The sequence below is a fragment of the Sabethes cyaneus genome, chromosome 2, assembly GCF_943734655.1.
Source record: "Sabethes cyaneus chromosome 2, idSabCyanKW18_F2, whole genome shotgun sequence".
Taxonomy (NCBI): domain Eukaryota; kingdom Metazoa; phylum Arthropoda; class Insecta; order Diptera; family Culicidae; genus Sabethes; species Sabethes cyaneus.
This window is the reverse complement of record NC_071354.1, coordinates 188366902-188421013: the sequence shown is the minus strand read 5'-3', so window position 1 is coordinate 188421013 and position 54112 is coordinate 188366902. Positions and strand designations below refer to the sequence as shown.

The 54112-nt window shown below is 40.8% G+C and overlaps 1 protein-coding gene across 1 annotated transcript; it reads left to right on the top strand.

The window, feature by feature from the left end:
- Positions 1-11185: 11185 nt before the first annotated feature.
- LOC128738728 (uncharacterized) lies at positions 11186-44224 on the top strand. The gene is made up of 3 exons (XM_053834060.1): positions 11186-11708; positions 33607-33748; positions 40482-44224. Exons 1-3 carry the CDS (start codon positions 11665-11667, stop codon positions 41079-41081), a joined length of 786 nt encoding a protein of 261 aa, XP_053690035.1. The 5' UTR covers positions 11186-11664; the 3' UTR covers positions 41082-44224.
- The last annotated feature ends 9888 nt before the right edge of the window (positions 44225-54112 follow it).

The window sequence follows — 54112 nt, the reverse complement described above, 5'->3', positions numbered from 1 at the left end:
TTAACAAAACAAGAAAACGATACATATTAAATAATACTTCCCGCAATAAATTTGATCCAGGCAGCTACACAAATCCACAAAAATCGCCAAATTTCAACACCAAATAGTTTCGCAATCCACTTTCATTAAAATATTTTTCTATTTTGACGTTTTCGTCATTCTTTTGATCTCGTGTAGTTGGCAACGCTGACAGTATGGAAGGGAGAATATCGATATATCGATATTCTCGTCGTGAATATCGAGGGGTACTGTAAAGTCAGTTTGAAATATTTCAAGGAAATATTTCCTGCTTAATTTTTTTGAATTAGATTTGCGTTTATTTAAAACAGAATTTCGGAAATAATTTCTGGAGTATTTTGATAAACCAAATCGGGTTTAATGTGGAAACTGAACACGATCAGGATCTCGGAATTCATTCTGGGAGGATCACTGGTCAGGATTCACAAGTTTTGAGAATTTAATGTGGAGAACGTACATGATCGTTTGGTCGGAATTCATTCTGATGTGATCATGATTCGAAGACCCATAAGTTTAAGTATTTTACGAATTGTTGTACAGGTGTTCGGAAATGATACCGGATAAGGAAACAATTCCAGTTATTACTTTAGTACCTTTCGAAATTATTTTGAGAATTGGGGTTGGGGAAGCTTGCCATCTACTGTAGAGATTTCATAGTACCATAGCCTGGATAAACTACGTAAAATGTAACCCTACAAAAATTTGATTAAAATTGTTTCAATTTTAATCAAATTTTTGTACAGTTAGTGGGGGATGATGTAGCATGGTCATCATTCTACAATTTTTACGCATCATACGCCACTTACGCTCACTGTTCAAAACTGCAGAAATCACGTTTAGTCCGACGCCTGTATTCAAATATCTCCGTCGCGTTCAAAATTCAGCGCTTTTCAAAAAACTTATCCACTGTTTCCGTCTCACCAAAGCCGAATCGTGCAAAAGAAGGGAAGCGCGATTGAACCGACACGCGAAAGAACGGGATGATACCACTAAACCTTTAGAAAGACACGAACGTTGAAGAGTCGTTTTCTAAAGAAAACGTACTTCCGTGAAAAGAATTTGAATGCCTACTATTTTATCTGAGGATTTCCAAATTTCTACTATTCATTTCGATCGTGATCGTGAAAGTGGTAATAGTGGTATTTTGAGTAGTCCCGCGTGCGTTTTTTGTAAGTCCGATAAAATGTGAGAAAGGTTTCAGTTTGATGATTAACAAAAGTTCTTTTCTAATTAGTCAGAATAGCTAGTGCGGTCAAAGCTAGGAAGTGCGGTCGATTTTTGCGTCTACGGACGTCTTATCGTGTGTTGTGAGCTAATTAAAGAAGGTAAGAATTTTCAAAAAGTGTGTGTTGGCAAAATGCTCAAAGGCGTCGACAGCCGTGCGACGGCTTCTTTTGCTTTATTTTTGGCATCGACTGCTAACAGCGACCGGATTCTAGCGACACGTACTGACAGCGGAGCCACTACGTAACCCTCACGACGACAGCGCCAGCCAACGACGCGCTTTTGAATTTGCAGCGAAGCAATTAACGCTGACGACCAGCCGTCGTCGTCCATATTCATCGCTAGTGCAGCAGGTATCGACTGGTGACGCGGCCACGCTCCGCCGACGACCCGGTTTTCAAACGAGCAACGGAAATAAGTTGGACATCCCGTTTCGCTGACGTGGTTAACAATCGCTAACGCATCGAGCATCAACCTGTGACGCTGTCGCGCCACCATCTTATTGTCAAGCGACGCCAACCGACGCCATCGCTGATAAAAACCCGACGCCATCTCTGTGGAATCAACGCGTCGATACATCAGCGAGTAGCCGCAGCTGATCCACAGCCAACCGATCAAATCGGTCGAGTGAGTAAACCGTGCACGTTGAGATTTTTATAGCCACACACACATTACCTTTTTGAACCTTTTTTCGTCGCTCGAAGGCGACTCGCTGAGCCGACATTTGTGCCGTTCTGTAGCTATTTTTAGAACGAGCCAATCTGACCGCACTTTAGGGGGAAAGTGATAGAACGATAGTCATAGGAAGCCGATAAAGCAGATCGAATATGAATAAACCCAACTTGTAAATTGTATATTCGTCTTTCCTATGTTTCTGTAAACCCCAGCTGATTTCCCCCGTCGATAATCACACCTGAAGACATTCTCACATTCGCGTCTGATAATTTTAATTTAATTTTATTCTCCGAGTGGCTGTCGGGAACCAGCCCCACTATTACGTTGAAGCGAGAGGGTGAGAGAGATAGGAAGATCTTTGCCTGTGATGATAACGATCTATTTATAGGTTCCGTCTTCTTGAACCGGTAAGGCGGTCGTTGTCTTCGCTGAAAGTAATAGTGGCACCATCTAGACGCGGGTAGATTAACGTCCCAGGTGTGCAAATCAACCGTTCCTTTGCGCGATTCGGGACCCATCTTCCACAACCTGCCCTGAGGTTAGGTTTCGTGCCGGGCAACCTTAACCGAGCGAGTGGTCCTCTTTCAGAGGTGGCGCTTAAGCCACTCGTCTTGAACGGCCTGAAGAGCTTTGGTGGACGGGAGATAAATCGCGGGCAAGCCGCCCACGTTATACACTTTTCCAGCATTATAGCGAAAGCAAACCGCAACTTGGGATTCATAATGCGCAATGCGCATAGCTAAAGACTTTCGTGATCCTTACTGTTTGTGAGCCCTTTACTTCTCGTTACTACGGTCCATTCTTGACACAGCCTCTGTAGTGTGGAGCCCGTACACAAAAATCTGGATATCTAGAATTGAAGCCGTGCAGCGCAGATTCATTAGACACGCGTTAAGGTCTCTCCCTTGGTCTGATCCGATAAATCTGCCACCTTACGAAGACAGATGTAAACTGCTAAATGTTGACACTCTGGTTAAAAGAAGAAATACTTCTAGAGCCATTTTCATCGCCAAATTGCTGAACTGGGAAATCGATGCGCCGGATATTCTCGCTTTACTGAACATTAACATCGCGCCTCGAAACCTTAGAGCTCGAGATTTCTTCCGACTCGCATTTCATCGCACCTTATACGGAAACAACGAACCAATTCACCATCTCTTCGACTTCACACTCTCAACTGACAAATTTAAAAATAGAATTTTGAACTGTGATATATTAGGTTAAGCACGATATTGTAAATTTATTTTGTACTTTAAAATGTATTGTGTGATTATTATTTATGTAACTGAAAGTTCGTGAAAAAAGATGGGTTTTTATGCCATTTTGAGAATGATTGCAATGGTGTCAACTCAAATTGGCTTTTCCCATTCATCGGCTTCAATGAGAGTTAATCAGTTGAAGTTAAAACAATAAATAAATAAATAGATAGATAAATAAATATTTTTTTCGTAGTTTAAAGGTAACGTGGTTTCGCGATACTCATCATACAGGAGGAGAAATGAAAGCAATCCGTCAGCGTCGGCTCGGGGTTTGGCGGGACTGACGGATTATTCTAAAAGAGCTGTGGTGGGAGTAATTGAGGGGTGAATTGAAACTCTCAGGGCTGTTTGCAAGGCGCAGGCCAGACGTTGAACGTGAATTCTTGATCGTCAACTGCGGTTGAGGGTCATTCGGAAAGTCAAGGCTGATCTCAGCATCACGGATTGTACTTTGGCGAAAAAACTAAATACTGACCGCTGTACTGTACGGCGAATCCATCTAGGAATAGCTCCATGTGTTACCGAGCAAGTGGGGAGCACAACAGAAGCCTCAAACAATAAACAAAGGCTAGAATCCGGTCTCGCGGGCTGTCCGGCCGGGTGGTGACGAAACGCGTTGCATGTGTCTGACGATGATGAATAAGCTTTAGAGAAGGCCGATTTCAGCTAAACCCAGGTGTTAAATTCTTCATGCTCTGGCTTGCGGTAAGGTTTGAAGCAGATTCAAGATTGGTTTTGGGGATAGGTTCGTGATAAAAGGTCATGACTCGGCAAGGGATCTGTTTCATTGGCGTCCGTTCGGAAACCAGTGTTTTGTGACGGTTAAGAATTCGGAGATACACAGTGATATGTGCCTCATCACATGTTGCCGCAGTTTCAGCATGCATGCTACAATGGACAATGGACTTCAGTTCATCTCAAAAGAGCTGAGTGCACCAAATTGTCCCCGGGTTCATCCAGTATTGAAATACTGGGAGATAATGAAGCGAAAGCTGAAGATGAAGAGAACAGTCACCAGCGACACTGGCTAGATGAGTAGCTCGAGGTGCCGGCTGGCCAAGGCTGTGACTGGGAAAGGTGTGTACCGGCTGACGAGCGGTGTTAGCAGTCGGTTTTCTCATGCAATGTAACATAATTTCCTATGTTTCATCCTTAGAAACTGTTTCGATTAAAAAATTAACCAATGCGGGACACTTTCCGGGACGCTTAGTAATCCGGGACAAGCCATCCAAATCCGGAACAGTTCCGCATGATCCGGGATGTCTGGTGAGCCTAGACTAACATAGTTGCCCATCAACGATATGCAGAAATGAAGGGAGCTGTTTTACGAACTTATAGACGGGACTAATTCCCAAAACCAAAGAAGGAGAAACCGCCGCCGCCAATGGTAATATACGTTTGTTGTACGATATTTCTCACCTTAGTGGTACCAGGATGAGCTCCAAGATGCCGCTAAAGGACTAACTGATCGTACAGAACAGCTCTTTCGAGTTTCAAATGTCAGAGGGCAAGGACAGCATCAACCCAATAGTTCGTCGCATTAATAGGGTCAACTCTGAAGCGCCATCTCTGGATGAAATTCAGATAGCAATCAAAAGTATGACATGTAACAGAGCGTCGAGCGCCAGAGATAGACTTCCAGGGATTCCAACCGATAGATGCCCAAAGCTGACCCGTCTTTGTCAGCTCAAATGATGCCTCTTCTATTCAGCAATGTATCGATAAGTACGATGGTTCTACAATTGTTGAAGGAACGGTAAGGGAAAGTAATGAAGAAGGATTTTTTTGGGAATAGATGGGAAAGAGTGGAAAGAAAGGGGGGGGGGGGGGGTGGGTAAATAGGTAAACCAAGCTGTAATCTGAGATTATAACTGGATTCGATCCCATGCACCTTCCAGTATTGGACAAAAAGTAGGAGTCACAACGACAACTTGTTAAGCGCAGCTACCTATTGCACACCCCCCCCCCCCCTTCCCCCTTATTTTTTATTCCTGAAAAAAATCCTTCTTCATTACTTTCCCTTACCGTCCTTTCATCAATTGGAGAACCATCGTTTCAAAAAATATTAACATATGCCTGACCGCATTTCCAGGTAATGACTAAAATCACGAGGTTTGGTCTAAGTTCTATTTTCCAAGCAAACTAGGAGGAATATTTTTAGATCTCGGACATAGCTTATTTCAAAAAATCCAAAAAGATTTTTAACGCCGAGCTACTCAAAAATTGTTAAGACTAAATAAAAGAGATTTCAACACATTTACTGGTCATGACAGGACATTGTTCGGGCGAGTAAAAAAAAGCCTTGGGGTATAAACGTCTTTAATACTTGACTCTTCTCTATCGACAGACTTCGCAGCCGGTTATTAGAGGCCTATTACGGAGCTATTGTAACGATCCTCCTTACCGACCAACCGAGATTCGAACATACGACGACTGGCTTGTTAGACCAGCATCGTACTTAGAAGCTAACTGGGCGGTGTGTCCGAGCAATTTCGATTTTGGGCAAGATAATATTTGTCGCATTTGCAATGCTGCGGTAGTTAGAACATGGTTACACAATATTTTGGTTTTGTTTTTTTCCTTAACTTCTTTTTTCTTCCTTAATTCCGACCAAAATGCTACCAAGAAGAGATTTATCATTTAGTTCATTATGCAATTATCAGCCAAAGTGATTGGTTGATTCATAAATTTTGACAATAGCCCGTATGAATAAAACAATTTGTTTTGCTCTTCCCGTACCTTATATATGGACGAAGTGAAGCATACTCTTTTATTCATACGGCCTAATGTCTGACGTTTGTGCATTTATCAGTACTAAATTTCTAGAAATACATACATTGTTTTCATTAGGTATATTGTCGAATTTATAGAAAGATTTCCGACTTAGGTATGTAGGGTCGTTTGGGGTGATTTGAACACCTGGGGTAAAATGGACAGGTGCTGTATCTCGGAAAGTAGCAGTTTCTCTGCATTCACATTATTCTCAACTTCTTTCTTATATTCTTATAGCAATATTAACGTAAAAAATTGGGGCTTTGACAGGTGCCGCCAAATGGAAATGTAAACAAAACAACTGTCTAAAACGACACCAAATATAATTTTGATGCTTTAGGTTTTAAGGTTTTTCCAGTGATTGAACAAACTTTTCCAATTATTGTGCAAGGCAGTTCTGTTTGACTACAGAAGAGAAACTATTTGATAGAAAATTATAGCTAGATTGTATAAAAATAAATCCAATTTTTTAAACTCATATTGTTGTATGCTGTGTGGGGTGAAATGGACAGTTTTTTGGGGGTGAAATGGTCCAGTTGATTTTAAACCATTTCTTTGGTCTCATTAATTCTAGATACCGTAAAAGTACAAAAAAGATGTGCATGTGATGTTAAAACAAGAATCCACCGAAAAGATCATTATAGACAATCATGAATGGGTTTTGAGTATTTGAGAGTATTTGCAATTCCGCCAATCGCCAAAGGGAACATTCGCTAAAAGTCAGGGATTTTAATAATCGGGTTTCGATGTGTTTGAGAACTAACTGAACGAAATATTTCTCTGGTCATTTTCCCTCATACTCAGATTCATATTGAAATTTATGATTTTTGAGCCACTCGGGGCTAATCCCTGAATGTCTATGGTTGTGCAAAATGCAATGTCACATTCATTTTGTTATCGTAACTATTTTATCCCAATCGATATGTCGAACTGTCATTGTATCTTCAGCTTTAGGTTAGGTATCACCCCAAACAAAATTTTGATGCCAAAAAATCATTATTTTTATTTTAACCTATTTTAGCAAAGCTCCGGTGGTAAACAAAAAACAAGTAAAACTCAGTAGGGTAGATGATCCATTAGTTGCGCTATTAAGCACAATATAACTTCATTTTGCTTGTTTATTGAGGTATATACTTCAATTAATGCTTGTGGGATAGAAATTTATCAAATACAAGGTATTTGTCACAAGGCAAGACAATTGCTTTTGTTGTACGAGAAGCTTTATAAAGAAAAAATGAATTTTCCGATTCAATTATATTGTACCAACAGTTGCGCTAATGTTTCCTTAATTAAGTTTGATGTTCCTTTAATTGTGTTATTCCATATACATTAGGGATGGGAATCGAAAGCCAAAGTATCGATATCAGGTATTGCAATATATCGGACCGATCCGATACTGAGTAATGAGTATATCGCAACCAAAATATCGATACTTCGATATTGACCGATATCGAAACCCGAAATATTCAGAAAGTTTTCAGATACGATCCGTCACGGGCTTGCGATGCGGCCACCTGCCTCGTTTATGTCGCCGGCATCTCCGCACCTCCAAGATACCGTATACGTTCCACTCGACAATGTTCGCTGCAGATTTATTGGTCAGGCGGGCGCTTTTTGACTAGAACACCAGGACTAGAACTGATCAGTTTCAAACAATTTTTCAATAGATTGGTCTAAAATGCAACAAAATATCCAGGCAAGATTTTGTTTTGAAACCCCCGCTGATTTGCTGCATAGTTTGTTATATTCCAACAGAAGCAGCATTATAAATGCTTACATTAACTCCTATAATCAGAAAAGTGTTAGATGTAATTTAGATTCGCATAAGTTTACCTTCTATATTATTTATTCATATTGTGTTATTCTAGGGGGGAAAATATTAAAGATAATCCACATCTCATAAAATAAAATTTTAAATTAGAATCAGACATTGGCAAAACACCGAGCGTAGCTTATACGGTCGGTACCGTTTCCTAAAACGACGCAAGACGCAACCAAGTTCATCTCTTTTTCATACATGCAAACAACCTCGAAGTGTGGCTAGGAATTTATCGGTGGTTTGTGATACTTTTAGCACCAGTTTTCAATGCACCCGGTTAACACATTTCCGAGTTAACTGATATCGTCCAACGCGCTGGCAAGACTGTTATCTGCATATAATTTGAGTGATGCCAAAATGTTTGGTCCTGGGGTCCAAGTTAAAAGCTCTCCTTTCAGCTAATTTCGGCAAAGCCCCATATATCCGGAAACATCTAATAAACTAATATTAAGTAATAAAAAAGTTTTTCGATTTTCTGAAATATTTTGAGTGACACAAGGCATGGTTGGATTATGAGATTCGCATTTTTAGGCAGAGAATATAAGTAACTGCTCAGGAGCACGATCGGTTTAAAGCAAATTATCATACGTAGCTCGCTTCACAACTCACTTTATAAATGGTTCTTGCAAATTAATCTGCGCTTGCAGCGATACGATTTTCGGTGGTGGCTTCAGGAAACAGTCCGTTGATATCGGCATCCACCGTAGAAGAGTATTCCCAAGTTTGCAAAAACACACATGAAGGTGCTTCAAATTTATTTCAGTTGGCTGTGTCAGTCAATGAAATAGATAAGGGAATACGAAAACCTAACGCTAGCAGAAAGACACACATCCAGCATATATCCGAGGATCTTTTACGAAGCTAGCACACGCAATCCCGGGTGTTACAGAAGTGCTAAAAACCGGCGTATGAAAGACAACACCGAAATGGGTTGCGGTTGTTTTTTTTGAGTGTGCAGTTCATTTTATCAGGCACGGCAGCAGCGTATTGCCTCAAATAAACTTTGTATTTTTCAAATGCGGCATGCAGTATGGTTCAGCTTTTAGACAATAGACATGCCTGTTTGGAAACTTGAAAACTGAAAAACGCGAGTTCGATAATTTGGCAAAAGGTTATGTGTGAAGAACTGGCCTTTTTGTAGCTTTCGATACCTATAATATCGGATGAACTGCGCTCCAACTGCGCGTTAGATTTTGGAAAATTGGCATTTTAGCAAATAATGCTTTAATTTTAAATGATGTAGTCTATCTACCAATACTTCTAAAAGCCTGTTTTATATAATGAATGTAATTGTTTTATCTAAAATGCTACGGTGACGAAAATATACATTAATAATGAATAGTAGCGCAACTATTGGTACTACCACAACTATTGGATCAACTACCCTATACGATTCAAATTTTTTGAGTTTTGGTGCATAGATTTTGAGATAATAGGTGATTTGCTTAGGGTGTCCAAATTCCCCCAAATTACCCTACTGATATAAATATTTTTCGAGTTGGTCTTGGTTGAGCAATGACCGAATAATTAACGCTCAAAACCTGAGCACTAAACGCATCGCTTAACCCATTATGAGGCATAGATGCCATTTTCACAGATTTTTTCACACGCATAAATTTGGGACCCTATCATTTTCTCTGTGATATTTAATTTTTCTAGTGTATTTTTTCTGTAATATACGTAGTTTATGAAGCACTTAAATTATCAGACACATTGGTAGAACCAGAACTCACAGGAACTGACATAATTGGTGGGTCCCAAATTTATGCGTGTGAAAAAATGTGTGATTCTGGCATCTATGATTATGACCCGGGTATACCTAAATTTGGATCAAATGAAGTGAAACTCTGTAATCTATTATATTATGGCTCGAATGTGTCGGGAAACGCGAACTCATCATTTGGAATCGTTTCAAGGTCAAAATATCGCAGGTTTAATATATCATAGGCTCAGTTTCAAACAAACAAATTACAAAGTTATTTACAGATTTCTAATCGAATTTTGTGATAGACTTTACATATAAATATCAATTTACATGTCAGGTAATGTTTCGTCACTAAATGTAGACTTTTTCATGCGTTTTGAAGACAAAGTTTTTTTCGCCATTTTTTCCGCCATTTATCACAACTTTGCACTGTTGAAAATACAGATGAAATGACAAAAACTGACAGATTATCTCACACACTTCAGACTGATGTCTAATCTCTCTTGTAGTGACATATTAACAATGCTTACTATTGGAATTCAGCAGTAAACAGGTTTTGAAGACGAGGTATGATATATCATATGCTAGGACATAATGGGTTAACGCTCATTTCTTGAGTTTTTAAAACCTTCCAGTGAGACGTAGTCCTGCGTCAAAATTATTCGGTGCTGTCCAAATACTTTTTTGACTGACTGTATAAATATAATTTCTACAATACTGTATTCCAGCTAGGCGCGCATCACGTTGCTGATTGCTGTAAATGTGTACCTCTGATGGCAGGAAAATCCGCCCGCTTGCTACCAAAAATATTCAATGGTAACGATGCGTCGAATTCCTCTGTAAATGTGTGCGTGTGATATCTCGCGTCACGATAAAGTCCCCCGTGTAGAACACATTTTTCAGCTGATTGACCGCGAGTGTTTTACTCTGGTCTAGTGTTGTGTGAGTATGCCGCACGGGCACGAGCCACCCACAATGAAACTTCGTTTGTGTCGGTTTTGGATCTCGCTCGCTGCGCTGCTGCTGCCGCTGCTGACTGTGCTGTACGACGTACGAGGTACGAGTACGACTGACTGGCTATCCACCAATCACAGCCCGTCGTACGATCATCCGATGCCCAGGCCAGGTGTGCTAGTGCGACTGTATCGCCCAGCGTCGGTTTTCCTCTGTCTGGTTTACGCTATCCTATGTCTGTCCATGCAATTTGACAGTTAAGGAAACAACAGCGTGACACGGAGGTTGTTTGGATGGAGGATATTAGTAAAGTATTATTATAAACGTTTCAGCTTGCGCGAGCGACAAATATTTCTTAAATATATTTTAGTAGTGATATTTTAGAGAAAAGCTAAATAACTTTACCTCGCTGTCAGAAGTTTCAATTCAAATTGAATAATATTAATATTATTTACTTACAATTAGTATAAGAATATTTAACAGCTTGTTTCTTTGGGTGTACCTGGTTGGCTTGTTTGGGGTGTGTGTTGATGCCATGTGCTTGAACTGAAAGTATGGGTGACGGCACATGTTTGCTACCAAGCTCGTATAGACGCACACAGTGAACTTTTAGTCTGCGCTATTATAGTCGTCGTGTTCATACCATGCTTATGCACTGAGGAACAGTAGTTCTCGCCTTTTTCTCATCAGACAAAAATCATCATGCGAGCAACCAAGCAAAGCAGTTATAGTAAAATCCAAACCAAGGCTGCGGAACATTAGGAACCAAACGCTCGGTCGCGCAGGTTGTGTGTAGTCGGTTTTTCGTTAACGGGAAAAGTTACTTCTAGTGGAAGCAAAATTATTATTTATCTTCACTTGTCCCGTTCATCACCGTGTCTAGTTGTAGAAAAAGGAAAAACGGGTGTGTGCTGTAAAACGGAGAGAAAATTGAGGTTTTATAACCGATTATACCAACACTGGCGGTGGAAAAGCTTTGTGTTTCTGCTGACGGCGCGGAAAGCCCAAACTAGTTAGGTGTGTGCTGCCCGAGAGAGAAAACGAATTTGGTTAATTATAATCGAGCAATTTGACAAAGTTGTGTGCTAAAGAGTTTATTTAATAAAAATCGTCCCCCCACACTGGCGAGCTAACGCCTTGGAAAACGAAATCTACCCTGTGGAAAAAGGGTGTAGTGTAGTGCTCAATCGAAGAAAAATCGCATTCAGTGGAAGTCGAGCTGTCAAATATCATACAAAATGAACGGATACGCAGACCTGTCCAGCAACATAGAAAACAGCCGGTAAGTGAAAGTTTTATGTCACTTTCCAAAACCCCCGAAGTATGGCTGTCGAAAAGTTTTGTCGGTGGTTCGGATTCTAATTTCGTGGAAGAAATAAGGTCCGGTACTTTGCTGTGATTCGTCTCTATTGTCTGCGTTTGCTAATATGACTAGTTTCTACATCTACACCCTTTTTAAGCAAGTTTCTACTACTGCTGCGCGTTAACCAATTCCAGGGCTAGAGGCCCGAGCAGACACACATTTTCTGACTGACGGAACTACGGAAATAGTCACACAACAGCTTGGTCGAATGTTGTCATTGCACGGTTAAAGTCTATGACTGGTCCTTTGAATCATCAATTCATCATAATCATCGTACGTACGTAATAAGGTTTTGTTGGATCAATATCAAATTCCAAGTCGTTTCGAAAGAGGAGAAAAAAGCAGAATACAGAGTAAAAATGGTTTTCAAAACACAGACACATCTACGGAAATTTCTGAGGTTCGTAATGCAGATGGATTATTAATAAATAGGTAAAGCTTGGGTGAAGTTTTACCTCCAGCTTCCACCTCGAACGGAGACAAAAATACCTGTAATTTTGGCAACCCTAAAGGAAAGGGTACATGCAAGCAAAATAACAGAATAGGAAAACAGTTTGCTGAACTTCAAGAGGATAGCAAAGTGTTCACAAAGCTTCTTGGGAATTCAAGAAGCTACTACCTACTACAGCAATTCCATGAAAAAGGCATCAAAATTGATAGGTGCTTGGATTTTGTTCAAATTTCGTGTACCGCCTTGTTTCTTTTCGAAAATCTTTAAACCCATATTCTTGTTTCGCTGTTAAGGTGTCCCTTTGTGGGTTTGGATGGTCACCAAAATCGTTATTTTTATCAACCTTTCTAAAAAACTATAATTTGTGAACCACTGAATGATTTCGATGACTTTGGTAGCAGTTAAAAGATATTTTGACGAGTTTTTTGAGCAAAATTTTGGAGTGTAGGGTGTCATTCCAAGAAATCTGCGCACTAAAAGTGGGTAGGTTTTGAACGTTAGTAGCTCAGTAATTTCCTTCCTCGTCGATTTTCACTATTTTTACACCGATCAATCGGAAATTTTTTTACGCATTAATCCAAAATGAAAAAAGACTGTTTTGCAAGTCACTTTGACTAAGTATAAATATCAAGCACTGTCAAAAATTAACCAATCTCATGCAAGCACACTTTTTCTGTCCAGGATTGTGCCGACAAATTTAGGAAAAAATGACAATGTCTTCCCGTCCAACCTATCAGAGATAGTTCGTTTCTATCAAAGATAGATCAATTTGGTGTCCTGAAAGAAAACAATTTTGTTAAAGTCTAAAAACACCACTCTTAAACCAATTTTATTGTTTAACCGTTATGTGTGCGACAAAAAAAACACCTTTAGCAGGGCGACAAGGGTACCCGGGTACCCAAAATTGATATTGTTATAACATCAACAATTTTAAACCGATTTTGATGAAATAGGTGTCATTTGATTCGTTAATTTATCTAGTTTTGAATTATTTGGCCATTTGGCCATTAAAAGACATACGGGGCCGGAAAATCCGGAATTCCGACAGAGTGTCCGCTGTGAGGCAGAGAACTGATTGTATTGCAGGAAAATCAGTCATGCGGATGTAAAAACTTTAAAAATTCATACAATTAACTATTTCATATAATGAGATGAATCAGGTTGGCCATTCCGGAGTAGGTTCCTGTGGGGTCATGGGTGGTCAATCTAGGATTGGAGGTAAAACCTAGCAATATGGGTATCAAAGTTCTTGGAATTAGTTTAGTAGGTGATATTTTTTACATTTCGATGTATTTTGATTGGTTATTTCGAAAACTGTTTCTACGGGGTCACAGATCATACCGCAGGATTCAAAATAATGCTTAGCATTATCCGAACAGTTCAAAACGTAGAACCATCCGTTATACATTTGGAACCAGTTCCGAAATTGTTAATCAGTACTAAACTGGCCATATCAGTTCTAAACATCTAAAAGATCCGCTAAACCAATCCTAATATTGGATAAGGCACTCAACTGGCCATCTGTAACCCTACAGGAACCCAATTCTGGAATGGCCAATGCGATCTAAAGTCACCAATTTATATAATAAGATGAAAAAAGGGACCACAATGTCAAGTTCAAAGCTAAAAGCTTTGCTGAAAGCTGATATTCTTTCAAACAAGCGGTTTCCCACGTTTTACCGGACGTTGCTCCGGAATCACCGATTCTTGGGAACTACATCTAATTTGATGGCCAAATTCTTTATCTAATCGAAACTAGATAAATGTACAAATCAAATGCCACTGGTTTCATCCAAATCGGTTCAATATAGCCAAAGTTATGAACATAGCAAATCATGGGTACCCGGGTACCCTTGTCGCCCTCCTACGTAATAAAAAAATTCAAGTGCCTCTCATTGCTAATCCTCTTCATGGATATGCACCAAAAAAACCTCAATTACTTAGTATCAACGAGTTTTACGATGTCGCAAAATTTCAATGACGTATGTTTTAAATTGAATGAGTTATAACTATTTTAAAATTGAAAAGGTACCCGGGTACCCCGTTGCACACATAAGGGTTAAAGATTGAATCTAGATCAATTTGATGTTATGAAGAGAGAGAAAACTGTTACCAAAAAGTAGGTGACCACCCCTTCCTATTGCCTTATTGTATCCACATATTGTAAGGGTAAGGATTCATTCTAAACGACTTAACGGATTGACGGATTGACGTGACATAACGCACCAATTCTTAAAGTGAAGACTAATTGACCACTGTCTTGTCTTTTTTGATTAAAGCAGAGGAGCGTTTGGTGCGAAAAATGTTAGACTGAATACTGGGCAAGTTTTCGATTTGCGGCTAAACATATATTGGGTTTTAGTTCGTAGCACTGGGACTCCAACCCAGAATTTCTCGATTAGTACTCGAGTGCTTTACGCATTTAAACTATACCACACCCATGTATTAATTAGTCTCAGATCTAGTCACTGCCTTATCGAAAAATAGGTTTTGGGCGTTTAATTTGCTGTTTTGCATCAGTTAATTGTTTGCAATTCGTTACATACTTTACTTTGCATTGTTGTCAAATATGAAAGTAATTGAAAAGTACAGCACTGGCAAAAAGAACTAGTATGATGCAAAGGACGTTAGCTAATTGATAATATTTTAACCGGCATAATTTTTACTGGCTTTAGGCTGTCCATATTGCCGCTGAAAGACAATTGTACTTCAAATCAATCTATAGATGGTTCTATCAACTATTTTCCAGCGAATGTTTTAAATGAGAATCCAGATCAATTCTGGCTTTAGTTTTCAGAAGGTCGCATAATCAACCCTTTTACATGCATTATACGACCTTTTGAAAACTAAAGCCAGAATTATTTTTTTTTTTCTTAAGAGCTTTTGGTGGCCTCGTTTGCTGACTTCAGACTTACCTAACAAATTGGCAACTCTCAGTCAAATTAGGCTCTACTGAGTCGTACTGCTTTTGCAATCTATCTGAAGTTCCGCGAGGAAGCTACCTAGGACCATTCTTCATATGTTCATCATATTTTTAATGGCGTCTGCTCTGTGATCCTCCCGGGCAGGATTTACTATACGCTGATAATCTAAAGATATTCCTCTTGGTATAATAAGTAAAGGGCTGTAAGCTATTGCAAGGCTTTATCAACCAATTTTTTTCCTGTATAGACTCATCACTGTGACTTATCAACCAATTGGTGTCGCTTAAACAACCTGACCATCAGTACTTCGAAATTTCAAAAGTGAATCGTAATCTGGGTTTTGTCATACTTAAGTGGCTGCTCTGAGGCTTTTTCATGCGGAATGAGTTTTATATTTCAGAAACCATTTTGCAGCTATTTCTAGCTATTTAAACGTCGCATATTACGATTGCTAGTGTTCAAAACCGATTCTACCTGTTCGTTCGAGTTTATATTATAACAATTTATAACATAAAAGCTGCTTGATAATGACTGTCACTCACCAGGAAGTCATTGCTCAGATTATTGTCTGTAACATTTGATTGTTTGAATTAATCTGCTTGATCATTGGAACCGATGATATCAAACTGAAATTTGTAAAGCCCTTTTAGAAGTTCAACATCGGCCTTAAAATGCGTGTTTTGTATAGACAAGAAGGACATCCTTTGGTTTGGTGTGTGTGTCCGTAGACACCTCCGAGAGAGGAACCACTTCTTGAGTTGCGCAAGGAACAAAGCATAACCTCTATGCATCGAACGAGACTTGAAAAACGATCAAACACCACCACCAGTAGCAGCAGCCAGTTATCTTTGACTTTCTTGTTTTACGCGGATTGTCTAGGGCGCAGAAGGCCGAGAGTCGTTTTCGGGCGAACGCGAGACAGCCGCACGCAGTGCGCAGTAGTAAATCCGACACATACGCAATACGCAACCGGATGACCTCAAAGGATAAACACAACACGGCTAAGCCAAACAAAAAATGCGAAACGCGTATGGCATGCGTTTGCCCCTGTATTTTCTATGGTCTTTCATTCGATCATTGGTTACGAATTAGTTTTGTTGAGACGTTTAATATTTTGCAATGGTACTTGTTAATTGCTAGTAAAAGTCACAGGGTGCAAGGTCGTTGCGAGCGATAATGGTTGAGATTTTGCTAGTGGCGTATTAGTTTTAGGACACACTCATCGATTCAAAGTGCGTTTCTTAGTTAGTTTTCGACTTGATTAGTATTAGTTGCGACCGATGCATCATATTATCTTTGTAGATGTTCCGTTCATGTGGGGCTGCAAATAATAGCCAGTCCATCTATTTATATTCAGTAGTTTTCATCATTTAGCAATCAATTCTAAACACTTGGTCCGAAAAAAGAACCGGTTTGCTTTTATGCCGTTCTGTTCGACGTCTGTCGGAATTCCAGTCTGTCTACCCTCAAAAATAACTAAAAAGACTTGGCAAATGTAAGGCAATAATAATAAATCCACATTCCTAAGCTTGATCTTGTCATGTTAGGTCTCTCTATGTGGCTTGGCTGCCGGATTTGATAAGGAATGTTTAAAAAGTTTTGCAAAACGGTCTATTGTATTGATTATATCGTATTGTTTTGTAATTGTTAAAAAGATACAGATAAAATCGAGTACCGAAAGGTAAATTATTTCCTCTGTTGCCAAAGTTGCCAACCAACAACGAAACAATCCACCTAATGTAAATTAAACTAATTATCCGAGGCACTCAACCGCAAAGCTCTCGTGGTGGCGTGCGCTGCACAATGCCACATTTCAATGTTCACTTGACAATTCGATACGCAAAGGTCGTCTACTCCACTTGCTGCATTCCTAAGTTAGGCAGACCGGATCGTCGACTAGTTGGGGGTGTGTACGATCGGTTCGTCTCTATTGCAAAGCACCCAAACTGTCTGCCTGCCATCTGCGATGATACGCGTTGCTTATGATGAACCAGGCGACCTCTGGATGGTGTCAGTCTTACGGTGATCGATCCGATACGCACAATCCAATATATGCATAGCGTTTTGGATTATCACTGCTGCCGCGGCTGCGGCTGCATTTGTGGCTGATAGCAGCAAACAACGGCATCGAAAAGTTTAAGGTCAGGCTTGTGCAACAAGCCGTGATGTGTGTGGATTCAGGTTTGGTTGTTTATTCGCGCGCTCGCGCATACGCGCGCGCTCTTTCATTCACAGCTTTCGATGTAATACAAAGTAATCAACGCAGCAGCGATTATTATCGAGCCATTGAGGAGCAGAATTTTTAGCACTCTCCTTCGGTGGGTCCTTGGCTTACGGAGAATGTGTAACCGGTGGCCGTCAGAAACGTCAGCCCCACTGTGCTACAGAATTCCAGTCATCGTGGCGGGAATCTTAAGTAGTATTTCGGCCTGGGGCGCCTCAGTAATTAGTCAAGTCAGCACAAAGAGAAAATCTAGCACATGGACAACAACCGTAGAATCGAACGGAATTGCAAAATCAACAGGCATGCAAGGGTCCGAAATCGTACGATGCGGTTAGTCAGCATGCAGCAATGCCAGAAATGCTTTCACGTTTCGTTTAGACTGTCTCGAGATAGTTGTTGTGACCGTTAAATACAGTAAGAGTTTATATCAATATATCTTTATACTTACAATATTGTGTTCTTGAACTCAAATCATCTGACAATTATAATCCCGATAACTGGTAACAGAATTTCGAAGTCAAATATTACTTCTCCTACCCATCCAAAGTGACACCTCGGTACGGAACGTTCGAGTAGACGCGCCTTGCAAGGTCTCCGCAGCTATCCGTTCCGTACCACAGTCCCTCGCCCGACCAGCCAGCATAAAGATACACGTTGTCTTTACTTTCATATGTCACGGTATTGGTGGTACCGCACTGGCTCATGCGCACTACCGTCGCTTTCGGAGGAAACTCGCATCTGGCCAGCGGTTTTCGGCGATCAGATGATTTTTGCTGCAAACTTCCACTCCTTCCATACTAGCAGCCCTCGGTTTTGCGCTTTACTTCGCTTCGTTCTACTTGAATGGTTGCCAAATTTTTGCCCGGCAAAATGCGTTCCAATCGAAGCAGAATGTATTCTTCGGCGTCAGGTAAAATCACACCTGTATAAAAGCGCAGGGTCGACCGGAATGACGTTACCTGCATTCCTAAAATATTTGCATTCACCGGGAGGTTATGTAAACAAATGTTGCGTCAGTCTGACGGGTGCTTTCAGTTATCCTATTTCATAAGAATTGTACCCTGTACCTATGCATGCAAATTATTTTCTCAAATGGTTGCTCAAACCGTATTTTATTGTTACAAAAAAATTGAACTTGACGAAAGCAAAATAATAAAAGAATTTGCAAAGAGCTCAATTTGTCCTACTCATTGAGAAATAAACCAGAGCAGAGATAAGCACAATGTGTGGAAGGCATTAACCGCAATTATTGCCAGTATGGCATGATACTTTATTTAAGTCTCCGCCATGTATTCGCCTAACACTTATAGAAGACACGTTCCTATCTATACTATTACATCACGCGGTGTGCTTGTTTAAACGAGTATTACCTGCCTGCACTGTTGTTCTACGATTAGCACATCAGACAGGAAGTGAATCACCTGCTGCTGCTGGCTGCTTGCATGATTGGAACATGGTATTTTGCGGTTCGCTGTTTGTAGATAGTGAAATTACTATCACTGTATCAGCGGCGCTGATAACAGCAGGCGGTTGGGAATAATTGGTAATTAGCAGGAAAAATGATAGGAGCATCACTGAATCGAACGTTTATGCAAATCATCGTAAGGCGAATAAGTTTTACCGTCATTGCTTCTGCCTTGATGAGAGAGCAAATTTCCAGGTTTTTATGAGCGAGCATTCTAGTCCATTGTATACACCTCACTAGTGAGCTGCAGTCGAAATTTGATGTTTCGAATTATTGCTTGAATGATAGAGGTTCATAAAGTCTTATTTTCTTGTTCTGTAAAGTTTTTCCGTTGCAAATAGGTTGCTTTTTGTGAAAAGATACAAACTTATAATGTCGAACTAAAATATTTTAAACGTCGATAACTTTTTTACCACTGCATTAACTGTTATTCAATGTTTCATACATAACTGAACAAAAGAAATTCAAAATCTTGGTGGATATTTTCCTTTTCCTTAACCCTCTAACTGTAAATCTGCCTTTGGTTAAGAGACTCAAAACAAATCGTTAAGTTTCATAACAACATCTACTCGCTTGCAGGCTTCTACATCTGCATGTGAAGCATCAGTCAATAATACTCGAATGAAGATGTTCCCAGTGTATCAATAACAGCACTAATCGATGTATGTTTTCAGGATGAGAATAGAAAGGAGGAAAACCAAACGCTGTACTAAATTACGTCCTATGATGAAGATCATACATCGCAGCAGTGCATTCAAACTATTTAATGCATCGAAGAAACTACTGATGGGTCTTTCGGGGCCTGTGTGGTTTTATCCAAGAAACGAATGGGGTCTTTGACTGACTGACAATAGTTCCTTCTACCGAAGGAAAAGCATTAAGACCCGGTTATCGACCAAACTCTTACGTCAAAAGCAAAACAGTTTTTCAACCTGAATCAGTGCTTATTTCAAATTATTTCAAGTTAAAAATTGCTTAGTCAGCTTATACCACATAATAATCGGTTTATGCAAGTTAGCAAGAAGGTGTCTAGGATGTTCTAGATCTGCAAACAATCAGACTATTGTCTCAAAGCAGGTCTGATCATGTACAAATGGATCATATCGATGACCACACGAAAGAAATATCGTTCTGTAATAGTAATAGTTATATTGTATATCTGAAAAATATTTTGCCTGTATCTACAGAAAAAGAATGTTAACTTTTTCACACGCTGTTTGATCGATTGATATTTAACGTGTACTGTAGTCAAAGTTGAACACTTGTTTTTTGGATCTAAGAATCTGCTAAACTGAAACTAACTAGAAGCTAATCTGAACCCTAAAGTTAACAACATTGATGATAATGATACAGATGAAAGTGGGGAGTATTCTCAGTTCGAAAAGGAAATTGCTTTAGAAGATTTCATGTGCAGGCAGCGTAGTCATTTGCCGTCAAAACCACTAGATTGTACAAATACTGGTACGATACGAAACAATTAAAGGTAGTTTAGAAAACTGTATGGACGAAATGTATGGACATCTAAAAAACGTAAAACGAGCACAAAAGTATAGACACGAACTTTTACCTATTCTGGCGGCTAAAGAATGATTGAGCGAGACCCATCGCTAATTCCGAGAAAATAGAAATACACTGAAACTCAAAAAAGCTGGACAGAAATAAAGGTCGTCAAAAAGTGAATATCTGGAATGGGAAAACACTTTTGAAGCAAACTGAAGGAGCGAAAGTCAATGAAGTCGGAAGTCGAGAGCAGTTCCAGGAACTCTTCAAAGCTATACAAACGTCTGAACGCTCGCATAATTCGTCAATTATAATCAACGATCAACGATAATCGAGCAATCTCTGAAGCGTCTACAAATGATGAATGTGTGAATAGAACGAAGAAACTAGTTCAAATATTTTATTTTTATAAAGGAAGTTATTAATAGGTATTGTAATTCATTCACTGAAAAACAATCGTTATTTGACCGTCGTTTTTATCAATCAAATCAACAATAAATACTGTCGACTTACTCAAAATAACCATCAGCTGGCTCATACGCAAAAATCAGGACTTTATCAATCAAATCAACATTAAGTACTATCGACTTACTCAAAGTAACCGTCATTTGAAGAAATCATCAGTGAAGGTTTGATTTAAAATGAAACAAATTTGGACATAAACAACAACGGTTCCACTAACATTACGTCGCGGTTCGAAAACACAGTTGGTAATTTTGTAAAACAGTCGTATCAAAATGGGCCGAAGGGTCCCAGAATTTCAGGAACTTTTGTACATAGGCATAGTTTTCTAGACGAAAACAATATTTACAAAATTTGTAGGTTTTCATTTTCCCAGAAAACTTCAAGTAAATTTTTTCAATTTTCTCGGAGGTCATTTATTTTAAATAATCAACTTTTCAACTAACTATCGCCGAATATTTAGGTTTAGAATTTTTAACTTACGTTTTGACTTCGAAATGAAACCGAAATGGACTTTCCAGCCTCTTTATTTGGCCCGATATTGGTCATCAATTCGAACAACCGTAAGTTCTGAACATGAAAGAACACGGAAACGTTCTTCAAGGGCAACAACGGTGTTACGGGTACGCATTACGCCTCCACCGGCCGTCGAAAGGGCACCCTGGAAATACCAACCAAACTCGGTCACGTTTCTATCGAGGATATGTCCAGTCCAAGGGTCAAGTGTAACCGTAAATGCGTGCCCCATCCGCGTACTTGCAGGTTATTTACCAATGCTTTTGTTAGTAAACAGGTTCCACTCCGTGCTGCAGCTGCTGCCGAAGAACCAAGCCAAACATGCTGACTTGGCACATGTTTAGCAGAACCAACACTAGAGCGCTTGCCGTGCGCCGCTCGGGCGTACTTCGTTACGACCTAGGCTTAGACAGAGGTTCACCACAGCCAAAGTCAAGCAATTCATTCCTACGAAATCAAAAGTGAGTTGAGAAAAAAGCCAATTTTCCGCCACCGGCGACGCAGCTCTCCGGCTTGCATCGGAGTCCGCGGTGCTCCGAGAAAAAGTAAAAGTTGATTTCGTGTATATGTGAACTTTAATAAGCGGCAATGCTTCGCGAGTTTCCTCTTCGGGCCGGCAGAACCATCGAGAAGCATCGATCGAGAGAGAGATCCACGCTGCGATTGTTGGTTGACCAGTTGGGAGGTCGTTGACGAAGGTCGCCAACTTGTTCAAATTATTGAAAACGCTGGCCAGCACCACGGTGAGATGTGCAAAAATGAAACGAAACTTAAGAAACCGTGTACGAGTGTACGAGGGATGATGGCTGCTTGTGTTGTGTTGTGAACTCTGAAACATGTAGACAAAGAAGTCGAACGCGCGCAGGTGTTGTACGGAATTTTGAACAAGAATCAAGTTCTGGTGGTATTTCCATACGAGCCGGGCGGGCAGCACTCTGCTGAACTGCATTCGTTGACTTCCTTATCGTTCGGTTCGGCATACGGTATAATTGATAAGATTCATTCTGGCTTTATTTATACTTCATCCGCAGCAAAAAGTTTAGCGGAATTTTGTTGCTAAATTTATCGGATTGGTAAACGTTAGGAAATGATATTGACGTAAAAGGAGGTTTGTCCAACTCGACACGAGTCGGTCGATTTGAATTTTCTACCCATCCTATTCAGCACCTTTCAACACCGGGTGCAGCCGCAATTAGCATACTCATCGAATTGGAAAACAGGTTCATGAGAGTGGTTTCCGTGCCGGATCAAAAGGTCTGAAGTACTTGGAACGTACGCGCTTCGTACCTGTCGGCACGTGGTGGTGTAATGGAATATTCAAAATTCGTGTATTTTTTTGAAATTTGCAATTTTGATTTGTAAGGTCGGCCGCAAAATTGTAAATTCGTTTGAGGCCATGAACTGCATTTGCTTAGGCTAGCAATATTTGTTTTGTAGCTTGTGTTGTTTTGCTGTTTCTGGTCACTTTTTTTGTTGTTCTTTTTTAGGTGAACAAAAAGTAGGTTAGCTCATGCATAAATTGACACCGAATCAGAGCTTCGATCGTTTTGTAAACATTCAGCTCTGTATTCTCTGTTGCTTTGTGTAACGTCCTGTGCGGGTTCGAGTGCAAACGAGCAATTAATTTGCTCGTGCATGAAGATGGCACAAAGGTGCGGTAGATATGAAATTATGAATTATTACTGATTTCGGTTTGGATTTACGCAAGTTTCTCGCGATGCGTCCCAGGCAGAGAAATAATTGCAATGCATCACAATCAAACCAGCACAAAGTTGCCACTAAAATTCGCACGTTCACACGTCTCGCGGAAGCTTTGGCCTTGTGAAACAATATACAAGAAAACAACGTTTTTTTCTATGAAAAATAGCATTCCTAACCTTTTACGTTGTATTACGAACAAATGTTCGAAATGCGCAAGTAACGATCTGTGTTAGAGAAAGCTATTAATTTTCAAAATCCGTTACCCATTATTATATTGTACCGCAGATAATGGATTACTTGCGATCGAAACCTGTCTAACCTGCATGCTTGCTCTAGAGTTATGCTGATTAATCGATAATAAAAAGCATCTGCCATGTTGTAGCTTACGATACGCATGATAAAGGAAATAGCGAAATGGGCGACATCTACATATGCAGTGGCAAAGCTGCATTACGCTTGAAATAAACTATGCAGGCACCACGTGGGTATAGTATTCAACCGGTTTTGGGGTAAACATTTGCTGCGGATAGCTTCATTCACAGAAATGCTTTTGTGCTTTTTTTTCTCTCTTTCACGGGGGAAAATGCATAACCGATTACGATGGCTACAACTGAAGTGGGTTAGTTTGACGGTTCCGTAGCTAAATACCTAACAATTGTACTGTGCCAGAGCGAACGCGTTGTGAGGTGTTTATGAATTTATTGAATTGCGAGCCGCTGCTCTTCGGTTTAGATTCCTCTTTTGACAACAACGGCCAAAATGAGGCCGTTTTTGAAAGTTTTTAACTCAATGATCGAGTTTGCACTCCAAGATTTTTAATAACAAGTTTTATCGGTTGGTTGCTTATGTTTATTACCAGATTATTGCAAGTTTTTCGGCTTTTTGAAGCTCAATATGATAATTTTTGTCATCTAGACAGCTTCCTCGTCTACTAGCCGAACTTTGCATGTGCTCTCAGTGTACTTTCCAAACTTATGCACTGTTATGTAACAGGGCAAAGTGTGCACACCGAGCACCGTTCGATTTCCAAACCGACGCCCGAGCAAACAGTCAAGCCCGCCGCAATCTTCTAGCGACCGCGAGGTACAACGCAGCAATCGATCGACCGATCGATGGTTTCTCCGGCGAGCTGTTCAAAGATCGCTCGACCGGCCGAGACACGGCATTAGCTCCACCGCGTCCGACCTCATTTGTTTCCCCTCACCTGATGATCCAAAATGGCAAACATAGCACCGCAAAGCGGTGACTCTGTTTCTTGCCTCTGCCCCTGGTCACCCCCCTTCTACGACCCCATCAAAGTGGGCGAAACTTCTTTTAGCACGGGGCATCTAGTCGGTATGCCGAAACTTTGCAAATCGAAATACCAATTCGAACCAATCCACCAACCGTAAAACTGCCCCGTGGCTGTGTGATCACCACAAGATCGAATCTCTGCTGCTGCAACATAAGCCATAAGCGAGCCGAATGACGACGGGGCACGTTCATTCACCACCAGCACCACCAGCGGTGGTTTAATGTAGTTGTTGTTGGAGTAAGCGCTACGTCTACGGGCGGGCGAGGGTCTACTTTTTCGCCAAGGTCGACTACTCTGGCAGCAACGGCAGCAGCAGTAGCAGTAGAAGCAGCAGCGCACCCCGAGCTACCTTCGACGTGAAGCAATCTAGTCATGTGTAGTAAGTTGACTGAAAAGCTCATTACCATTTAGCCAGTCGTCGTAGGTTGATTGTGACTGTGTTATTCTGGTCAATGATCAGCTCCGATCAGCTCTCAGCAGTAGTGGCAAGAAACTCCTATTACCACTACTGCGAAGCGGCGAAACTTACACCGTTAAACGCATTTTCATTTAGTTTAGGGTTGAACAACTTTTGTTTACATACCTCGTTGACATGTTATACTTAGCTTATTTCAGGTCACCGTGTACTGGTACAGTGACGGTGTAGTTTTTCGCAGAAGTTCAGTTAACCCCATTAGTCACTATTGTTGATCTATCTGATCGAGCGAGCGGCAGGTAGGCAGGCTGCCCATGTTTCGTCACCTTCTTTGTCATCTCTCGTAATGCGCGCTGAAACTAATGCACTGGTTTTTCTACCGCGAATTTCTACTGACGTGCGGCGGTTGGCAGATTAGATCAACCTAAAAATAGTAGCGAATTGAATGCGGGTGCGTGTAGCGATTCTTTCTTCTTGATATATTACAAAGGCTTGGAATTATTCCTCTTACAGAGTATCTGTCAGCAATAATGGTGTGAATTCGGAATCGGTGTTTTTCGGAATCTATTGTTGCCAGTATGGCAATGTTTTATCGATCCTTTTACAGAAATGTAGTAAGCGCTGAAAAGTGAGATTTATGGGTGCTTCTTAGATGCTTCATAATGCTTCATGCATTAATTTAAAGCAGATTACAATGGTTCCAGTTTGTATTTTAGAATTTTTACAAAAGTGATCAATGTCTTCAATTAACCCTGCAAAGAACATTTCGAGTAACTTTTCATGAAAAACTTTATTCAAATAATTAAAAAAAATCTAGTAACTTTACATTAGACATACGTTCCTCCATTTGCATATTCAGCGCACATTTGTCGGCACTGGTATTGATCTTAAAAAGCACACTCAACGATTTGATGTTGTCCGCTCTGTTCTATGCCATCGTAATGTGTTCTGTCCTGTCTGCTTCCTTATTCTTGAGTTGCACCGTTACGTTACGTTACAGCGTTACGTTGTGTCATCGGAATAATAACTCTTAATTATTATTCCAGGAACAGCAACCAGTTCAGGTATGCATAAAAACTTACATCTCGCTCATTACCTATTTTCACTATATAGCGATTTAAACATATATTTTGCTCCATACGAGTCAATTCATAGAAAAAGTTTTGAACAATTGATGCAAAATTTTGTAAACCTTTGAAAAAAATTATAAGCGTTCAAATTTCGATCAATTTTCTAACGTTTGCTTTAAAAAAGAACTTTTTTCGGATGGTGATAAAAAAACTAAGACAGCTAATTGAGTGTGATAAATTTCTCATGGAAGGTTATTATATTAGTTTACTCGCAAAAAAAATCTACAGCTCTATCAGTCGAACTCTAACCGTGATGGTCTAACGACCGCTCTAACGACCCTGAGCGACAAGAAGCTTCAAGGATGTTGAAGAGGAAGGCCGAGGGAAAAGTGGCTACATCGCTGCGCGGTTGAATAAGATGATCAAGACGATTTTCCCGGCGAATCGCGACGTGGCGGTTGTGATGGACGACGAAACCTATCTCACGCTCACCCTGGATGATGGCAACGACTGACAGCGCACTTTGTATTTTACTTCCCCACGAAGGAAGTGAGCTCCGAGGTGAAGTTTATTTCACACACCAAGTACCCCAAGAAGGTGCTGCTGTGGCTGACAATCAGCGAGAAGGGGATGTCAAAGCCGCTCTTCTTTTGCTCCGGACTGGCCGTGAACGGGGAATTTTATAGTACGAAGTGCCTGCCGGAAGTTGCATCGTTCATCTAGAAACACCGTGAGGGCGAAGACGTGGTGTTCTAACCGGATCTGGTGACGCCCAATACTCGAAACGATCATCGATAATCTTGAAGCGTAAGATCTACTCCAATAATTTTGTAGCGAAAACTGAGGAGAAATTGATAAACAAAATGAAGAAAGTACTCAAAAACTTGCTTACACGCATGGTTTCGTCCACCGTGGCGAATGTTCCGGTTAACTGCCGGAAGGCCGCTCGCAAGGGCGTAGATTTTTTTTATAGGTAAACTAATATAATAACCTAATATAATAGCCTTTCATGGGAAATTTATCACACTCAATTAGCTGTCTTAGTTTTGTTATCACCATCCGAAAAAAGTACAGTTTTTTAATGCAAACGTTATTTTCAGTTATTTTCGTTATTTTGTCTTTTATACATTCCTTCCTATAAGATAAAGTCAAAAACTCAAAATTTTGTAGTTCAAGTCACCAGAAACCAAGCGACAGCAGCTTAAAAGTGCTTGTTCCGTAAACTGTAAAGGTCGCGTATTTTCAAAACTAACACTCAATTGGGATAAATTTAAACTGAACTAACTAAGCGTTTAGGGAGCGCTATGGGCTACACTTGTGTGAACATTATGTAATACTTCGGCTCAGATTTTGTCAAAAAATAATGACAGGCTGTGTTCATCTCGCTCCTACAGTTTTATTAGCAATCCCGGAGTACCTCAGGGAACCAACTTGGGATCCTTACTACAATCTTTTATACTGATTCATGCTTGCTAATACTTCACGGTTTCAAACGAACCTAAAAGATTCACATAGAATCTCTGGGACTGCCCGCATTGGAATCGTATGGTAAAATTCTGCAAAAGATGTGGATGTGAGAATGTCGTGCTTATAGAACCAGGATTCGTACAGAATGCTTGTGTGAAAATCCAACAGGTGAATTCTTAGGATTCCTATAACTCGGAAACGGAATCCCCTTTACTATGAAATAGGCATCGGTGCCGTGTGCGTAAGTAAGGGAATCAGGGGGATTGCAGCGACTAGTAAAGCTATTTGGAAATTGGTGTTGCTAGAATCAGCTGATAAAGCAGTGACATCAATGTTGTGTCATTTGCTTCACGCGCAAACCACCGGTCATCGATTGGTTTTACGAAATCATCGTATGCCTGCTCGAGAGAATAAAAATTCGGAGGTACCGCTACAGAGATCGCTACGTTACAGAGCTACCAGCGGTTTTCGTGATCCCTATTGCCTTCAATCGTTATTTATCGTTATCTTTACGAGGGTGTACCCTCATCGCTCAACATCGCATTTTGGAAACAACTTCAATAGTATGGGGCTCTTATGTGAGCTACTGGATCACAAAATTTGAGACTATTCAATCTCGGCTCATCAGATTTACTGTAAGACTGCTTCCTTGAAGTATTACAACACGCCTAAGCCAATCTATGAAGATCACTGTTATTCGCTCGGAATGATCAGATTCAACAGCGTCGTCATCGTAAAATTTACGACATCTGAGTGCATACAGGAAAAAAGCTAGGTTGATGAACACTGCAAAAAGTATAGGACCTAAGTTATTTCCTTGTGGAATTCCCAGTAGGTTATAAAAAGGTTCCGATTTCTTGGTACCGGACAAGTATGTGGCTTCATCCATCTCAAGTCTTTTTATACGATTCAACTACTTTTCGTTATCTCCAAACGACAGAAGATATAATTTCTGCTATAACAAAAAGATGATTTCCAACGTAATTAGACAGCAAACTTATGCAATTCCACGACAATTCTATGCATTTCTACGTTGCTACGTTGCTACTTTGTATGTCACAGTCGACGAAAGCAAAATTACGTTTTACTGCAGTAGACTGAATCACGAATTCACGAAAATATTGTAAATAATGCATGGAGAACGGACAGCACAGCATATCCTTGCTCGACCAAAGCAAAGTAATCTCACTTGTCATTGGCTGACAGTTGAGTCACTAGCGTTTTAGCCGTCGTCTCAGTCGATACACTTCAGTATCAAAAAGTACACCAATCGAGCAGTAGAGTAACACTCGACGTGACTTACAGAATAGGGCCCATAGCTTTTTATCGGTCGACTCAGTCGAGTTACTCGGCAGAATCGTAACGAGTTTGACGTATTTGATAGCAGAAGAAACGACTCGAGCAAAGTGACACTAAAACTTATACTTATAGGACTTATAATCTATTGAAGAGAAGATGCAGGTGTTAGCAAATGTTTAAGCTTCTCGATTGCACTTCCGATCAGGTTTTTCAGTTTGCTCATCTTAGCAGTAGAGACAAATCAATCTGTTTTAGCAGCGATATGATTCCAGCCTCCCAGTTAGCCTCGAGGTACGATGAAGGTCTAATAAGCTAGTTGTCGTATGTTCGAATCTCGGCTGGGAGAGGCTGTTAGAGTCAATAGCATCAATGTTTGCTTTTATGATTCCTAATGCTATTTTCTGTTGTAAGAGATTGAACATTACTACTACAAGTAGAGCAAATCTCCCAGCATCGTGGACCAAACTATTTGTTCCGGATCCTAAAGGGTAATCCTGAAAGAAATTGTACTGTAACGATTGTATTGTAACGATTAGCTCAGTGATCTTGAGGGCACACACTCTCTACTATTCCAGTCGAAAAATCGAGTGCGAAAAAATTAATGTCCATTGCAGACAAAATGCTGCTAAAGAAAAAATGATCTTCGCTTACCGGAAAAGGCTTGTTCCGAGTGAGTAAGAGCACATTGTTGTCTCTTCTTTGACGCTTCGTAGTATCACGCTGGAAATTTATATCAGTTTTAGAGTACGTGAGATAGCTGATTCCAACGAGAAGATCAGAATCGACCAAGTAGATCTAGGTTCAGGATACTATGGTATAGTGATTTTCTTTGCTTCCTAAGCAATTACAATTACAATGCAATGAAAGATTGTCCGCCCAGCAAGCTTCGGGGAACGATGCTAGTCTAACAAACCAGCCGTTGTATGTTTGAATCTCGAACGGGAGCAACTGTTAGAGTCAATAGGATCTTAGAAGTCACCTGAATTCTGTACTGTACTGTCCTGCATTCTAACAGCTGGTGGCGAAGTCTGTCAAATAAAAACAGAGTCAAGTTTTTAATACGTAGTATAGCAGCACGGATTTGCTTTCATTGATTTTTACCACTATCGATGGCTAGGCCAGCGAGAAATTAATCGATATATGGGAAGGCAATCCACATACGTTTTGGTAATATGCATGATGATATACGCTTCCACCGAAGAACGTACAGTTGAAATTCTCGAAATGAAATTTGATCTTTCAAATACAAATCCAAATTGACGACCTTGACGAGTAAAGTTGTAAGACACCGTTAGGATTTGTAATGTGAATCAAAACAACAAACGATTTGTTTTGTAGGAGGTAAGAGTCAAGTTTAGAATATATCGGTCGAATGATCTATATTAAACATTACAATGGTGGAATGGCGGTGATAAAAGCCATACTTTCACACAAGCTGTCCCTGTCATCGCCCTTGCAGATGATCGCAAACGCCTCTGCTAATTATACATATTATCTACAAAGCCACAGCTAATCAGTTTTGCGGACGATCGGGATCGGGACGAGAAGCGAACCGTCTTGAGGTAATGTTTGGTTAAAAGTGCAAGTGCAATGTATGTAAATTACCCTCTCTCTGCTATCGCGCCAGCTAGACGGCGACGGACGGTCGGACGGACGTGACGGTAGTGGGTCACATAATAACTGGTCGGTCGTAAGTAGTGCTACGTACGCCAGCGAAGGTGGAGGACACACGGAGTGTGAGTCGAGCGTTAAGCTGCTGGCTGATGCCTACGACTATGACATAAACATACATGCGAAAGTCATATATATGCCAGGGCATGTGCTGGCCGCGCGTCTTTTCCCGCGAAGTTTAGTTCGCCATTCTTTGCTCCGGACCTGGTGGCCATTCGCTAGGGTGATAGCGAAAATGGTTGTTCTATATTCTTAAAGAACAGAAAAATAAAGCATAAAATATTGGTTACATATTTAGATCTGATTTTATACAAAAAAAATTGATTAAAAGTAGTTGCTTTAAGCTTTATAGTTTGTTCTTACACGAAAAGCCTCCAACCTTTAGAAAACCGATTTTCGAAAAAAATAAACACTTTAATATTTAACATCATATCCTTCATGCATATTCGGGAATCAATCTGGGCAGATCTTTCTTGATCTGAACTTAAATTTACATCTTTCCAAATCTTGTCAAATCGCCGTTTTGAGTTCAGATTTTATTTTTCAAAAGTGCAAATCTGACAAGGAAATGAACTTTTTTTTGTAAACAGAAACTTTTTCTTGTTTCATGCAATTTCTGTTACCCTACCGTGTAAACTGGAATGCAAGTGCACAGCAAAGTGGCCGGTAATGCTTTGCGTGCCTACGCCCGTTGCCTTTGCGGGCTCGTGTCGCCGGTCGCTGGAGGCTCCCGTCGTCGTCGGTGGCGGCATTGCCGAGTGCAGGTACACTCGCCATCAATTCGAATCGATGATGATGGTGGACAATCTGTCGCCGCCATCGCATCGTTTGACCGTAGGGTTACCAACTGTACTGCGCAGCTGAGTTCACCTGTCCCTGAACGTCATTTACTACTGCGCTCGGACGGTGTGCGGTGGGAATGGGGGTTTTTATTTTGCGCGGATTGTGACGGATGCGTGGCTCCCGCTGAATCTCGCTGTAACTGTCCGTTTGTATTTTAACAACTTTTCTATTTATACCGTTTGTGCAAACGTTTATTTTGGGCTACTTGGGAATCGGGTGATGTATATTAAGAGGCAGAAAAAGAAGCAAAAATAACAGCGCTTCGCTCAGTATGCAATTTGCTCACTTTGTGCACTCTTAAACCCATTGTTAAATCTGAAATACTTTTAAAGATTAGGCAATGCTTAATTGAACCAACCTGCAAAATGGATTAAGTCAAACGTTTTTGTTTTGGACTCAATCTTTAGGTGTTCATTGTTATATTGCTTTTATTTTAGCTTTACGCAACTGGTTGCTAAAATTAATCCAATACGGTTTCGGATTCGTCAGGTGGGAATCCCTCTAGCACAAACACTACCCTCCATTGTGTCAGAAGAGTGCAATTCCCTCCCGAGTAATTGATCGTTTTCGCTTGTTTCGGAACATTACATTAAAGGCAGTGCAGCATTTCATTCATACTTTTTCATTTTTTCCACACCAACACAAAGACTGGGACTGCAAATATTCGTCTGTTCCGAAAAGTGGCGTGATCGTACGATCCAACTCTTCTCATACCGTGCCGCCGCGCCACCGTTTTTCCTCCATTCCCCATTGAGGCAGTAGAAAGGGGAGCGTATCAGGCAAAGACCTGAGCTGCTCTGTTGGAGAGTTTTTCTTCTTCTTCTGGACAACACCATAACCCGTTCACAATATGATTTAAAATATCATTTTATTGTCCGTGAACAGTAGAAAATTTCTAAGAAAACTCATAAAGAGTGTTACTTATTCGATCATCAGCTTTTGTCAGATGATTGACTCTTTTCATTTGGAGCAATACCCTCGGCAGATGTCCAAACCAGTATGCCGTTGTGATTTAATTTTTTAAGTCTCCTATTCGTTATTTATCAAAAACTTTTCGCCTTAATTGGTAATTCACAACATCCTGCGGCGCAGGAAACCTTTTGTCTCGAACGTATGACCCCCGGTTTGTCAGACGGACAAATTTCTTCCAATTACACCACTAATTTCGGACGCTAGTTAGACAGAATTGATTTCACGGTTCACTGAAATCTACAACGGCTCGCGGTTGGTTGGGTGAAATTATTCCGGAACCTTAGACCCCGGTCCGGTCCGGTCGCTAATTACGTCAACGAGGGTGTGTCAATGCTGCAGCGCATCATTCGTTGATGGTCGATGGACGACCGACGCGACGGTTCTCTTTGGTACCGATTCGAGCAGAAACCACACAACCGTGTTGTTGGTTGTGGTTGTGGTAGAAACTATTGGTCGGAACTGTCTTCACGACGATTTTAATAGCCTTGAAGCAAGTTATGATCATACTGCCAACGTGCTATGGAGCATTCGAGAAGCTCAGAAGCTACTCATCGTCATCAGCCGGCTTGAAAAAATAAACCCGTTGTTCAGTTTGTGTGCTTGTTTTGTGTACTTCACATTTCTGTTTGAAGAGGATATCTCCGTCATCTTCAGATTTCTGAGAATGTTACAACGCAATTTAGACTTTGCTTTACTCAATATAGAACAAGAACGAATAAGTGCAGAACAGTTAGTTCCGTTTTTTTTCTCGAATACTGTTGTAAGAATGAGCTTCGACGTTCGAATTATGATTGCCGCTTCGGTTTCAAATAAAGCATGCGTTCTGACTGACTTATTTCCGCTTTCCATTATTGTACCTTCACTAATGAGAAAAATGCACAATCCAATGCCCTTCTAAAAAGTGTTGAAAGTAGCACTTCGCTTGGATTTAATTGAAAGTTACCTGGCAAAATCTACGAGAAGCTTCCATTGGCCTGCGGCCACTGTCTGCTACGAATTTAATCGCTTCATCAATTCCATAATCTCTATGCTGTAGACATCGTTCAAAGGCCAACTGGAAATGGGCCTTTGGTTGCCAAACTTCTTGTACAACTCGGTTTTTACTTCCTCCAATGTCCGCTCCGGTGAGTGCGCATCGGTCGGTCGCTATTGAATAGCGAAGGCACCTCAGGCTTATGAAAAGAGCTCGCAAAGCAGACGGCATAGGCCGAAGTCGAAAAAAGCTCAATCGATTGTGGGCAATAAAGTGCTGCTCTCATCCGTTGATGGGCACGGAAGGATGGCGCGGGGTTTTGTTGGAAGGTCATCCGGTAAGGCACCTGTTCTCTGTCTGTGCGGTCGACGTTTGTGGGCTATAGCTAGTTTCGGTTCGAGCGAACTCGAAGAATGATTTGATTGATGCCTTCGGAACAAGAATAATTAATCGCTTCGGTCTATGAACTCCGAACTAGGTTATTCAGCTGTCTTCCTACCGGAAGAGCTACTTTAGTTAGCTGCGAAAACAGGTTTTAATGGTTTTATTACCTTTTATTTTTGTTTTCAGGAATTGCCTGCGACGGATTGCCCGACATGACGATCAGGAATTCTCGAACCAAAGCATTCTCAACGCCATGGAGAAGTTTGTCAAGACAGTCAATGCCATGGAAGAGACGATACTGGTGCCCTGCCGGTTAATGGACCGGAAGGTAAGTAATGCCACGTGACACTGCCCCGGGTAGCTGGTTTGAATTTCATTTCCCAAGAGTTCATGGCCATCATTGTATATTCAACCGCATGAAAGAAGAAAATAGACGAATGTTTCATAGGAAAGTCTCGCGGCAGCGCCACCCACCAGTATAATGGTTCATCAAAACACGTGCCAAGAACCGGTCAAAGATTAGCATTGACTCACAATGTCATCTCAGATACACTTGCCGTATTTGTAACCCCCTGAAGAATTGTCGACTTTTTGTTACACTCAATTATAATTAATTATAGTGGGCATTTTGGCACTATTTAGTACCAAATTCAATTATATTGTTGGCTTCATAAGACTTTTTGAAAGGGTTTACATACTTTTTCAATAGGAAAAAATAACTTTTTCTATCTTAGTGCTACTGTAACAATTACGTCACGCCATTTCCGCCGAGGGACCAAACTCGTGCGCGCAGCGCCATTGATCGAAAGGTATCGTTGTTGAAATACATCTCCTGATGTTGATTGTTCGTCGCGTATCTCGAAGCTCATCACTGATGAGCTGGCTGGTTGAGCTGCAGCTGAGGCTGAGAGTGTATCTGCGGAAAACCGATGCGATGGCTTGTCATCATCATCGCAGAGCCGACGATGAGATTCCCCGAGATGAGCCCGACCGACCAATCGCTTCTGGTTCGCGAGGATATGCATCAAGTGTTTTGCGCAGTTGGCTGCTAGCGCTAGCGCTAGCTAGTGTAACCGCGGCAATTGACCGGAACCGTGTTTTTGCTACCCTATCCGAATTCGTATCGCCACCACCACAACACGTAGGTTAGGTGCACAACGATCATGCGATTGAATGTCGAACATTTCTAGATCGACAATCCGCAGAGAGGGGATTGAATTGTGACACGTTTTATTTGCGATGTAATGAGATGATCTCCGCCGTAACTAATTAGTTTTTTTCAGTTTCGTAATTTGCAGCTCGCATGAAAAATAATTTTATATTTTATAATTTGATATTATTTCTTATCTATGTTTGGCATTAATGTGGTCCGCACGGACTTCTTTAGTCATTATCGCCACTCTTTATCTCAGCTTTGGACAGACTTGGCTCTAACTGCTCCACCTCATGCTGCAAACGGAAACGGAACGAAAACGGATGATTTTCGGTGTAACAGTAATTCTTCTGGTAGATCATCTTAGCATCGCAAACAGCTATGAAACGAAAGAGTTGAACACATGAATTAAATTTTCAAATTTTCAAATACGTTAAGAGTGTGTACGTACAATCATAATCGTGAAGGGGTTGTCGTGGTTATCCGGTATATTAAAAAATAACAACTCTAACTCTCTAACAACTTTACTCTAACAAGATTTTCTTATCAAAATTTTAGATCGATTAAAGATGGGCAGGCAGAGACCGTGGTAACAGTAGTAATATTTAGACGAGCTTTATTTTTGATAATATCGCACAGTACCTGCTTCTGCTTAATTCCTCAAATGAATCACTCACGACTATGCTATGGGTAACGCTTAAGTCTATAGATGCATTAAAATTTCGAGAAAGGTCATTTTTGTTATCATCATTTATCTTGTTTGAATCTGGGATATACTTTATACTGAAACATTTGAAACCTATTAGATCTCTAGTACAAAATTATAAATTTTAGACGCTGAGATACATACATAGTGCTTTAGCGGATGGTATTCTAGATCGTAATCCTGCGAAATTTCCGATATCAGGAACGAATCTCTTCAATTGATTGGATATTTGATGGTCACTGATATTTTTCTTCGATGAATGTAATTTTTCCATTAGCATGACACATTTCAGTGTTTCGGAACACCATGAGCGACCAGTTGTACTATACGAATTACTTCCTATCTTATCTAATATAAATGTAAAACGGGTCACTTTGAGTCAGCTCAAAAATTTTGTGAAATGGAAACATATTCACATAGTGAAAATGGTTCGTTATGGTGCCCGTAATACTGGAATGTGTCCCACCCGTTCGCAATATCACAGCAAAAAAGATCAAAATATCAATCGGTTTCTCACGAAAAATGTTTAACCATTATGAAAAGTTGAGAAATACACAATTCGAAATGAAATCGTCAAACAAAGTTTTACCTTTTCCTATTTTTGCCCTATGTTTGGCATATAAAAACCTGGTTCTTCATTTTTCGTGGGTTAATTTTGTGATATTCATTGGAGAGTTTATTTGGGATAGATCTTCTTCTATAGTGTACAGGCGGCAAATGTGGGAGATATATCGCAGTCGATAACCTCTTCCTGGTTTGCTGAAGAAAATATGGTTGGTTTTTTCGTCAGGTATCCCGAGCAAGGATTGACAACAAAAGTATATCAAAATTATTACATATTCTGCTGTTGATATCAAATTGAAAACATGTTTTGTTACCAACTCAAAATGGCACTTATGATGTATCAGACTTTGCTATCATTTTGCTTTCATTTTTATTGAAAGAAAATGTGTTGGTAGATTCTATATATGTGTGTGTGTGATACAATCCATCGCCCGCTGACCGGCAGCGCTTTTATGTAAAAAAATTACTTGCATCTATTAACTAGAAAGTTTATGTCTCTATATGCAAATAATTTTAGTCCTGGAGATGGAAGGTGATAGCTCGATTGTTTATCCAGCGACACATTTCTAGAATGCCTGGATATACACGTACATTCCGAAGTCGCTTTCATGGACAATAAGCCCCGCATGGATACTTTTAAATATCCACACTTCCAGAATAATTTTCATTATTCTGGCGCGTATTTGGTTTAATAAAATCAATAATAGTTGAAATAGAACGATATTACAAATGTTTGCTTTCATCCGTGCATTGCATATCTCTAGCGCTAGTAGCTCTAGTACTCTCGCAAATTCATGAAAAGTATCGATTAATCTATATAGAAAAGTAATTTTATCGATATCAATAACTATCGATAATTTAACAGCAAGAGTTCCAAAATATTGTCAACTATCTACAATAGCTGGTCAGAGTGATTTGTAATTTGCATAGCAATTACTCGCGGCAGCAATACACGAATGAAAACAGAATACTTATGCACGTTTGCCGAATGAAACTTCCGCAAATCATATAGAATCACTCGCGGCAGTGCAGGAACCACAGGAACAGAATAGCAACTTATCTTGGTTTATTCGATGACGAGATAGCAACTCGATACATCTCACTCACACCAAATAGCAAAATTTGTTACGCATTTTGTTGGCAACTACTCGCTGCTAATCCTAGCACATAGTGCCATCTCGCGTACACTATCAGCGTCAAACAAACTGGCAGAACTTCATGTTATTTCAGATCATATTCCAGATGATTTTCCCAGCAAAATTCACTTTCACGGAACTTCCTACATGCTTTTCACATGCAAAATACGCATATTTATCGTTTACAACCATTTTTAACAATACTAACTGAGAAAACTATTAAAAATTACGAAAAGTTCTGCAGCCGGCACGAACAGAGCACTTTTGGTTGACAGTGTTGTCAGCCTCAGCAATGTGTTGGTAGATTCTATATATAATGTAAATAAATCTTCAATATTTAAATTAATCTATTCTCACTTAAATTTTTTTCTAGTAAAATGGTTGGTTCAAATTATATGATGATAGCAAAATGATGATGATATGATAGTAAAATGATAACTAACTCTGCTTTCCTATTAATATTGTGTAACAGCAAGATTAGTATTCCGTTTGATATTTTTGATAGCAAAAGTAGTATTCAATTTAATTTCACGGCGTGGAATTTTTGCAATCAATTTTGATATTTTAACCGCTAAGTCGACCAAAATGAAATCACACCAAGTATTCAAAATCCATTACATCAAGATATAGCCCTGCTCGGGTAGGCTTTCTTGCCATACCATGTGGTATATTGGTGCACTATCTCTATTTAAGCATACTTGTGCTCTTGATAAAAAGCGTAATTTATCACCGGCACCACAATTTGTAGTTTGCCATCAAATATCAAACGCAGCACTTTACTAATCTAATTTAGTTTAATCTAATCTTATAGTAACACAGTCAATTCTTGGAAGCATCTTGGGAAATGACGATTATATGAATTTGTCATTTTTTTCTTATCAACGGCCAAGTCAACTGGACAGCAGGGGATCTCCCGTACAAAGTACTGCCCGTACCAATATATTTGCAATCATTGGCGGCATCTTTACTGATAAAGTTTTAATGTTATTCCGGAACCACCTCAGTACAAATACTCTTGGCGCTCCTATGTTTTTCGCTAATTACCGTTGTTGATGAGCCCCAACTTCGCAGGTTTTCTTTTGAAATGTCTAAAGATTGTTTTTCGATGTTAAATAGTAACGTATCCATTAAAAAATAGACTTTTTTCGGATGGTGATAGAAAAGAAATTTAGACAGCTAATTGAGTTTGGTAAATTTTCTATGGAAGGTAATTATGTATATTAGCTTACTTGCTACAAAAAAATCTACGCCCTTGCAAGCTGCCTTTCGGCAGTTAACCGGAGCATTCGCCATGGCGGACGAAAACATGCGTGTAGGCATGGTTTTGATTTCTTTCTTCGTTTTATTTATCAATTCCTCCTCCGTTTTCGCGACAAAATTGTTGGAGTAGATCTTACGCTTCAGGTTTGGCCAGAAATTCTCGATGGGACGCAACTGGGGGACGTTGGGCGGGTTCGCCGACTTCGATATTCAGCCGCTCCATCTCCTCCAACGATCGCGTCGAGTAGTGGGCCGACAATAGATCCGGCCAGAACACCGCGTCTTCGCTCTTATGGTATTTCTTGAAGAACGACAGCGCCGGTAGGCGCTTCGTACCAAAATTTCCCCGTTCACGGCCAGTCCAGAGCGAAAGAAGAGCGGCTTTGACATCCCCTTCTCTTTTGAAACGGTGGTTCTACAATTGATGAAGGAACGGTAGGGGAACGTAATGAAAATTTTTTTGGAATGAACGGGAAAGAGTGGAAAGATGAGGGGAGGGGGGTTACTGGTAGCTATACTTAACAAGTCGTCGTTGTGACTCCTACCTTTTGTCCAATGCTGGAAGGTGCCTTCCCGCTCTTTCCCCTTTACTCCAAAAGATTTTCATTACTTTCCTCTACCGTCCCTCCTTCAACTGTAGAACCACCGTTTCAAAAAAATATTAATGTTATGGAGCACTAAAATGGGAAATTCTCTCACCCGCACCATGTTCAGCTATGTCAATCGAATCTGTCAATTTATCAAGTCATATCAAAATCGAAAAATAATGAAAAACGACGGCCAATTCCACTGTAAATGACACTTTCATAATATATTTATTAAACTTTGCTAAAACAAACCAATGCGAATTAATTCCAACTTCTGACGCAAAATGTAATAAATCGGTAAACTTTGTACAATCTCTAGAGAGACAGAAAGATTTATTTTATTTAAGAATTTTTATGTTTCTCGTAATGAACGATAGTGTAGGACAGTATAAACGTTAAGTTGAGCGATGATGTTTAGAATCAATATGGTACTACCACCAAAAAATATCTGATGTGCAATGATGGAAGCTAATTAATTTTTTCCAGCGGGGCGTTTAAAGTTTCGTTAAGTACAAAAACCAAAGTGCATATCATTTATTCTTCCAAGGTTGTTTCAAGCACGAGTCGGAATTGCGATTTATCAGCACTTGTCGATCAGACCCGTCCGTGGTTCCGTTTTTGCAACCAGTTCAATCATTATTGTATTGCAAATCTGCGTCATCCTGATAATGATGGCCAATTTCACTATCATTAGCATAAGGCTTATCTGCAAGAGCTTAAGTGTATGTACTCTTCCGGTGGGTGGGCTAACCACTCGCCGTGTGTGTGGTCCCCCATCAATTTCAATATCGTGCGTCATTTGTTTGTACACAATATCACTATTCTAGGTAATTCTCCTCGGATCCTGGGTGGAATATTCGCCATTGTGGGAAATTCAACAGAGAAGCCTATCACCTGTAATTCGCTTGCTAGTGATCCGATAATGAAAGTGCAATAAAATGTCAGCACGTGTTTTTATCAGTTGCTTGCTCAGTTGGCAGAAAAATGGCACCGTTTTCTCTTGAACCTGATTGCTTCGTAGAGGAAAATAAAAGAAAAACGATTACCTATAATGTACTCCTTTAAAATAAAATTTCCATAGTTTAAATGCTCAATGATAGGTCTTTGAAATTAAAACATTTTTTTTGTGTAGGAAAAAAATCATTTGAGTTAGGATTTTTTCATACCGCATAATCATAGGTGATTGATTGATATTTAAAACATTTCTTGTTATCTATAATTATTCTAAGTTATTTGTTGAACCTTTCCAGTCGGGGTTGTGTTATCCAACACTCAAAGTAATCAACATTTAACAAACTACATACCAAATTTGTTTTTGATTGATCCAACTTTCGATTTTTAGTTGTTCCATTTCAAGGTATAAAAGTTTATAGGTCGTTTTCAAATGAAAGTAACTTTTACCGGTCTCCGTAACACAGAAAGAAACATAGACAGGGTTTCAATGTTAAACACTAGGGGAACGGCACCGTTCCATCCCGATCAAAAATAATAAAAACTCTATTTTTAGAAAGCTACACACTTCTCGCGTTCGAAGCTCTCACGCTCATACATTATGTCATCGTTGTATTTTCACTTTCATCAGCTCTAAACAACGAGATTAATCATTCTTTCGAGATCTAACCCTTGCTTTGTTTTGATTTGCTCGCTCGTTACAGGTTGGCGATTCCACCGACACAATGCCCGTGGAACAGAAGCAACATTCCCATCATTACGGCAAGAAAACCGGCAAAACGTCCGTTCGGGACGCTCTGAACACATCGGACCTGTTTCGGCTCTACAATATGCTGAACATGGTCAAGGTGGATCTGCTCTGGGGTCGTCAAGATTCGGAAGAAACTGCCGAGACGGCGGAACAGAGCGCAGATAAGAACTTGGCCCGGTACAAGCAGAAATCGGCATCGCCGGCTCCGGCGCCACAGCAGCCGGTGGAGCAGCCTGTTCTGAATAACAACAGCAGCAGCAGTCCGGTGAGTGATACGGCAGGTAGTAGTGTCAAGGGTCACATTCGTCGTCCGAGCACCGTGTCGACGACTTCCACCAACAGCGTCAGCACACTGAGCGATTCCGAGAGCGAAATCAGCGCCGAGAACGATTCCGGAATCGAGTCAGAGGGCAGCGTAGATCAGGATAAAAGCATCGAGCTGGCCAAACAGTTCCGAACGCACCTGATGGGGTTGTACCGATCGCTGGAACAGATGACCGAGGCGGCTAACTACTTGACGGCTCGGTACCAGAGCGACGTCGGGCCGGTCTAGATACGATCTCGATCCCATTCATGCGATGAGCGGACGAGAAAGGTAGATATATAGACGGAAAATGTTCCCCCGGTGATAGCAAAGTGTGTCCCCAAGACTACACGCATGTGCACATATGTTCGCGCAGCGTGAAACCAAATTAAAATCAGAAGAAGATACTAATACCTAGTAATGTTGCGCAAAAGCGTCAACAAAACGGCAAACACTTTGTGAATTGTGTATTTTGTGTAGTAGTGTGTAAGCAGCCCTTTGTCACTTCCTTTCATACGATATTTTTGTAGGATTTTTTTTGTTTCAGTGCAGGTGCTGTTAGTGCACGAATCCGAGTATGATTGGTCGGGATGAATGGTCCGGAAGAAGTTCAGCGAAGACAGTACACGGCGCGCGATTGGGAGATTGTAAAGTCATGTGCACATTTTAGATGATAGTGGTACTAAAAGTAGGAAACTTTAGAGATCTGTTAACGCGTAGAAAAGGACACGACCCATTCGCTCGCGTGTTCTCTGTCTTTTGCGCTGAACTTCATACTAGTGCTAGTGTATACAAATGTGAGACAACAAATAAAGAATGATTTAATAAATATTTAATTTAGCAATGAAAGGCGATAGAGGTGAACCAGATTATTTATTGTAAAGTAATTAAATTGCGATGAAACATTTTTCTCCGATTATCCGCATATGTTTGCTCGTTTTTTCTTCTATTTGTTTGTGCGAAAGGTATTGCGTACACATGTGTGTCTGTTGGGTCTTAGCGCAAACCGTCAGATTTAGCATAGACTAAAAGCAATCATTCAGGAGTAGGATAGGCTTGCTTATGTATGTTGGGAGTGGAAGGCGTCTTGTGAGATTATTGGAATCATTTCTTTATACTACCAACTAAGCGAAATGTGCAGAATGGCAGAAAAGCGTGAAAATGAAGCAACACGTGAAACTGCAACTTTCAGGAAAAGTGCCAGAAAGAAAGTGCTTAGGTTTAGGAAACGAAAGCATAAGGAAAGCAAAAAAAAAACAGTGATATAGTTGAAAGGAATGTTATCTCGAAGAGAGAGAAAAAAATCAATTTATTGTCGACGGTGTCAGTTGTATGAGCAAGTAAGATATTTTTCCGATAAAGATTGTAAATATTCGTTCTGTAAACATTAGTTTATGTTGTTTTTGCTTGATTTTTTTTCTTCGTGACTGGTAGTTAAGAAGATAATGAAGAAGAATAAATAGGTAAAGCAGAAAAATGTTTGAGTTTGATATGGAACGCAAATCTGGTGGTATGGTTTCAATATTTCTCTGTACTCTGGATATAAATTTTAGGTTGTACTCTTAGTGTTTATGGTTACAACTTGCAAGTCTACGTAATGTCATCGGTTAAATTGGAGCAAAAGTGGTTGACATTGACATTGCAACTGGGTGGATTGGCGCAATAAACCAAGTAGTCTGTGGTTGCAGTCATCACAGTCAAATGTTATTTTTTTCTAATAACAAAATTAAGGTTGTAGTTCTATTTCAATTTGACAATATCGATCAATCGTTCAATTTTTACTATTTTGCAATCCAGTGACATTAGGTGAGTGTGCTAAAACGCTTTTTGTTTAAGACCTGCGGCATTTATTGAGAGTATGTGGGGCTTTCCAACCAAACCAATTTATTAGGACGAAGCATCTTAGTAATTTTTGCACATTTAATCTCTTCCAAATGCCACTTAACATGAAAATTTCAGTAGATTCGGCAGCAAAATCTCAGAGTGATTGAAGATACAAACAACTGTTTAATTGGTCCTCCAATTTCATCAAATTCCTGCAAAATCTGACACTCGGTCAATGTCAGCCACTAATAAAAATCCATTTTGTGGACTGTTTTGCATAAACCTTCACACCTCAGGTCAGTTATTCTCTAGCTTGATACAGACGATATCATTTTCGGAAAATCATAACCATCCTTACATTTCAGTGAGTCGAGCCAATCCCGAGAAAACTTTCTCAATTATTTCGTTTCCTTACTTCGCATACCTTCATACAATTATTCACTAAACTTTGGTAGCCCGAGTAAATGTCCCCGAAAGATTTTCGTCATTCAAATAACCGATCAATACGCACCTAAACGAAGCTCCTCGCTGTTGTTGCGTAGTAGTTTGCTCGACATGTTCAGCTTCCTCACAGTTTGCTCAATTTAGGTTTAACCGACATTCGACTTTAAGGTTTATTTATTAGAAATGTTTCTCGCAATCGAGCTGACCATCCCGCAGCAAACAAACTTAGCTTTTCGTCAGGTATTCCAACCATTCGCGGACCCACAACCCAGGACTGATGGTAAATCGTATCTGGAAACTCTCTCGCAAATATAAAATTATATTATCTGAAAAAAATAAATCTTTTTCTTCTTCCAAGCAAAATGGAAGCACACAGAAAAGGATTGCGCGAAATTTGTCGTTTCTCGTTTTGAGCTTTGAACTGAGCTTAGGAAAATTTTCGGGCTAGTTTGGCTAACATTTATTTTTTGTTTAGAACGTGATAAACAGGCACGTAACGACCGACAATGTCGACGACTTTATTCGTTCGCTATCCGTCGAGTTGAGAGGGAAAATGCAATAAAAATTGATTGAGTGAAATTGACAAACGCGCGAGAGGGTTCGGCAAAGGGGAAACTTTTCCTTCGAACAAAGGGGTGTTGTAGTTGTAAAGCGAAATACAATTATGCAGAAGCTATAGTAAATATCACCGAACCGCCAACAGTGAGTGTGCTTCACGTGACTTATGTTTAGTACCGATTCATTCCGTTATTTTTAAATAAGCAAAAAACGTTGCAGGAGCGAACAAAATTTAAACAGATTTAAGATAAAACAGCAGAGACATTACACGACAACACACTACATTGTTGTGGTTCAAATTCAAACTCACAGAATCGAAAGAGGGACGATGATAGGTTCAGGAAAATTCAATCATGCTGACGTATAGGTAGAGCGCTTGGCACAAAATTCGGGTGAGTTTCCCTTAGTGCACTCACTTTTGATCTAGTGTATGAAATAATAGGATGAAAATTATGATCAATGATTTCAGATAAGAGCAAACACATTCATAAACAAAAGATAAAACGCTAGAGAAACAATGATTGATATAGAGAAAATGTTATAAAAGAATATATTTCAATAATAAAATAAACCTAGAAAATAATTGTGCTATTGAATACCTTCAAGTGTAGTATAAATCACATCCTTCGCTGAATTTTGCTCGAAAGTTCCATAGAGCAAGTATTGTATGCAAATGCTTCAATTACGCTAGGTTTTAGCCATCCCGAAAAGTAAATATTTTAATAAAACCACTGCGTTCTTTTCTGTTTCATTTTATGGCATAAAGCGAGACGGTGTCCGGCGTCGTCTATCTACATACATAGATGGTGGTAGCGAATCCTCGCAAGATCAAGCAATTAAATATGCGTTTTAATTGCGGTGTGAACCACGCCACAGCCATACTAGACACCGCCAGACAGAATCATTGATTTGCAACTAATTATAATGCAAATAATGTAGAGCCGACGAACGAATAGTATTGCCTCCTCTATCTATGCTTCTCAATTTAGAAGCTGCTTAGGATGATCGACATCATGGTTTCTATTTCGTCATGCATGTGCGCTGTGGAAAGCTGCTTTGCTAGGTGGTACCCACCGCGTGTTTGAGCAAGTTTGAGCGCACGACTCGAGGACAGAATGAAATCTTTGAAATGGATGAGATTCTCGGCGGTGTTAATTCTTTATTTTTACGGCAATCGGAATGGTTCCTGGATTTTTGCGCTAAAGCGCATCAATTAACAAATCCACCAACAAATAGTAAATCATCATTCATGACCATCCGTATAAGCGTGAGTTTCTTCTTGCGTATAGTTAGCAAAGCAATGCCGGCCGACCGACACAGAGTGAGTTATACGGAAGTGGTGCTTCGTTTGAAAGACGAGGTTGTTGTGTTGTTTATGTCTAGGCGAGATGTGAATTGAATTCGTCTGAACTTGGGAAAAAACAATTATAGGTACAGGTATTTGTCACGATTTTACACAGAAGAAAATTTACGAAGGTCAGCAAAGGAATACCTAGAATAAGACAGAGAAAAAAATCTCAGAAATTTCAGACAATTTTTTGTGTATTGTATTATTGCTCGAGATCTTCTTTTGATCTGTGATTATTTATGCAAAAATGTTTTAAAAATAGATAAAATACCAATTTCGAAGTTTTGAGGTTACTATAGCGTTCTTCTGCTGGATTATGAAATTCTGCACGCTTTTACCGTAAGAAAGATGCTTTTTTTCGAGATGTATTTCAGAAAGTTGAGATTTTCATAGGAATCTGTGAAACGTACAAAAGCATATAAAAATCAAAAGAAACCGAAGCTAAGTGAGAAACAAGCCGTATTTGATTGACCACGAACCGGCTAGTTTTATGATCTACTGCTGTGTCATGCCAATCCACTGGTATGCGTGATCATGAATGATGAAATATACGTTAATTTCGATTAAGTTTGATCATGTATGATGAAATATACCCTAAATTTTGGGTGACTTGAAAAGAAGTTACAGTTTTGCAATTTATGAGTATGGGAATCTGAATTTGGATTTGGTTTGTAAAATTGTCGAAAATTGTCCAAAAATGATATAAACGAATAGTTTGACTATGAAGATTTCTTTCGACCTTTTCTGAAGACACTGCCTCCATTCGTTGACCAATCATAGGCCATAGGTTTATAGAGTTTGCTGCTGCTAGTAGAATGACTCTGCAGTACGTTTGCATATTCGTAAGTATACCTGAAGATGCAAATGCAGGAGCCGATTCGATCCGACCATGGTCTGATTAACGATGTACGTTCTTTTCGGGGACCAAATATCGACTCAATCCACTATCTTATTACCTGTAAGATCAGTACTCGGCTGTCGTACAAGCCGTGAAGCGCGGAAGAACAGAGAGCGATATGGCGAGGCTAGAGCTGAAAAAAAAAAGATTCCATCACTGGAAGAAGCGTGAGTGCGAAAAGTAAGTGCTCGCCGGCGCAGAAGACAGTTTCGCTACTCAGGAATGACGCACAGAGTTTGTTCAAAATAGCCAGTATCTGGTAATCGACATGGAATATGACATTGAGTCGATTATGGGAACTATTGAGGCATAACATTGAGCTCAAGTCGGTACATAAAATGCTCTTCCCTACTATATTGAGACCACTGGCGGAGATTTTTATCATGAATACAAAGCTGGGCGAATGAATAGATACCGGAGAAATATAGTTGAATAGCCTCATACTAAACTGGTTTTCGAGAAGGGCTCTCAGTTAAACTGTTTACCCTGTGCAGATCCTAGATAAGTTCCGGGAGTACAATGCGCAGGGTCATGATTGTGGAATTCAAGGCGGCGTACGATACAGTCAAGCAACTGATAGACATGATCCAAACGGCACTGAATGCATCTACTAAATCAATAGCTAGATGATTTTATGATGTTGGATGGACTGAAGCAAGAAGATGCGCTCTTCAACCTGTTAATCAATATTGCCTTGGGAGGTGCAAAGGAATGGTACCATCATCACGAGTTTTACTGTGACACTGTATCATCGAGGTCGTCCGCAGAGCTGCGAATAAGGTTTTTAGGCATCTCAAATAGGAAAGCAGTGAGGCTGAGGATCATCATCAACACAGAGAAAACAAAGTACATGGTAGCTGACAGAGAACGTGGGAGTCCAAAGTGTTTTGTTGCCAATATGGAGTAGGGTGGGGATCAATTAGAACTAGTCTAGGAATTTATTGTTTTATTGTTTAACAAATCATCTGACTTAAAGTCTAAATGAACTACTAATAAGCTCACTACAAAACAGTAATAACCATCTACGATAATCGTATTGTCACCAAACGCTTGAACTTATTCAACGGGTCACCGAGTTCAAAATATTCCTCTACTTGGTTGAAAGTTTTTATACACCATACAACTGGTTCATTGCGGCCAAATTCGGTGCGGTGACACCGGTTAGTCAGCAGCGACGTCGGTTTCAGAGTCCTTTGAGATGCGCGGAAATTTAAAAGCGACAGCAACTTTGGACAGTCAATCTCGCCATTTAGCAGTTTGGCCACGAACAACGCCTGTTGCACCTTATGCCGCCACTCATGTATATCGAAACCAAGCAAACGGCAGCGGTCAGGATATGGAGGTAAGTTATCTGGATCACGCCAAGGCAGATTCCGTAGAGCCAATCGTATGAACCTTCTCTGAACTCGTTCAATTCGAAGGTTCCAATAGAGCTGCTGCGGTGTCCAAATTAGACATGCGTTTTCAAGAATCGGACGTACTAACGCGCAGTAGAGTGCTTTAAAACAATGCGGATCATTGAAATCTCGTCCAATTTTGGCGATAAATCCCAGCTGACGGTTTGCTTTTGAAATTATCATTGCACGATGCCAATCAAACGCCATTTTCGGGGCTAGTGTGACACCAAGATCGTTAACGCAATCGATCCTTTTCATTATCTGATCGTAAATTCTATAACCGAATAAGATCGACGTTTTAATAGGATGGAATGTCATTAAGTAGTTTGATTTACACCAATTCATAACTGTGTCCAAAAGTGTCTGAAGACTACGACAATCCTCGATGCAACGAATCGTCAAGTAAATTTTAAGAACATCAGCATATACCAAGCTGCAACCAGTTCCTAGAGCAGAGGCAGCGTCGTTGGAGAATATAATAAACAAAAGTGGACCCAAGTTACTGCCTTGAGGTACACCAGATTTATTTGTAAACGGCGACGATAACTTAGACTCAAGTTTCACTTCCAGGACTCTATTGCACAAATATGAGTGTAGTCAGGTGACAAACTGTTGCGAAGCACCCAGACGTAAGACTTTGTCAAGCAGTATTCGATGATTGATGCGGTCGAAGGCCGCTTTTAAATCAATATAAATCACATCCACTTGTGCCTTACGCTCTATTTCGATAATACAATTAGAAGTGAAATCTAGAAAATTTGCAGACACGGAGCGGCCAGCCAGGAAACCGTGGTCCGACGAAATGTAGTATCTGGTACATTGAATTAATGCGGCACTCACAATTATTTCGAACAATTTCGAGGCAGCAGGCAAATTTGTAATAGCACGAGAGTTTCTGACACTTCGGCGATCCCCATTCTTATAGACCGAAAATATAAACGAATGCTTCCAAATCTCAGAAAATTTCCCTTACGCAAAAAAATTGTTGAAAATACAACAGAGCGGTACCGCTAAGGTTTCGGCGCAACGGCAAAAGACAACGACTGGAATTCCAACAAGACCAGCACAGTACGATGTTTTCAATTTCTTGGCGGCAGTCAATATCGATGCAATCGGCTGGGACCTGCGACGTAGCATAATCAACAGCTCTTGATGGTCCGGGGTCACAAGCAAAAATAGACGAGAAAAACGTAGCAAATAGTTCACATGAATCAGATGCAGTGATCTTAATATGCTCATAACATGTGATAATGGCTGGTAAACGTCTGAATAACCGTACCGTCGATGCCTTGCGCACCTGTAGGCTTAAAATAGACCCTACAGTGGTTCACAGCCTCTTATTCAGCAACTTTTATCCCTACCTCCTCCTGGTACCAGCCGGGATACGAGCAACCTTAGTGGAGATCGGGTAACCAGCTCCGGTGGAAGCCAAGGTCGTATCCTGATACGAAAGAGGACTCTTTTGTGCTTCTTTGGTCCTCCGGCCAAACAGAGGGTTGGTTGTAGGTTTTGCAAGCCCCCCAAAAAAGGAAAAAGGACTCAACTTCCAAGGGAGCACTCGAGTCCTCTCCGACGTATTGAAGAGCCGAAAGTTCGATGTTGTAGCGCTGCAGCAGGTGTACTGAAAGAGCTAAACGGTACGTACGGTCGGAGATGGACATACCATCATAAGCTGGGCACAGCTATCATAGTGATGGGCGACGTGCGGAAACCGATGATAGGGTGGTGGTCAACCAATCCTGGAATGTGCAGGTTGAGAATCAAGCGCCGATTCTTCAACATAAGAATCATCAAGGTGCACAGCCCTCAGAAGTAACGATGACGACAAAGATGAATTCTACGCGCAGTTGGAAAATGAATACGATCGCAGCCTAAAACATGATATCAAGATCGTCAACGGGGAGTTCAATGCTCCGGTCGGCCAGGAGGAGGAATACAAACCGGTGATTGGAGGGTTTATCGCACTGACCAATGAAATTGGCCTAAGACTTATCGACTTTGCCGCCTCCAAGAACATGGCCCTTCATAGTACCTTCTTCCAGCACAGACTCCTACACAAGTAGGGTAACTTAACCCTCCGTTATTCGCGCCGTTGTATTGTGTACAACGCCTGTGAACCGTTAACTTTATTTCGGTATATATCGGGATTCCAACAATAAATGAAATTACTGTTTTCAGTTAAGTTGATCCGTAGACCAAGATCTTTCAAACGGTAAAAAAAGTTTCATAAGTTTTTCACCAAGTGGGATTAGTATTCGAGTGAATTCTATTAGATTTTAGCATGCCTATAAATCGAAGTTGGTGCGAGTAACGAAAGGTTAACTTAATTTTTTCGGCGACAATCAGGAGCCGTCTCCACATTACTAGGTCTTGGGCTGCCACTCTTCAGTCGCCCCTAACACCCGCTGTTCTAGCATCCTCGTCAACAGCGCTCATCCAATGGGTACGGGGTCTGCCTCGAAGTCGTCGGCCTCTGCCGGGTTCTCTGCTAAATATTGTTTTCGCTGGTCCCTCATCCGGCATCCTTGCTACATGGCCAGCCCATTGTAGCCTGCTGTATTTTAGTCGCTTCACAATATCCGCATCTTTGTACACTTGGTATATTTCATGAGTCATGCGCCTGCGTCACACTCCTTCGTCTAATATGCCACCAAGAATAGATCGCAGGATCTTACGCTCGAAAACGCCAAGAGCTCGTCGGTCGCTCTCTTTCAACGTCCACGCTTCATGACCGTAGAATACCACCAGGAGAATTAGCGTCTTATAGAGCGCGAGTTTTGCACGGAGTTGTAGGTTATGGGACCTCAGCTGGCTATGTAATCCGTAGAAGGCCCTGTTGGCAGCCACTATCCGCCTTTTTACTTCACGGCTCACATCGTTGTCACATGTCATGAACGTACCAAGGTAAATAAATTCGTCGACCACTTCAAAAGTATCTCCATCTATCGCCACCGGAGTTTCAACACCCGAAGGGCTACCACACTCTCTACCAGCCACCATATACTTTGTTTTGGTAGAATTTATGATAAGCCCTATCCTCGCAGCTTTCTCCTTAAGATGCGTGTACGCTTCTTGCACAGCTCTACGGTTAACACCGATGATATCAATGTTGTCCGCGAACCCCAGGAGCATATGAGATTTCGTGATGATGGTACAGCTTCGCTGCACGCCGGCCCTTCTAATAGCGCCTTCCAATGCAATGTTGAACAGCAAGTGCGATAGTCCGTCACCTTGCTTCAAACCATCTAACGTCACAAACGAGTCCGATGTCTCACCCGCTATCCTGACGCTTGATTTTGACCCATCAAGGGTAGCACATATTAGCCTAATCAGTTTTGTTGGAAAACCATGTTCAAGCATAATCTGCCACAGCTCGTTTCGTTTATCTGGATCATACGCCGCCTTGAAGTCTATAAACAAATGATGAGTCTGTAAGTTGAATTCCCGGAATTTAACGAGAATCTGTCGCAAGGTAAACATTTGATCCGTCGTGGAGCGTCCCTCTCGAAAACCGCACTGGTATTCGCCAACAAAGGTTTCCTACAACGGCCTCAGTCTGAGAAACAGGATGTGGGAAAGAATTTTGTGTGCAGAATTGAGGTGAGTAATACCTCGATAATTGCCGCTTTTTTTTGTAAATTGGGCATATGGGCACAAGTAGGGTAACCAACCGATTTTGGACCCCGTCAGCAACTGCACATAATGTGGACAATTCCATTTGATTTTGCTGGTAGTGTTCAAATTATGTACAGCTGCTGAAGGGGTCTAAAATAGGTTGGTTACCCTACACCTGGAGGCCACCAAATTAGACAGAATCACTGATCGACCTTGTTATGTTCCACTGTCGGCCCTTTTCAGATATCGACGTCAAATCCTATCGAAGCGCTAACGTTGACTCGGACCACTACCTAGTGATGGTTAAGTCCAAAACTAGTGATGCGTCCAAAACTCTCCGTTGTGAACAACACTCGGTACCGACGCCAGCTTCGGTTAGATCTTGTGCGGCCGAAGCAGCCAAACGTCCCCGCAAACTACGTGCCCTTACTCGAAGCTGTGCTGCCGGAAGAGGACGAGCTGGACGAACCCCTCTCGAAGACTGTTGGAACACTATCAAAACAGTACTGGAGCGGAGAACTCCATCAGGCCTGTGGCACGGAATCATTGGAACGATTGGTTTGACGATGCATGTAGGAGGGTGATGGATGAGGTGAACGTTGCGCTGGCGGCCAAGATGCGCAGTGCTACACGTCAGAACGTGGAGAGACATACCCAGCCAGCACCAACTCGTATATCAATGTACGAAAATTATCGTAAATATGTCTTAACGAACTCGGATTCGTAAATAAAGGCTAATAAAGCACGCACAAGTTGATATTTTATCGTTTATAATGCTGGTAGCTGACAAACATACGATTTTCAGCACAAAGTTGTATAGCTGTATGTAGCTAGTAGCGCTTAATCGGATCCTATCGTATTGAAATATCTATATAAGTGTATCGCTCAAAATTATTCCCCAGTGCGTATATCGCCTCCAAAATGGTACGAATAAGCGGCTTTTGCGCATCGAATACGATTTTGTTGGATACATATCAGTACGTAACTCTTATTTGTAATCTAATTATACATATAAAAATGCTGACTGGGTAAACAGGAGAAGATGCAGCTAAAGCAAATTTTCCGGGAGTAAAAGTGCAGGAACATGCAGAGTTGGAGCGGCTCCATTGTTCTCAAGAAACGCGAAAGTTCTACCAGAAGCCGAACGGATCCCGCAAAGGCTTTGTGCCGCGAGCCGAAATGTGTCGGGATAGGAATGTCAGTATGAAGGCGGACGATCATAAGGTGACCGATAGGCGGAAGCAGCACTTCGATAAACACCTGAATGGCGCCCAGGCGGAGAACTGTAGCGACGGAGAAAGCGATTTTGAAGATGCAATAAACGGGGAAGAGGTGCCAGTCTCAATGATAGGTGAAGTTAAGAAAGCCATCATGTAGCTAAAGAACAATAAATCAGCTGGGAAAGATGGCATCTGAGCGGACCAAATTAAAATGGGACCACAAAAGCTGGTCATTTGTGGGCACCGACTTATTGTTAGAATTTGGGAAACGGAACAGCTACCAGAGGAGTGTAAAGATGGGGTTATCTGTCCGATCTACAAAAAGGGCGACAAGCTCGACTGTGAGAATTATCGTGCGATCTTCGTTTTCAATTCCGCCTAGAAAGTGCTGTCCCAAATAATTTGCCGCCGACTATCACCAATTGCGTACAGATTTGTGGGAACTTATCAAGCCGACTTCGTCGAAGGTCGGTCTACAACGGATCAAATATTTACACTGCGGCAGATCGTTCAGAATGACCGTGAATACAGGGTTCCCCCGCACCATTTGTTCGTTGATTTCAAAGCCACATTTGATACCGTCGACCGGAAAGAGCTATGGCAAATCATGGGCGAGAACAGCTTTCCCTGGTAGCTCATCAATCTGATTCAATCTCCATTGATGGTACACAGTGCTGTGTTCAGATTTCGGGTGGATTGTCAAGTTCATTCGAATCACACAGAGGGCTTCGTCAAGGTGATGGTCTCTCATGCCTGCTGTTCAACACAGCGCTACAAGGTGTTGTGAACCGAGCGGATATCACGTGGGTACGATCTTCAACAAATCTAGTCAACTCGTCTGCTTTGTCGATGACATGGATATTATCGGCAGAACATCTGTGGCGGTGGCTGAACAGTACACCAGACTAAAGCGCGAAGCAGAAAAGATTGGGTTAAAGATAAATACGTCTAAAACAAAGTACATGCTGGCCAGCGGAACCGAGGCTGAACGACGACGATTTGGCAGCAATATAATGATCGACGGCGATGGGGACGTAATGGACGGGCAATGATACCAACCGTGAGATTCGGAGGCGTATTATTAGCGGATGTCTCGCTTGCTTTGGGCTTTACAAGCAATTGCGGTCGGGCAGACTAAGTCCCCGTACAAAGGACGACAAAAGACCTGCGAGTGCTTAGAGTTTTCGAACGACGAGTGCTAAGAACGTTCTTCGGCGGCGTACACGAGAACGGAGTATGGAGGCGGAGGGTGAACCATGAACTCGTACAGCACTATGGCGAACCCAGTATCCAAAAGGTGGCTAAAGCTAGACGGATACGATGGGCAGGGCATGTTGTAAGAATGCCGGACAACTCCCCGGCAAAGATGGTGTTCGCCTCAAATCTGGTAGAGATCCCATCTACAAAAAGGGCGATCAACTAGATTGCTATAATTACCGCGGCATTGTAATGCGTAAACGGAAATAAATGCCGCCTCTGCTCTCCCAGATTTTGTTACGTTACGTCTATAGTCGTCCATGAAATTCAGTAGGTATTGGAAAATAGCACGGCAATACCGGAATAATCCGTTTCGGTAAAACCGGTAAAGTATCCCATGTCGGAATGGCTAAAAATGGCAGTTCTGATTTTTTTGGTTTTCACAGTGTTTAACGTTGTAAACAATATCACGCATGCGGTAGCAAAAAAGCTGTAGGTACAAAACAAAAAAACGGGATTACAGAGAATGATCTTATCATTCCGGGTTTTCCAAAGTAAAAAGCGAACTTTGCTCCTAAAGTGAGATTAAGTGTTTTTAATCCAATTTGATAAATATGCTATTTAAACAAAAAAAATCCATAGCTCAAGCATATAATACTCCGTTCAAGTTTGAACCAGTTTGATGCCCACGCGTCTTTCACATGCAGTGATAACAGCTAAATAATAGAAGCCGGATAGAGAGCAAAGATAGAGATAAAAATCGACTTGTCAAAAACTCG

What these genes read in the sequence shown, in the direction of transcription:
- LOC128738728 (XM_053834060.1), top strand. Translation starts at nt 11,665, where the DNA reads ATGAACGGATACGCAGACCTGTCCAGCAACATAGAAAACAGCCG. An exon ending in AGCAACATAGAAAACAGCCG is followed by an intron (nt 11,709 to 33,606) that starts GTAAGTGAAAGT and finishes TTTTGTTTTCAG; the next exon opens with GAATTGCCTGCGACGGATTG. An exon ending in GCCGGTTAATGGACCGGAAG is followed by an intron (nt 33,749 to 40,481) that starts GTAAGTAATGCC and finishes CGCTCGTTACAG; the next exon opens with GTTGGCGATTCCACCGACAC.